This window comes from Ostrinia furnacalis, unplaced genomic scaffold (genome assembly GCF_004193835.3).
Source record: "Ostrinia furnacalis isolate ACB-3 unplaced genomic scaffold, ASM419383v2 OfSCF3085, whole genome shotgun sequence".
NCBI lineage: Eukaryota > Metazoa > Arthropoda > Insecta > Lepidoptera > Crambidae > Ostrinia > Ostrinia furnacalis.
In genome coordinates, this window is record NW_021133324.1 from 41,439 (window position 1) to 102,386 (window position 60,948).

General features: G+C 41.9%; 4 protein-coding genes and 1 long non-coding RNA gene across 6 annotated transcripts; 2 read left to right on the plus strand and 3 right to left on the minus strand.

Annotated features, from left to right (window-relative positions):
• Nucleotides 1–3,280: 3,280 nt before the first annotated feature.
• On the minus strand, nucleotides 3,281–5,931 carry LOC114357229 (thyroid transcription factor 1-associated protein 26 homolog). The gene is made up of 2 exons (XM_028310748.1): nucleotides 5,665–5,931; nucleotides 3,281–4,229 (listed from the first exon to the last, which is right to left on the minus strand). The coding sequence occupies exon 2, from the start codon at nucleotides 4,206–4,208 to the stop codon at nucleotides 3,519–3,521; it is 690 nt and encodes a 229-aa protein (XP_028166549.1). The 5' UTR covers nucleotides 4,209–4,229; nucleotides 5,665–5,931; the 3' UTR covers nucleotides 3,281–3,518.
• Nucleotides 5,932–7,890: 1,959 nt separating this feature from the next.
• Nucleotides 7,891–15,915, plus strand: LOC114357237 (probable sodium-coupled neutral amino acid transporter 6). The gene is made up of 9 exons (XM_028310759.1): nucleotides 7,891–8,498; nucleotides 8,891–9,100; nucleotides 9,631–9,751; nucleotides 10,094–10,206; nucleotides 11,177–11,309; nucleotides 12,499–12,661; nucleotides 13,106–13,274; nucleotides 14,650–14,775; nucleotides 15,242–15,915. The coding sequence occupies exons 2-9, from the start codon at nucleotides 8,908–8,910 to the stop codon at nucleotides 15,775–15,777; spliced, it is 1,554 nt and encodes a 517-aa protein (XP_028166560.1). The 5' UTR covers nucleotides 7,891–8,498; nucleotides 8,891–8,907; the 3' UTR covers nucleotides 15,778–15,915.
• A 4,663-nt stretch (nucleotides 15,916–20,578) lies between these two features.
• Nucleotides 20,579–30,669, minus strand: Acsf3 (Acyl-CoA synthetase family member 3). The gene is made up of 10 exons (XM_028310761.1): nucleotides 30,376–30,669; nucleotides 28,897–29,034; nucleotides 28,531–28,623; nucleotides 27,909–28,196; nucleotides 27,189–27,366; nucleotides 25,797–26,052; nucleotides 25,191–25,397; nucleotides 23,255–23,394; nucleotides 22,448–22,595; nucleotides 20,579–20,971 (listed from the first exon to the last, which is right to left on the minus strand). The coding sequence occupies exons 1-10, from the start codon at nucleotides 30,527–30,529 to the stop codon at nucleotides 20,675–20,677; spliced, it is 1,899 nt and encodes a 632-aa protein (XP_028166562.1). The 5' UTR covers nucleotides 30,530–30,669; the 3' UTR covers nucleotides 20,579–20,674.
• Nucleotides 30,670–31,601: 932 nt separating this feature from the next.
• LOC114357231 (mediator of RNA polymerase II transcription subunit 25) lies at nucleotides 31,602–60,708 on the plus strand. 2 transcript variants are annotated; one of them, XM_028310752.1, is made up of 14 exons: nucleotides 31,602–31,858; nucleotides 33,233–33,391; nucleotides 33,663–33,826; nucleotides 36,014–36,168; nucleotides 36,620–36,720; nucleotides 37,912–38,083; nucleotides 38,870–39,031; nucleotides 40,125–40,322; nucleotides 41,796–41,939; nucleotides 43,145–43,250; nucleotides 44,341–44,459; nucleotides 46,339–46,575; nucleotides 53,470–53,595; nucleotides 60,330–60,708. In XM_028310752.1, the coding sequence occupies exons 1-14, from the start codon at nucleotides 31,725–31,727 to the stop codon at nucleotides 60,423–60,425; spliced, it is 2,073 nt and encodes a 690-aa protein (XP_028166553.1). In that variant the 5' UTR covers nucleotides 31,602–31,724; the 3' UTR covers nucleotides 60,426–60,708. The 2 variants fall into 2 exon arrangements, with proteins under 2 accessions (XP_028166553.1, XP_028166552.1); XM_028310751.1 differs by lacking the exons at nucleotides 53,470–53,595; nucleotides 60,330–60,708 and adding an exon at nucleotides 38,185–38,254 and having other exon boundaries at nucleotides 37,912–38,013; nucleotides 46,339–46,602.
• On the minus strand, nucleotides 56,153–57,452 carry LOC114357232 (uncharacterized). Its single transcript, XR_003656285.1, has 2 exons — nucleotides 57,415–57,452; nucleotides 56,153–57,110 (listed from the first exon to the last, which is right to left on the minus strand). It is a non-coding gene; the product is annotated as an uncharacterized LOC114357232 (long non-coding RNA).
• Nucleotides 60,709–60,948: the final 240 nt, after the last annotated feature.

Sequence of the window (60,948 nt, forward strand, 5' to 3'; positions counted from 1 at the left end):
AAACAAACAAACTCTTCAGCTTTATAATATTATTATAGAGTATAGATATTAGTATCCTACTAATATTTCCTACTAATATTATAAAGGCGAAAGTTTGTGTGAATGTATAGACACGTATAGATGTATGTTTGTTACTCTTTCACGCAAAAAGTACTAAACGGATATGGATGAAACTACAGTATCATTGTTTATAGAGTAACTAGCTTTTGCCCGCGGCTTCATCCGCCGTGAAATTTCGTTTGCCACAGATCGTCATAAATTATAGTCTATAAGTTATTCTGGGTTATAAACAACTAGCTTTCCGCCCGCGGCTTCGCGCGCGTTGACTACATTATCTACATATTTTACGGAACCCTATTTTTTCCAAAATAAAATTTAGGCTATTTACTCGTGGATAATTCAGCTTTCGAATGGTAAAAGAATTTTTAATAACGGTCCAGTACTTTTTGAGCCAACAACCACAACCAAACAAACTAAGTTTTCCTCTTTATAATATTAGTGTAGATAATACTGTAAAGTATCATCAAAATCCGTTCAGTAGTTTTTGCGTGAAAGAGTAACAAACATCCAGACATCCAAACTTTCGCATTTATAATATTAGTTTATAGAGTAACATAAAGGCTATAATGACGATCTGCGGGCGTTACTATTTCACGCGGGCGAAGCCGCGGACAAAAGCTAGTAGATTATAATATTAAGTATAGGATAGATTCATCGATATAATAATTATGTATTTTTCCAACTCTATTTTTGATAAAAAACACTTATTTGGGGAAGCCGTAGACAACTATAGTTGCCAAATAGTGTTGTGAACGTTACCTTGTAATCACATGAAAATTTAGAAGGTTTTTATTTTTTTCTTATTGTATTTTATAGATTAGAAATAAAATCTGTTCGAAACTGTTATGAAATTGTGTTTTATTGCAGTTCAGTTCGTAGTTATTACTGTTAATCACCCCAAATTCCAAAAATTACCTAAATAATACTTGNTTTTTTCTTATTGTATTTTATAGATTAGAAATAAAATCTGTTCGAAACTGTTATGAAATTGTGTTTTATTGCAGTTCAGTTCGTAGTTATTACTGTTAATCACCCCAAATTCCAAAAAATACCTAAACAATACTTGTGGATGTCCCATCACTAGAGAAATCACTATCACAGGAAATTTTACTAAGCTTGGCGTCGGGCGTGAAGTGACGTAAAAAGGGGCTGGCGTGCAAAAGGTTAATAGANAATACTTGTGGATGTCCCATCACTAGAGAAAATCACTATCACAGGAAATTTTACTAAGCTTGGCGTCGGGCGTGAAGTGACGTAAAAAGGGGCTGGCGTGCAAAAGGTTAATAGACCCATCACAGGGCAGAACCAATATGTCTTCAAGACAAGTTCAGACCAGAGAGTTGTTTTGGCCCTTATCCTTTAGAGTCCCCATAGACTACAGGCTTATATCCGCTGATAGTTTGGTCGGCTTCAAAATTGTATGAGGAAGTTATGTGCACTTGCTCATGCTGATTTATTAAACTATCGGCCGATAGTCAGTCTACGAGAACTCTGTGGATATTTTGTCGCAGCCCTATAAAACTAGGAGCACGAGTTTATGCGTGATGCTGAGCTTAATGAGATGTAATTACTGCAGAGATTGGAGAGCAAACAGCGTTACGGCCGATAGCGGGACACGTGTGTAACCCATAAACGAGGGTTCAGATAAGCCATGTGTACGAGCAAACTGCAGGAGATCAATATAATATTTACTGCAGGTGTATAGTCCCCCAGTAAGAAGCTTAAGTGCTGAGGAAAACGTGCGCAGAATATTTGAACTTCTGATGCATTACCAAATACCCTCCTTCCTTCTTCTTCTTCTAAAAAGGTGCTTTTATGGACCGATAACTAAGTAGTCATCATAAAAATTAACCCAAGTGGATTAAATAGTTAATTTATTTTACAAGAAGTAAAAGACGCTCAAAGCTATTCAACATTTTGGGTGAACTCTCAAGATCCGTTTGCGCGTTGTTGTGGTTTATTCTATGAAATCCTGAAAGGATTTTGGGTTAAAGTGGCCCAGAGTCTGCCATTGACCATTGCGTGCGTGATTTTGGATAGAAGGAACACCTATCACCTATTCTTTTATATTATCCTTTCGCGTAGAATATACTTAGGAAGATGTAATATCGTAATGAAAAGCGAAAGCCTTTAGAATCGCGTCTTCTCTATAGATTTTTTTATTATTTGTATCTTACCAAATCTTGCGAGATTGAAGTGCCTTTACGCTACTACGCTGACCGCTACACAACAATGCTCGATTTAAATTAATACCTAATTAAAAGTAAATAAACAATAATAGCATTGGTGGAGATAAAATTGGTGGTTTACGTCAATAATCACGGGCACCAGCAGTGACGGTGCCGTATCAGTAGGCCCAATCAGAAATTAAAACGTGACCCTCACCGTTCCGGGTCACCAGGATCGAGTGGCTTATTAATTTTATCTCAAGTGTGGTAGCCATTTTTTGCTGGCGCCAGTCTTTTAGCACGCGTTCACGAGATGATCTCAAAACATTGATAATATGAAGAATAAAAAAGAGGGCTGGGCTTTTTCATTGTGATGTGCAGAAGATATACGGTAGTATCTAGTAGACACCCTAGTCAACTGACATACTTTTTAAGACTTAACAAAACGAATCTCCCATAGGGAGTGTTATGACGTCATAAATCCTCATTGCCACAGTGGCAATGAGGATTTATGACGTCATAAGGTCGCAAATTGATTGCCAATTTATTGATTTCAAAGCTACTGAAATCAGTGTGCCCTCAGTGGCGAAAAAGCACAAGTCCATCGCCATCAACAAAAGAAGAAGCTACTGAAAATATATTTAGGAATAGAAATCATTTTAAGTTGAGGCTTAGCAAAAGGAAAATTCAGTAAATATTAATATTAATATTATTATTATTAACAGTAGAGATTAAAAAGTTTATTTACTGATTTTTTGATTACTTTTAACCACAGTACACATTTCGGCGTATTTATTGCGTTACTGATACACAAAATTCCTTAAAAACAGACTAAAAAGATTGAAATAACTTCATATTCATCACAACTTAGTATAAAAACAATATTTTTACTCACAATTTCAATTTAACAGATGAATTTGAAACTTTAACACTTGTAAAAGAGGCACTGTATCTACTTAAAGATAACAAAAAAAACATAGGTACTTGAGCAAACCATATAGTTACTAACAAAAAACTAGATTGAATGCCAAGTTCATATCTTTGAAAAGCTATCAATAGATATTATTGAAAATAAACATACAAAAGGTTTTCAACTCTGTTACATTAGACATGCAAATTGGCATGTCAAAACTCATTAAAAGAAACATGTTTCACATTACAACTGGCAATAAGTAGCAAATATTTAGCTAGTTTACATTCCATTAAGTACATACATATCTAGAATACTTAGGTATACAGATAAGATAACATGCAAGCTCATTATATGAGCAAATCATTAGCTACATTCATCTAATTTTTCTGTATTTTTTCCAAAAGCAACTCCAATCGTCCAGTCATAACTGGCTGTCCTTTTTTAGTTTTTCGGCTCAACTTCTTAAATCTCTCTTGCTTTTTCTTTTTATATTCATGCAACTTCTGTTTCTTTTCTTCTTTAGCTTTTTCTATGTCCTGCTGCTTCTGCGCTTTTTCTTCTTTGACCTTGTTGAACTGTTCTTTGGCCCTTTGAAATGGGTCCTTTTTAGTGAACTTTGGATTTTTTTCTTCGTTGACTTTATCCATTAGGTCTGGATGTCTAACAAATCTTCCTACTTCAGCAGAGTCAGTGGTATCTTCGTCAAAACCTTTCGGTTTATAAGAACCAACTAATGTATCATTTTTGAGATCCTTCTGGTATTCTCGTAGCAATTTCTTCTTCCGTTGCTCTTCCCATTGCTCCAACTTGTATTTTTTACTGTACTTCTTTAGACGGTAGGTCTTTTTATCGAATGGCTTCTTTTCACCATCTTTATTTGAATGTTCTTCTATGCCACGGCCCTTATCAAACTGCTCTTGTCGCTTGTTGTTAAATTCTTTTTTCCTATTAAAACCTTTATGTTCAGGTTTATTATTGAAACCACCCTTCTTTTCATTTTTCTTATCGAAGCCATTTCTGTTGCCTTTATTCTTGTTCAAGAAGAATGAGTCCCGTTTATGTTCCATTGCTTAGGTAACGTGTCACACCTATAAAGAAATGGAAAAGCGTGTTTGATAACAATACGAGACAAAATAATTAGATGTAATCATGCAATATAATAATTAAGGTATATTTACATTGCTATGTAGTGTGCAGAGCTAATGATAAATTTGTATACGACTTCTGTCTCATACAAATGTCATACGGCTGCACACGCTACGTATCAATGTGAGTATACCTTTAACAAGCTATGTTTTGCTTCAGTAAATTCAAGAATTTGAACAAGATTTATAATAATTGGAATGTATTATTTTAAAACACGCTGTTACATTTCAAATATTATTTATGTAGCTTGCTTATAATAATGTAAAATAATTATCTTAAAAATTACTATTTGAAAATGTGTCTGGTTTTACTGTTGTAATAGAGTATTTAAACTTATTTTTATCACAGAGTACATAACTATTATGTGTAACATTGTTCAATTTACTCAATATGAAAGCTATTAGTATAAATAAATAAGAATAAATACAGCAGATAATGATGGCAATTTAGTGAACTATTTACTAAATTAAGACCTCTTCTTATTTATCTTCTTTTAGAATAGTCAGATGAATACAGAAATTAAACACTTACTAAACTAAAATGTTTAAAAAGCCTCTAAAATGGTATAATTTTATGGTTTATTTAGTAGCAGTTCTTAATCTAAATAGGTTTTACTTAAGAAATCTAAAGAATACATGAAATTCCTTGATATTTTTGCAATATTATATATTGTTATAGCATTACAGTCTTATTAATTCAACAAGCTGTTCAACCAACTACTTTTTATTTCGTCATGGTAGGGAGACAATCAGAGCAATTGGTCATATTCAGGACTGATTGTTGAAAAGGTCAAAGGTCAACTGGGGCAAGTGAACCCATGTAAGTACAGTATGTTAAAGGTTTTTTTTGTTCAGTAGACTAATAATACATAATTAAATTGCTATGCTAAGGAAGATATGAGTATTACAGTTCATAGACTGATCAGATAAACATAATATTCTAAAAATAAATACCATATAAATACGCCAAAACCAAAGAAATGAGCAGTCATTATGTACGACGTTAATATGTATAATTTCCTTGAAGTTAAAGGCAATTTTACAACATGTCCGATCGTATCATACTGAAAATGACGTCAGTTTAGATTTCACACGGTTGTGCTGTGAATCAGGCAATTTGTTTGAACAAATGTTTTAGGCTAACAAAAGACAGTTTTCTTTACTATAAAGAATATATTTTTAGGTCAGACCCACAGCTATAGACGAGACTTTTAGAGGAATGACGAGGACAGAGCTCCGATTTCATAATAATTATAGTAACATTGGGTTAGAAAAGACCGAAGCGTTCGTTTTACAATCAGGAGAAGTCAATTGATATTTAACAGTAAATGTAGTCAATGAAATGCGTGCGAATTAATGAAAATGTGCAAGGACTTACCAAGATAAGCCACCCTCTGGGTAGGCTTTGAATTATCGGCGGAATCTTGATTGTTTAGTTGCACTTGGCACGTAAAAACTTAACCACGATTACGGATTTTGTTTTACGGTTTTTCGTGTGAAAAACTTTATCGACCATGCCCTTTAAGCGATTTTATTTAATAAATTTCACTGCGAAACACGATGGACGTTTCGCAAAATGTCACAAAAGGACCGACAGCAGGAAGGAAACGCAAGACGTGCGCTCGCTACGCCATCTACTCCGTGTCAAATCATTCTGAAATTACATTTTCAATCGATGAAACGGAACATGCGCACTCCAATTCCATGATTAATTAATAAACCGACGATAATTTAATTGAGTTTATTAAAACAAAATAAACTCTGGTTTGTTTTATATTTTTATAGGGGTTTGCTATTTTATTTTAAGCTCTTTTTCACGAATTTTAAAATATTTTTTAACCTACATGCGTAAAACGAAACGTGATTTACTTACATCCTGCCATCTAGTGGAATGTAAAAGAATTAGTCATCCTAAAAAAACTTTTGTATTTTTCAGGACCAGCAGATGGCGCTTCACAGCTTTTGAACTAGCGACCCGGCGAACTTCGTACCGCTTTTGAAAATATTTTTCAGCCTATGTTAATTACTGATGAACTGTAATTTGATAATTCAACAGACATACCGTAGAACTCCTAATGCTGAAAGAATTTTTCAAATTGGTCCAGTTAGTTTCAAATCAAAGCCTTTCTTTGAAAGATAAAGCATTTATATTTCTTTCCTCTTTAAAATAATAGGTACCTACCCTTTAGTAAGGTAAGTACCTACCTAGGTAAGTACCTACCTAAATTCATAAGGTAAGGTAGGTACCTACATACCTTTGTTTGGCTAACAAGAATATGATATTAAATTATTGACTACCATTCCACTTCCACATCCACTGAGGGCTTCCATCAAGGAATAGTGGTAGTGGAAAGTAGTGGTGGGACATGTCAACGTTCGCAATACTTAGCCGCGGTCGAGCGCGCCGGATTGGGTTACGGCGGCAACTGAACGTAGGGTACACTGGCCAAGAAAATCTATTAAATAAAAATAACAGAATCTTTCACACATCTATACTAATATTATAAATGCGAAAGTAACTCTGTCTGTCTGTCTGTCTCTCTTTCACGCCTAAACCACTGAACCGATTTTGATGAAATTTGGCATAGAGATAGTTTGAGTCCCGGGAAAGGACATAGGATAGTTTTTATCCCGGTTTTTGAAACAGGGACCCGCGCGATAAAGTTTTTCTGTGACAGACAAAATTCGAAGCCGCGGCAGGCCTGTATTCATCTCTGCGAGTTTGCATCGAAAACAAAACACGCGCGACTACCCCTCCTGAGATACCAAATCGACAGGACAATCACGAGCGAGTATTGACGCACGCACGTATTCTTCACCCATTTGCATTGTAAAGACATTAAACCATATGTAAAAACGGTGGTGCAATTAATACTGTGCAGTATTTTTTTACTGCCTGAATAATATTAGAAACACAAAATATAATTCATGCTTATTCATGTATTTCCTCCGCCATTTTTCGCAGTTTGGCACCGCACGTCACACATCATTTTACCGAAGTCAGCCCTATGTCTTCGGCGCAGTACCGATCACTGACGTTTGTCAACAAAATGGTGCTCGACTCTTGAGACAAGCTAAATTACACCATATTGTTAACGACATTGAGCATACATTTTTTTAAATAACTACCTTCGCGAAGAAAATCTTCTGTACGAAGTACTTATTATTATTCTGTGGCCGCGGGCAGAAAGCTAGTAGTATCAGTATAAGTAGTCTTGAATCTTATGCAATTCTACTAAATTCTTGTAACTCTCTAAAGTTCTCGAGTGGCGTCCACAGACGGACAGAAAAAAACGGCGTGGGCAGGCCTCCTACTCGATGTACCAACACAGACTGTGTGTACCAAAGAAAGATCTATTAAAGGACGACGCGGGAAGCACCCGGATGTGAGCAACGCAGGACCGGTCGTAGTGCAAATCTTGTCTGGCTTTTTTCCAACGTTGAAACAAATCTGACTAGAGCAGCGGTTCCCGAATGGTGGTCCGCGGAACCCTGGGGTTCCGTGGAAAGGCCGCAAGGGTTCCGTAAAAAATATTATCCCACGTTTCGTGACCGACGTTGTTCGCTCGCACCGACTTGTTTACGCACAAAGGAGGGGCAGGGCGTGCGGGCGGAGTAGTACGGGGGTTCCGCTAGGAAAAGTATAATCAATTAGGGTTCCTTGGCAAAAAAAAATTGGGAAACCCTGCTCTAGGTCTAGAGTACCCAGGTAGACAGAAAGCATGCTTTTCCATCATGTAGTGGCATGAGTCAATCGTTCCATTTAGCACCACCACCTCCATCGATATTGAATGTAAATTGACTCAATCGGGAATCGAAGCTGAAACCGCTTTTAAACATCGCTCCACCGCGCATTGGGGCTGCAGCAAAACTTGTGAAGCTTCCCTAATCCATATGCCAATGACTTCCAAGTCTCCAAGCAATGTGTGCGCGACTGTACTGCACAGTAGATTGGATTCATTAGGGTCTCCTATTAGGTTCTAATCCGAAGAATAGACAGTCCATGTCCGCCGTTTGGACGGCTAGGACGAGCCAAAACTGGTTTCGTGACCTATTTATACTCGGACCAAATAAGTGAACTGTGATGGTGTATTATAATCTAATTAATGCAAATTAGGAAGTGGAAAAGTGCAGTTTTATAACCATGTTAATGAAGTATAAACAGATTTATAACTAAAACACTTAAAAGTGATTGTTACGACCCATAAAAAGGTAAGTAAATGGGTTAGTAACGAAACGTTAATAAAAATAAAATATAATGTTAAATAGTTTTTTACATGAACTTGTGTTATAGACCGGTTTAACTACATTTTAAGTAGATACAAAACTCGGTTTAGAACATACTTTCTTACATTTATCTTTTTAATATATTATTATTGTTATTTTCTGACCTTTAATAATTCTGTGCACACCGAATTGTTTCTTAAAACAGTAGCATAAGACATAAATTTAACTTGCGGCAATTGGAAGGCGCTGGAAGCAGGCCGCTACCAACCGGCCAATCTGGAAATAATTGGGGAGCCTATGTTCAGCAGAACAAATCCTATGGCTGAAATGATACTGATGTAAGCACCTAATAACCCAGGAAATTATCATAATCCTAGGTACCCCACTTTCCACAATGAAGCTCCCTCTTCTGCACGCGGACGGAGCTGGTAGCTCCAAGAAACCCAGCACAATCATGAGCCGCCATGATGAGTACTCTGTGGGCGAAACCACTGGCGGTCTCAGTGTGCTGTTCACGGTGCTTTGTATCGTGGACCTATTCGGAGTATTCCCAGTGGTGACACTGCCGAAGAGCATTATATCTTGCGGTAAGAATGAGCAATGTGAATTTTAATAATTTTATTTACCTAAGTAATAGATAGTACGCAGAATGAAGATAGGGCAGCAAGGTTCTGGAGTGGAGGCCGCATACCGGAAAACGCAGCGTGGAACCACAAGGTGGACCGACGAACTGATAAAGGTAGCAGGAAGGCGCTGGATGAAGGCCGCTACCTACCAACCGTGCGACGTGGAAGTCATTGGGGGAGGCCTATGTTCAGCAATGGACGTCCTGTGGCTGAAATGATGATGATGACCAAAGCAATACTAAGGATAAGTAGCCTTATTCACGTAACAAAACTTCAACGACAACAATACACTGTGTTGCGATCCTATCGAGTAAACAATCGTTCTATCAAAATGAATACGGATTCGCCGCCGCTGCTTCACTGGTTGGGTTTTTATTGGCGGTCTTGTCAAGCTGTAGATCCTGGCTAAATGGCTACACAGTAGTTGCAGCGGTGGGAACGAGAGGTGGGAATAGTCCCGTTTCTTTCTAAACCTTCGATGAATCTTGCAGGGATATACGGCGTCCCACTGGTGCTGTCGGTGTTCGCCCTGCAACTCTACACGGCGATGCTGTTGGGACGCAGCTGGCTGCTGGCCCAGCAGATCACGCCGAGCATACGGGAGAAGAGCCGGTCAGTATTTCAGGAGGTTCAAATTAATCATAAAGACGGTTTCTAGGTATATTTTTGTAACGGACCGAAATTGATGCTGTAAACTACTGTAAAGGATACTTATTCCCTGTATGAAGTTACGGATACTTTTCATGGTCATGTGACCTTCTTACTTAAAGGGTAAAATAACCGTATAAGGAGTGCTCCCACCTACTTCCGTCAGCCAAAAGGTTTACCAAGGATTTGTTTTAAAGTTTTACACCAAATGGCCCAACTTCAGAAATGTTCTAGATAAGTAGTACCATAGTAGATAATAATGATAGGTAGTACCTACATCTTTACAAAAGGGTACTTTCTTTCCAGTTTTCCCTACGCTGCAGTAGCTGAACTAGCTTTCGGGAAGCAGACCAGACGGCTGGTCACCTTCCTTATTGATGCCACTGTCTTCGGTGCTGGGATACCCAACTTTATCCTCGGTAAGTAAGGTCGGATTTAGCTTGAAATACCAAGGTGTATTTTTAAGTCGCCTTAAGAAGTAATAAAATTTTATAGTATTTTATTTTTAACTCGTAGCCTGTTTCTAAAAGAAACAATCGTGCCATATTATATTTGCTTACTTAATTGAAGAATTAGCATTAATACGGTATCAATAGTTAATTTATTACACCTATGGCTCGTGTTGGTCATCTGCCATTAGATTTTATGACCATAACAGGTTATTTATGCACTAAAACTAAAGAATTGTCCATTGAAATCCAGTTCCAACCAGAATATACGATTTTATGTTAGGTTGATAAGATTTCATATTGAAGGCATATGATGACATGCACATAATATGCAATGCAATAAATTCAACATTGCGCAATGCAATTGCAATATTTAAAGTCCTCAAAAGTATTTCCAATTCCCAAACAACGCAAAAATAGGCGATAGTTGATAAGATGAACTCGCTTCCTCCACCAGAATTACTGCGTTCCTTTTCTCTATTCATCATCATCATCATCATCATTTCAGCACAGGACGTCCACTGCTGAACATAGGCCTCCCCCAATGACTTCAGTGCCTTCCTGCTACCTTTATCAGGTCGTCGGTCCACCTTGTGAGTGGACGTCCCGCGCTGCGATTTCTCTTTAAACTCATTCTTTTTTCTTTATAACTTTATGTCACGTCGTCGTAGTTCCGAGAGATTCAATAAATACGACAGCCTTTTTTATGGTTGGCGCTTAATCGCCTCATATGATGTTCTCGACATCAGGAGGACCGACGACATCATAAACTAAAAAAGGTAGCAGGGAAGCGCTTGTGGCTGGACGCAGGCCGCTACCAATCGATCAACATGGAAAGCATTGGGGGAGGCCTATGTTCAGCAGTGGAAGTCCTATGGCTGAAATGATGATGATGATGTTTAAATCGAAAGCTTATTTAATTCTTTTGTCACCCTTTCAGCATCCCAAAGCCTCCAGCTGTTCTGGTGGAAGATCACCGGCGGGGAAGTGGGGGTTACGTATTGCGTGTGGATGGTGCTGATCGCTTTGTTGCTGCTGCCTGTCATGTGGCTGGGATCGCCCAAGGATATGAAGTTAGTATCCAAGGCACTATTCTGCCCCCAATAGTTGAAAGGGCGCATCTAACCCCAAATCAAAACGGAGATGAAAAAAGTTCCAAATAATTTAAATGGGCAAGTCTTAGCTTTAACTCATATCCGAAAAAAAGTGTTAGATGCGCCCTTTCAACTAATCGGGGGCAGTATTGTAGCGCCAAATCACAAAGGTGTTGAGGAGGCGCATGCAAATGACCGTTTGAATAAATGTTCAAGCAGGCAATAATCAACGTAAACTGCAGCCTAAAGAGGAAGGGGAAAAGCGGAGATACAATCAGCAACCACCAACCACACACCGGCCCGTGGTCGCCATCAACACCGTGCTAGCCCTGACGCCAATGGTGATCATAACCACGCAAGATACCTATTATGAGCAGTTTCTTGGTGATCTTCGCTCACTTCCAAGTGTTCTTGAGCTTTAATAAATCTCATCAACATTCCAGGGTTCGGTGGTGATCATGACCACGCAAGATACCCAACTTTACTGTAGTATTATCAAACCATCAGGAGTTGTTTGGTAATCTCCATCAATGCCCAATTCTCTTGCCGTAAAGCCAATGCTATCACTCTGTTCTTCTAGGCCTCTACCCCTGCTGACGCTAACGGTGATCATATAACCACGCAAGATCCAACTTACTGTAGAATCATTAAACTATGAGGAGTTTCTTGGTGATGTCCGCTCACTTCCAAATGTTCTTGAGCTTTAATAAAGCGACCTTTTAAGCTAAATATCTCCATTATAGACCTCTAGCCCTTACATCCCGTTGTAAGGTGATCTTTATCACTCACTTCCTTAACTTGCTTTAATTATGGGACTTTTTGAAGCCAATTATCACCATTCCAGGCCTCTAGCCCTGGCGTCGGTGGTGATCGTGACGACAGTGGCGGTGTCGACGTGGACGTGCATCATCACGGATGACGTCAGCCCGCCGAGCGAAGGCGGCTTGATGGAGTACATACCGTTATCAACTTATCAGAATGTGTCTTCATTACTTTTCATCATTGCAGTCCTTTAGCCCTGACATCGGTGGTGATCCTCCTGACCACGGGAAATACCTCACTGTAGTATAATCAAACTATCAGAAGTTTTTTGGTGATCTTCATCACTCTCTTCCAAATGTTCTTGTGCTTTAATAAAGCGACCTTTTTAAGTTTCTCATCATTCCAGGCCGCTAGCCCTGGCGTCGGTGGTGATCGTGACGACAGTGGCGGTGTCGACGTGGACGTGCATCATCACGGATGACGTCAGCCCGCCGAGTGCGGGCGGCTTGATAGAGTACATGCCGACTGCGCAGGATTTCCTCATTGCGTACGGGATTATCGCCTTTCAGGTATCTTGGCCTTACGATACCTGTTTTTGAAGATATGCCAAAATCAGTTGGGTTAGAAGACCTATCCACTGATTTTGGATGTTTAGATTCATAAACATGCTAATGGCATCTTTATTTTTGCATCACGCAAAAACCGCTGGAAAGTTATTGATGCGATCAGTTTAGTAAGTTGAAACATACGACGACACGTCACTGAGGCTTATTTTATTTTCAAATAACAAATAAATCCACTGTTACCAATCCTGAAGCAAGATCTAAACTCTCTTAAGTTTGCTCTTTATAACATGTACAGACCTCAAATACAACCTCAAAGCATCGGTAAGCTAAACATCCTAGCCATGTGTCCTGGTCACCTATGCGCGGGGGCCTTTACAGTTTTCTAAGATCGTGTAAATCTTGTAGTTGTTTTTAAAGCAAACTAAACGTGTTGTTGTACGCTTCCAGTTCGACATCCACCCTCTCCTGCTGACCATCCAAGTGGACATGAAAGACAGCAGACGCATCAACGTGGCGGTGATCAGCGGGTTCGCCTTCACGGGTCTTATGTTCGCCGTCACCACCGTGCTAGCCGCCAACCGGTATGGCGCTAGAGTGGACAACAATATACTGCAAGGTGAGCAGTGGCGTTCTGGGGGTATAGTGCGAGTTTACGTCAAACGTCTTCGCAAGCGACTGCGTAAAATAACGACTTAAATGTATGACGAATTGTACGGCGTCAGTCGGAGTCGAAAGTATCTGCTAGTAGGTACTTTCAAGAACTAGAATCTTCATAGATTTTTTGACGCACTCGATATCGAATATGTTTGTGTAAACTCCTCCTGGACGACTACGTTGCCTAGCCATATGCCTGGTCCAAGGTTCGACGCCACAAAATCAACTTCGTACGCGTGAAAATAGTTTAAATACTATTTTCCGTGCTTGCAACATTTTTCTTTACTGCTTCGCCTGTATTAGTCATAGGGTGAATATTGTATATATCCTATAACCTTTCTCAATTTATGAGCTATTCAACACAAAAATAATTATTTCAATCAAACTAGTAACTCTTGAGATTGGCGCGTTCAAACAAACAAACAAAAAACTCTTCAGCGTTTTAATATGAACTTGTTGTTGTTGATTTTTGGCGTCGAACCTTAGACCAGGTGTACGGCTAGGCAACGTGACTAGAGGATACAAGGAAGAGGGGCAGCCACTGTAGATAACACAGAGTCGTTCAGATGAGTGCCAGGAAGAGGTGAAGCAACCGCAGTCAACGAACGGCTGGGACGAACAAGGATAGGCGTATCCAGCTCGTAAGCCTTGATAGGGCTACAATGGTTGAGGCGATCCTTTTCAAGACTTGGAAGCCTGCGGGCAACGAGCCATTGGACGTGGAGAGGGTCATTAATTATACACATATTTTCTACTTTGCCGAACATTTGCACGAGAATGGTTTGTTCCAAACATATGAATTTGGTCTTATTTGATGCAGGATTAAATGCCCTTCAACCGACAGGAAGACCACTTTTCGATAGGGTAAGTCCTTTACGCGGTATAACCGGAAAACCGAAAAAGCGCCCCTTTCGGGGACCCCCGCCACTTAAGCACAACTCCGTCGAAGTCGAAAACCTAGGAGAGTCTTTATGGGCAACTAATGAAGCCATTAAAGCACTAAAATCTTTAGTAGGAATTTTTTCCGATTTAATTCATTTTTGTGTTTATTTCTACTGGCCTAACTGTGCCATCAGGAAAGTCGATCGATCCTTAATTTCTAACTCCTTATATTCTTCTGATTAATTTCATTGAAGGTCCAATGATAGTTAAACTTTCCCCCGGGATGAGCTTGGTTTTCTATGGTTGACTTTTTATTACGCGGGGGAGTGAGGCCAAATCTTCCTTTTATCTCTGTAGGGTTTTGCTTCTGCAGTGTTAGTAAAAACACAACAGTTTTTAATTAAATGAGAACTCATTTGATATTAATTTCTCATTATTATCGTCTGTCTTTTTAGGTATTCCGCCATCAATAACTCTCTACGTGGTGGCACTTCTAGTCACTCTTCAGCTGTGCCTGTCCAGCGCTGTGGGAAACTCGGCGCTCTTCCAGCACATTGAAGACTTCTTAAAGATTCCCAAGGGTAAGCAAATGTAATAACATAGTACGTAAATTAACTCGATATGACTATCACTTTATTAGGAAAAACCATCAACCGAGGTGGATTACCCTTTCTGTAAATGTCGTAAAAGTGACTATGGAAAACATATGGGAACATACCTCGTTTAACCAGTCTGGGAAGTGTAGGTCAAATCCTCACTTTTGCCACTGGTAAATTTGAAATGGTTCTCCTACTGCAGTGGAGAAAAAAGGTAAACGCAACGATCGCTGTTCGAAATGAAGGCTCAAATCTTTATTTCTATTTATCATCACCATCTCAGCCATAGGACGTCCACTGCTGAACATAGGCCTCCCCCAATCACTTCCACATCGCATGGTTGGTAACCTTTATCAGGTCGTCGGTCTACCTTGTGGGTGGACGTCCCACGCTGCGTTTTCCGGTACCTTTTTATTTATTTGATTTTAATATACTTTTCTTTCTGTTCCAGAGTTCTGCGTCCAGCGTTGTCTGATCCGCTCCAGCATCATAGCACTAGCAGTATTCCTTGGAGAATCAGTACCGCGTTTCGACCTAGTCATGGGCCTTGTGGGATCCACTCTGACTGGCCCGCTTATGTTCATATTCCCGCCTCTGTTCTTCTTAAAACTTTGCTACATGAAGTCCAATATAAAAGAATTCAGTGCAAAAAACAATTCAGTGAATGATTTTAGTAATGGCGTCGCCCAAAATGGCGACTACGCACAAAATGGCGGATCTTTCCCGCTCATTTTCACGAACGCTCTAGAAACGACATACAAAACGTTTAGTTACGAAGTAGGGAATAAGGAGGTCGAAGATTATACCATACAGTGGTACGACGTACTGCTGGCTATTGTGGTAATGCTTATGGGAATGGCAGCGACTATAGTCGCGACGTACTCGAGTTGGTCCGACACGATTACGTATGCTACGTTCTCGCCGCCATGTTTGGTCAACGCTACGATAGCCGCGAGGAGTTTTCTGACTGTAACTCAGCCTACGTGATATTAGGGTAGTTGGAAAATAGACAAGTGACGAATTCTGGTTGATTAACGTGTAAATTTTAGAAAACGTGCATCCATAATCACTTTTCAGATGACATGCAGAGCCCCGATTACGGTAATTTTTAACGTCTTCAATCCAGACGCGCTTCTTCGATTCTGCGATACGATTCGTTTCTTCGATTCTGCGAACAGCTGACGTACGCTGTTTTGACCAATCGTATCGCAGAATCGAAGAAGCGCGTCTGGATTGGAGACGTTAAAAATTACCGTAATCGGGGCTCAGGTCTTGCGTTTTCCACAATAAAATAAATAAATGAATAAGTAGGATTAAGTCGAATAGTCGGTAGTAGTGGAGCTAACTGCACACCTCGCTGGAATGCGATTCTCCCTCCCACTTATCCACACACCTCCTCGCGTTCGCCCCGCCCGAACCAGAGCGTCGATGTGACGTCACGGCTGCCACGTGCGCAGTTAACTCGACCGGTTTGTATGTCGTACCACAGAATAATAATAAGTACTACGTACAGAAGTTTTACTTCGCGAAGGTATTTAAAAAAATGTATGCTCAATGTCATTAGCAATATGGTGTAATTTAGCTTGTCTCAAGAGTCAAGCAAGTTTTGTCAGAAGTTTTGTTGACAAACGTCAGTGATCGGTACTGCGCCGAAGCTATAGGGCTGACTTCGGTAAAATGATGTGACGTGAGGTGCCAATCTGCAGAAAATGGCGGAGGAAATACATGATTTAGCATGAATTATCATGAATAATATTAACTACTTATTTACCTCTCAGTGTCTTCAGGCAACTTAAAAAAGTACATTCTGTGTTTTTATTATTATTTAGGCAGTTAAATACTGCACAGTATTTAGTACACCATTTTCTTTATTTTTTTCCATCATACACAAGAATACGCGTGCGTGAGTCAATGTTCGCTCGTATGTGAGGCCTTGTCGAATAGTATCCTGTAGGTGGGCCATCGTGCGTGTTTTGTTTTCGATGTAAACTCGCGGAGATGAACAGGCCTGGTCGTACGCATACAGTGCATATTAGAACAAAAATTAAGACGTCACTGCGTGTCGATGGAATATGTCCTTAATTTTTGGGGCATTAGAACGTCATTTGTTTGAAGTTATTTTACTGCCATGTACAGTGTCCTTGATATACCTTATACAGGGTGTCCCTATAAGTGTTCCTTGTCACTAGTATCTATTAAATTTAAATAAAAGCTATTTGTAATTTTCAACTATTTTTATTGATAAAATTAACAACTAACATACATTATGACTTTAAAGCGCATACATGTTTTTTATTAGGAACTAACCTTTTCATAAACTTATACAAAAGTTGAAACTATACAATAATGTATAATTTCATTCATTTGAAATTATTTTGGATCACAAGAATTTTTGTAAGTACATACCTACATGCACATTAAATTAAAAATATTTTGTTCGATGTAACATTATTTCCATGTACTATGTACATAATCTAAATCTACGTGAATATGGCAGTCTACATTACATATTTACACATAGAAGCAGTCTTCAAATTTACTTAAGACCGACATTTCAATGTCCAGTTAACTTTTAAACTATTTGACACAATTTCTATACAAAATCTATCAAAATGTCTAACATTATATAGTTAAAAGTTAACAGACGGTAGAAAAAGCGGCCCCTAAATATAATATAGTAAGGCATTGCACTTTTTTTAAAATAAACGTATTTCTCTTGCTCTTGTGCTCTTTGTACAACAAATAAAAAGTAGGTAAACAGGTAATATTTAAAATTAAATAAATAACTAAATCCTAACAAAATTAAATGCATACATTCGATATAAAATACTTGACATGTCATTTATAAAATTGTACTTATTCACAAACAAAATAATTAATTTGTTCTTATTAAAGTATTTGTGCTCTTGAGTATGACTTCTTTCAAAACTGTTTAAAATTTTGAACAAGAATATATACTCGACAGCAAATAAATCGCACCACCCGCGACAAGCACTTTCAAACGTATGCATCCCTACTTCACACCAATATTGGTACCATTCAAAAGCCTAGTTCTAAACTTCATTTCATTATAGGAAAGGTTTTTACCACAAAAATGTTTCTTAAGAAGGATCCAGAGTCACTTCTTCAAAAAATAGATAGTTACGCTTGAGCCAACTTTTATGGCTATAAAACTGTTAAGTTGGGATTAATCGCTATCCATCTGTTAAAGAGGACACGTGTGATCATTATTTGGTTTTATAACCATAAAATTTGGTCTAATTGATCCCAGAGGTGAGCCCAAAGTGAGGTCTTTTTTCAAGTCACATTTATGGTAATATGTTAATCATTTATTAAGAAATTAAATGTGTTTTTCTTTAAGGATATTTATTGGGCTTTCAAATAACACCAATATTGTTGGGGCACCATTATTGTATTAAAAGAAAATCTTTAAAGTTCGCGTCGCGGGTGGTAGTATTTGTGCTCTTGAGTATGACTTCTTTCAAAACTGTTTAAAATTTTGAACAAGAATATATACTCGACAGCAAATAAATCGCACCACCCGCGACAAGCACTTTCAAACGTATGCATCCCTACTTCACACCAATATTGGTACCATTCAAAAGCCTAGTTCTAAACTTCATTTCATTATAGGAAAGGTTTTTACCACAAAAATGTTTCTTAAGAAGGATCCAGAGTCACTTCTTCAAAAAATAGATAGTTACGCTTGAGCCAACTTTTATGGCTATAAAACTGTTAAGTTGGGATTAATCGCTATCCATCTGTTAAAGAGGACACGTGTGATCATTATTTGGTTTTATAACCATAAAATTTGGTCTAATTGATCCCAGAGGTGAGCCCAAAGTGAGGTCTTTTTTCAAGTCACATTTATGGTAATATGTTAATCATTTATTAAGAAATTAAATGTGTTTTTCTTTAAGGATATTTATTGGGCTTTCAAATAACACCAATATTGTTGGGGCACCATTATTGTATTAAAAGAAAATCTTTAAAGTTCGCGTCGCGGGTGGTGCGATTTATTTGCTGTCGAGTGTATTATTACTATGTGAAGCTTCAACCACACCAACGCGTGCAGATCGCCATCGCCGGCGCGATCATAGGCCAATGACAGGTCGCGCGACCCATGACAGTCCGCGCGACCCATGACAGTCCGCGCGACCCATGACAGTCCGCGCGACCCATGACAGTCCGCGCGACCCATGACAGTCTGCGCGACCCATGACAGTCCGCGCGACCTGTCACTGGCCTATGATCGCGCCGTGATTGCGCCGGCGATGGCGATCAGCACGCGTTGGTGTGGTTGAAGCTTAAAANGTCCGCGCGACCCATGACAGTCCGCGCGACCCATGACAGTCCGCGCGACCCATGACAGTCCGCGCGACCCATGACAGTCTGCGCGACCCATGACAGTCCGCGCGACCTGTCACTGGCCTATGATCGCGCCGTGATTGCGCCGGCGATGGCGATCAGCACGCGTTGGTGTGGTTGAAGCTTAAAATACTTAACGATATTAAATTTAAGGAAATAAATCAGCGGTATTTTGTATATCTTACTTGTTTTTAGAGTCTTGGGAGTCAAACGTTGCACTGAATTTACAGACAATAAGTTACTCGTAAATACTATGATGTCTTATTCAGATGTATTTTTGCAACAAAATGTGTAGTCCCATGACGATTCAAAATCGCGATTCTCACAGACTAGAATTTAATCACAATAAAAAATTCAGTAAATAAATATTGCATACACGTTTCGTTCTAATAATAGGTTTGAATTAATTGAAATAGGTTTTTACGAGAAACACTTAAAAAAAACGTGTCTAAATTAATTAAATTATGCAACGCGAAAGTTTTAAATTAATAATAGGTTTTAACATAACATTATCAATAACAAAGATTATAGACACATAGTTTAAGTGCTCGAGTGGTATTGAAAAATATACTCACAAATACACACCGATTATTTTAAGTTTGCCCCAATAAAGGCGATTTAGGAAATTACCACATCCCAAATTACAAGAATAGCATAACACAAGTGGGATATACAATCCACTAATAACTTATTATGTTTCACCGAAAACCAGCAACAATAAATTTCAGTTTGGCTTGAGTAAGTTTTTGATCATTTTAGAGGAGTTGTTTTTGTGACATGAATATGAAAAATCTCATTTCACCCGATATTAAAGGTAACGCAAAGGAGTATTTAAAAATAGTTTTGGTAACTTTTGAGTCAATTTATAATATAATTTCGCATTTTTTAAATAATATTCGGATTCAGTTCGCAGCCGAGTTGCGAAATTAAAACTGGCCGAGACGTAATAGTGTGTCACCCACATACTTCGCTGTTATAGCGCTTCGTCTAGGTAAATTTTCATCAAAATGTACAGTCGCGGAATGAAAAGGTTCGTCACCTTAGTGTCGGTTTTCGCTTGCACTAGGTACTGTGTCAAACCTGCCAACATAACAGTGCAAGAAACAGTGCTGCTAACATTTAAATAAATATGACGTTTGCTAACGAATAAGGTTTTGCTTGTTTATTTTTCTATCCCATCAGTGCAATGCAATGATGACATTGACCAATTGACAATACCTAGTTTTTTTTATTTATTAGAAATAATAATGGCAGGTTGAACCCACAAGAAGGTATTAGTTCATCAATCATAATAATCTTCTTGACAAGATAAATCGTCAAACAACTTTGATCTGAATAATTTTGAACTTTACTGACGAACAGTTAAAGATTATTTTCTCTAACTCGAGATTATTCTGTAACATAGTTTCAAAAGGTAATATGTGCTCGCGATTCGTTGAAGGAATCAATTTGAAAACTGACGAACCTTTTCATTCCGTGACTGTACTTACGCCTTTAGGAAGTTTTAAACCTTACCTTACTTCTTCAAAGCGAGCTCCTTCCCGTACCTTTTCTTAATATCTTTCTTATCCAACTTCCCCATCACATTCCTCGGCATTTGTTCGACTATGAGCATAGTTTTCGGCAGCTGGTACGGAGCTAGTTTCTTGCCGGCCTCGTCTTTTAATTCTTTAAGGGTGAGTTTTGATTTGTCCTTCAAAACTACTAGGCAAGCCACTATTTCGCCGTAGCTGTCGTCTTCGATGCCTACCACTGCTGCGTCGGCCACGCTTGGGTGCTCTAAGATGGCTGACTCCACTTGTAAAGCGCTTATCTGGAAGATAAAGTACGTGTATATTATGTATGTACGATGAATATGAAGATCGAATATTCTTCAACAGAGTTATGAAGTGTTGTGTGTTCGCTAGCGACTGGGTAAAAAAATGTTATGAAATGCATGTACAGCGCCCCTAGCGGTTACTTTCAAGAACTAAAATCTTCATAGATTTTTTTAACGCACTGCCTAGCGATGACGTTTAATGTAAACTCGTGGTAAGTTTCTAATACAAATAGTTTATTCAGTACATAATAGGCCCTTTCGAGGACACTTATACACGTCCCAAATATAGCTTGCCCTACCACCACTTCGGGACAACATATGGGCTGGTGTTGAGAAGAAGTGGCGGAAGAAACTCAGTCACCTATGAATGTATAGTTCTTGCAACTCACGAGGGCGAGTGAGCTTTACTTGTGTGTGTCTATCAAAACTTTAAAAAAACGAACTACTGTTCGTATTTTATTCTGTTTATTTATTACTGTAGCGAGTCACCACACATATAAGGCTCACTCATCATCATCATCATCATTTCAGCTACAGGACATCCACTGCCGAACATAAGCCTCTCCCAACGATTTCCACATCGCCCGGTTGGTAGCGGCTTGCATCCAGCGCCTTCCTGCTACTTTTATGCAAGCGATTCACAAACGATGATTGCTTAAGTGAAGCGGCAAATCGAACGCACAGCGTTGAATAGAGTTCTGTGATTGGTTCGTGTGTGAACCTGTGCGTCCACGCACGAGACCTCATTTATTTGTTTATTTATAGGTAAAATAACAGAATACAATCTCAAACATTTTTTATACACTCGGCATCAAATAAATCGCACCTCTCGCGACAAGCACTTATCAAACGTATGCATCCCCATTTCCCACCATTGGTACCATTTGAAAGCCTAGTTCTAAACTTCATTTCATTAAAGGAAAGGTTTTTACCCCAAAAATGTGTCTATACAAGGATCCAGAGTCACTTCTTCAAAAAATAGGTAGTTACGCTATAGCCATTTTTTATGACTATAAAACTGTTAAGTTGGGATTAATCGCTATCCATCTGTTAAAGAGGATACGTGAAATCTTTATTTGGTTTTATAACCATAAAAATTGGTCTAATTGATCCCAGAGGTAAGCCCAAAGTGAGGTCTATTTTCAAGTCACATTTATGGTATATGTTAATCATTTATTTAGAAATCAAATGTATTTTTCTTTAAGGATATTTATTGGGCTTTCAAATAACACCAATATTGTTGGGGTACCATGATTGTGTCAGAAGAAATACTTTAAAATTCGCGTCGCGGAAGGTGCGGTTTATTTGATGTTGAGTGTAGAATAACATTAGTTTTTTTGCATTCAAATTGAATCCCATGGTATCGATGCAGAGATATTACAATTTAACTATCATTATGTACTCATAGTAATGTTTGTGAATACGGAAGTCTGGCTCAATCTGAAAATCCAAGCCGCGTATATTACGTACCTTGTACCCGCCGCTCTTGATGATGTCGATGGAGGTGCGTCCGAGGATGCGGAAGCGTCCGTCCGCGAACATGGCCGTATCGCCCGTGCGGAACCAGCCGTCCGATGTGAAGTCGGAGTTGTCCAGCTTTGGCGCGCGGTTCAGGTATCTGATACGATATATTTACCAAATATTACAAAGCACAATCTTCAAAGACCATTTCAAATTAAATTCTTTATTGCTATTCCACGCGTTAAGTAGGATGTTCAAAATAATATAGAACAGTATAGTAGACCCTGTCGGGCACAACCAAAATTGGGGTATTTGGATAGTTATCCGTGAGTGCGCGCGCAAACTACAATGATGACGCTCGGATTGGTCGTCTTCGTGGACGAAACTTACTGCTATGAGCTTTAACCATACAAGAGAGTAAAGCAATAGAAATAAAATCGGATATCGGCTAAAGGTGACATGATCATTATCATCATCATTTCAGCCATAGGACGTCCACTGCTGAACATAGGCCTCCCCCAATGATTTCCACAATGGCCGGTTGGTGGCGGCCTGCATCCAATCCAACGCCTTCCCGCTATCTTTATGAGGTCGTCGGTCCACCTTGTGGGTGGACGTCCCACGCTACGCTTTCCGGTACGTGGCCTCCACTCCAGAACCTTGCTTCCCCGTCGGCCGTCAGTTCTGCGTATTATATGCCCTGCCCACTGTCATTTCAGCTTACTAATCCGTTGGGCTATGTCAGCGACTGGACGAAAGGTGACAACTGTCCATTAATACAAAGAAGTGTATACCAATAGGCTGTATTATACACACCTGGTGAACACCCCAGGCCCTTTCAGTAACAGTTCTCCTTGGTAGCCGCCGCTGTCGTTCTGTTTGTGTATGGTGACGGTGGGCTGTTTCCATTCTTGCTCGGGATCCCTTGCGGCTAGGCCGAGAAGCTCTAGAGATATCTGGAAGGATTATAAGGTCTTCAGATAGTGGTTTAACATATAAAAATTGTAAATACCTTGAAAAAAAAACTAACTGCCTAAGGCGAGAAACGAGCCCACGACCTTTTGCTTGCCGGGCGAATGCTCTTCCATCTGAGCTACTAAGACACTGAATGAACCAGTCGAAATGTTCAAGTATAATAATATGCTGTTGTGTTACACTAGTAAGGCTAGGCGTAAGGCACTTGGGACTCCACATTGACTAAAGGCTCCAACACGTCGCTGCTTTCATGTTTGGTGGCCAGTCTTGCTGATATTCCTGGCAGTGGGGTGTTAACGCACCCCGCCACTACAATAATACGCATCTTACCTGTGTATCAGGCACAGGAGACTCCACAGTGACTAAAGGCTCCAAAACGTCGCTGCTTTCATGTTTCACTGCTAGCCTGGCCGATATTCCTGGCAGTGGGGTGTTAACACACCCCATCACTATATTAACACACATCTTACCTGTGTATCAGGCACTGGGGTCTCCACAGTGACTAAAGGCTCCAACACGTCGCTGCTTTCATGTTTCACTACCAGCTTGGCTGATATCCCGGCAGTAGGGTCCCTATGCACCCCACCACAATATCAATAAATGCATTAATAGACATCTTACTTGCGTATCAGGCACAGGAGACTCCACAGTGACTAAGGGCTCCAACACGTCGCTGCCTTCATGTTTGGTGGCCAGCCTTACTCATATCCCCGGCAGTGGGGTTCCTACGCACCCCACAACAACATCAATAGACTTCTTACTTGCGTATCAGGCACAGGAGACTCCACAGTGACTAAAGGCTCCAACATGTCGCTGCTTTCGTGTTTCACTGCCAGTCTAGCCGATATTCAGGCAATGGGGTCCCTACGCACCCCACCACGACATCATACCTGCGTATCAGGCACAGGGGACTCCACAGTGACTAAAGGCTCCAACACGTCGCTGCTTTCGTGTTTCACTGCCAGCCTGGCTGATATCCCAGGCAGTGGGGTCCCTACGCACCCCACCACGACATCTTACCTGTGTATCAGGCACTGGGGACTCCACAGTGACTAAGGTCTCCAACACGTCGCTGCTTTCGTGTTTCACTGCCAGTCTAGCCGATATCCCCGGCAGTGGGGTCTCTACGCACCCCACCACGACATCTTACCTGTGTATCAGACACTGGAGACTCCACAGTGACTAAAGGCTCCAACACGTCGCTGCTTTCATGTTTCACTGCCAGTCTAGCCGATATTCAGGCAATGGGGTCCCTATGCACCCCACCACAATATCCATAAATGCATTAATAGACATCTTACTTGCGTATCAGGCACAGGAGACTCAACAGTGACTTAAGGCTCCAACACGTCGCTGCTTTCATGTTTCACTGCCAGTCTTGCTGATATTCAGGCAATGGGGTCCCTATGCACCCCACCACAATATCAATAAACGCATTAATAGATATCTTATTTGCGTATCAGGCACAGGAGACTCCACAGTGACTAAAGGCTCCAACACGTCGCTGCTTTCGTGTATCACTGCCAGTCTGGCTGATATCTCAGGCAGTGGGGTCCCTACGCACCCCACAACAACATCAATAGACTTCTTACCTGTGTATCAGGCACAGGAGACTCCACAGTGACTAAAGGCTCCAACACGTCGCTGCTTTCGTGTTTCACTGCCAGTCTTGCTGATATGTGGGGTTCCTACGCACCCCACCACAACATCAATAGACATTTTAGTCTCACCCCCCACCACGACAAGACATTAATATACACATTAATAATCATCTTACCTGTGTATCAGGCACTGGGGACTCCACAGTGACCAAAGGCTCCAACACGTCGCTGCTTTCGTGTTTCACTGCCAGTCTAGCCGATATCCCTGGCAGTGGGGTCCCTACGCACCCCACCATGCGTCCTTCGACCGGCCGGTAGGGGTTGCTAAGCGCCATGCCAGCTTCTGTCATGCCGTAGCGCTCTAGTAAACGCACGCCGGATATCTGAAAAAGCAAATAATATTGTAATGTGGCGACATCTATCGACACGCCACTACAGTGTATTCGCGAAACCTTATCCGTTCCGTAAGTGCCCCTTTTTAAGTGAAACAACTGTGCTCTCTCTGGGGTTTCTCGAAGAGATTACTCCGTAGCGATAAAGATGCATTGTGCCAATTCTATTTTAATTTTTATGAAATGCAAAATAAATAATGAAGTCACCGATCGGTATTGCCACACAAAATAATTACAATTATATTACGTCGACAAAGAATAAAATTGATTCATCATAGGGCAATTTTCATTCGACATTGGCGAAAAAAAGATGCTTCACACACCATTAAACATTAAATAACAAATAATATAAATATCTTATTGATGTAAATACATAAACTATTAACTAACCTCTTCCCATTTATTGGCCAGTGTATCAGGCAGCGGCGCAGAACCGGCGCACATAAGTCGCATGCGCGCCGCGAGCGTATGACGAACATAATCGGCCGTGCGCGCGGCCGCGAACATTCGCTCGTGGTCGGCGAGCAGGCGTGCGTACATTGCCGGAACGCCGTGGAATACAGTCACTTTGGCTTCTTCGCGCTCGCCCATGCCGAGTAGGCGAGCCCAGACGTTGTGAGATACGAATTGAGGTAGCATACGGATTCTGCAAGAAAAATTAGTCGATTGGGTAGTCAATGTTTGGACTAAATAAAAATATTTTTCTTTCTTTTCTTTCTTTCTTTCTTTCAATGAATAATTCCAAGACAAATTTTAGCCGTGATAACCTAGTTCGGTTTTTATCCATCTCGAGCGACACATCATGCAACCGGATGAGATAGCAGATATCACGCTCCAAAGAATCTGGAAATTTATAGACTCAACGGGACTAAGCAGTGAACTCTAAACACAAGGGCTGCCACAATAGATCAAACCTGGTCGAGCTGGCGCAAATGAAGGCCCAAAAACCAATAATAATAATACTTTTGTTTTGAAATAAAAAAGCAGTAGGTAAGTGAATTTAGTTAGCTAAAAATGTATAAAACAAAGGGAATCATTGGGCTATTGACTCAGCGAAAACGAGAAATAAGTTCAACATGATCTCATCTAGCACCAGGGCTGGAATTTTAACAGAGATGCGTTCAAAGTCAGCTGCTGCTATTGTAATACCACACCAGAACACTGTCTCAAGAGGTAATATGTCTGTCTCACTAAGTTGTTAGAGCTGTTGGCATGAGTGAAAGAGATATACATAAAATAATAAGCTTAACATACCTGGCTCCAGCAGCCAGAGAGGCGTTTAAAGAGTTGAGTTGTCCATGTATGTGGTGCAGTGGCAAAGTTTAACCGCCTCTGTGGTCTAGTGGTAAGACCACCTGCTTCAGACGCAGAGGTCCCGGGTTCGATTCCCAGTGGGGGCAGATTTTTCTGTTCGGTTTGGTTGGTGGTTGGGCTTGTTCTAAGTCCGCCTGGCTAGCTACCACCATCTTACCTAAGTCTGTCGCCATAACAACAATGTTAACAGCATTGTTGTATTCCAGCAGTTAGAGGTAAGATAGCCAGTTCCTCAGTGGTTGAGGATTCCGGGTGAAGCTCGCTTCCACCTTCGGCCTGATCATCACTTACCATCAGGTGTGATACAGGCCAAGAGCTTCCTCGTTGTGGATAAAAAAAAAGAAGAATGTAATACTACGTCATCGCCGGAGTATTGCCAGGCGGAGATGAGCGATGCTACCTGTCTCTTTCATCCAATTGGGGCTGCTACTACGAGTGAAAGGGATAAATAATTCCATATGTCCTTACCTTGCTCCTGCAGCTAATGATGCATTCAAAGAGTTGAGCTGTCCATGTATGTGGTGCAGTGGCAAAGAATGTAATACTACGTCATCACCGGAGTATTGCCAGGCAGAATGGAGCGAGGCTATCTGTGTTGCCAGCATACTGTGTGTCCAGACCACTCCTTTAGGCTTGTTTGTTGTACCTGCAATATATTATATTATAAACTAGCTTTCCGCCAGCGGCTTCGCCCGCGTGGACTCCGAAAAACCCAAATATTTTACGGAACCCTATTTTTTTCCAAAATAAAATATAGCCTATGTTACTCGTGGATAATGTAGCTTTCGAATGGTGAAATAATTTTTAAAAACGGTCCAGTAGTTTTTGAGCCTATTCATTACAACCAAACAAACAAACAAAGTTTTCTTCTATAGAATATTAGTGTAGATATTGACTCTCAAAAGAGGATTGTCATTGCCATGGAAGCGGCGTTGATGTTGATAATCAAATATTGATATCAGTTTATCAGTAACAGACCTTACTTCTGTATCGAATATTAATGTGCTATGGAATACTTTAACAGTTTCGAACGTGACAAAAATTTAGCACGTCGCATGCGACAAAGTGTTAGAAATACCATACCAAATTAAGTACTAATTGCCATAAGGGGAAAAAAACTAAAAGTATTGATACTATCGATATTCTTTAAAGCTATGATGATTTACACAAAAAAAAAACCATTCTTACCACTTGTATAAATAATGAAAGCATCAGCGCTTCCGTACCAAGCGTTAGTCTTGCCCACATCGATCAACGTATCCTCTGATTTGGATTTTAAAAACGCGCTATTCGGTTGATACAACTGCGCTGTTATTTCCTTGTCTTTGCCAGTGATGAGCAAAGGTTTAGACAGTTCCAGGGTTATGGGACGGAGTAGTTTTTCGTATTCTGGGGTGCAGATAGCTAGGCTGGCACCGGAATCGCCTAGGTAGTATTTGAGCATGGCTGGCGGGTGGATTGGCGTTAGAGGTACGGCTGTGGAAGTAAATAAATAAAGTTTTAATTAATTTGAAATGTAAATAAAACATGGTGTACAGATTTTGATATAATTGAATTGATATTCAAACACTTTAAAAACACAGCTCTTGGGTGGTTATACATATAGATTGTTGCTTCCACGAAGACGCGCCGACCAATTTTTGATCGAGGGAAAGCGGGGTGCGGGGAGTTTGATCCGAGCAATCCAAGCGTAATTATGTAGTGTGCGTGTGCACTAAAAAATTAGCGTAAGAAAGGTGGGGCGCGTCTTCGTGAATGAAACGATCTTTAAGCATTAGTGTATACATTTTAGACGGTCAATTTGACATACCAATATTTCCTGTCATCCATATGGCCCACTGGACGATGACGTGTGACGCATCGTTGTTGCACATGTATGCAATTGTCCGCTCCGACTCCCCAACTGTTGAAGAAAAGTCATTAATAAATAAAACAATCATATTAATAGTATTCAGTATGCCTACTTGCCCAGTCATGAACAAACCCAAGTAAAATTGGGTCCAATATATTTTTTTTTTTACCTTTGGTATTCCCATCATTCAAGAGTTTATGTTGACTTTCAATTGGAATTTGCAACATAATAATATTTATGATATAGATGCAATAGTATGTATTATCATGATAACATTTAGAGATAGTACAAATCTTCAGAAGCCATATTTTTCATAATTCTTACCAAGTTGTGCAGCAATCTCATTGCTGAGGGATGTGGCTGCCTGGTGCAATCCTGCGTAAGTGTAAATGCCAACTTCATCTTGTAACGCAACACGAGTGGGAAACAGGAGAGCTCGACGGAACACTGGTACCGCACCGCCTGAAAATAATAGTATTTCCGAATTTGAATCTTAAGCTAAAGAGTTTGCTTTTTTTATTATTAGTTTTTGGGCCTTTACTTGCGGCAACTCGACCAGGTTTTCTATTGTGGCAGGCCTTGTGTTTAGAGTTCACTGCTTAGTCCCGTTGAGTCTATAAATTTCCAGATTCTTTGGAGCGTGATATCTGCTATCTCATCCGGGTGCATGATGTGTCGCCCGAGATGGATACTTCTTTTGCTCATAAGCGGGCCGCATGAGCAAAGAACATGAGTTTGCTTGCTTGAACATACTAATCTCAAAAAGTACAGTACAGTTTGATAGCCTATTTATCGAGGAAGGCTTTAGACTATAATATCACCCTACAGCCAATAGGGGCAGAGCAGTAAGGAAAAATTTTGTAAAAAATATGTCATCATCATCATCATAGAATTTCACAATTTTCAACATGAAAAGCGAAATTATGCAGTCACACAAAGACTATAAATATTATTGTCTTTATTATGTTCATACATACTTGATATGATAAGGAAATAAGCATTTGCTATGGGAGTGAAGATAAGAACAATTATTATCAAAAATACTTATGCATTAATATTATTGGTCATTGGTCAGTTTTAAGATCTTCAATAGCAAGGTCTGACGCCAAATACATTGTTGATAATAATTAAATACATAGTCCTATTACCAATGATATTAAAGAACTATAGATATGTTACGTTCATAGAAATTACGATTTGAATCCGTGCCGAGCTATTCCAAATTGCACACATTGACAAATGTAACTGATAAGTGAAACAAAAGATACGAAATAGCACGCAAATGAAAGAGATAGCTATAGTTTTAACGATTCTGCACTAACTAATCTATGTCCGCAGCGCACGCATCCTTATCGCTCTAACGTCAAAACAAGATCGCTTTCTCTTTCTTAACTTGAACATGGCGCATGGCGTCTTGATTGTTTGCATAAATAATTGAAAATATAAATACTAAATAATTTTGCATAATCACATGTGGTAAGAGATCCCTTGTATTTTGTTTACTTTAGAGTCATAATTGGTACACTTTCGAAACACACACGATGGCATTTTTTATTTATTTTGGTAAGAACAGGAACTTACGGTGTGGTACGCACGCGATTGCGCACGACGCAGGCCACACGAAGACTAAACACAAGACGTCCCAATTGGGACGTATTTGAGTATTCACAGCGCGAGCGCTTATAACATATCTGCTTTTGTTTTTATATAATATCATTGATTATTACTAATATTACTTATCACTTTTTCAAGGTTGAATTTGGCTAAAGGTTATGTCAACTTAAAATAAGTTACATCACCCACCGTCCTTGGTATCTCGGTTGAATGAATTCAGCAAATCGGTGTTCACATCTTCTTTTACAGCTGCATAGTTCACGCTCTTGTATCTTCGAGTTATTCCAATAGGTTTTCGAAAAAGCCGGTTGATCAATCGCAAAGAGCGTAGAGAAACTTCCATATTTATGTTATTACGATATTGCTTTTTGAGAGCCAATTTCAATGCACAACTCGGGAGCTGATAACTCGAATCCTTCAAAGATTATCAGGAACGTTGCTGTTGTGCTAAATGCGATAAGAAAATTATTTAGTTTATTTTTGGCAAGAACTGACAAACAGCCAGCACAAATTATTTTGCGGTCATGTGTGTCTATTTTAACGGCTGTCAAAATTAATATTAATCTATCAAAACTATTTTAAACTGCACCGTGATTATTTTATATTGACGAATTGAAATCACAAATGACATTGTAATTCGTTGCAAGGTTGCATTTAATTGGTGCAATAATTATATCGTAAAAATATACCTAAAAAATAAATTGGATGGTAAAACGGTAAAATAATAGTGATATTTTTTTTAATTTGTCTAGTGACAAATTAGTGATATGATTGCGATTGCTTCATTATCGATAAATTGAGACAGTCCAAAAAAACGATAATCATACAACGTGCTCCATTTTTTTTTCCTGTTAATTTTTTAAATGTCGTAAGTACATTTTCTAAAATATCATCAATCTTAAGAGTTTTGAATTATCATCCAGTAATCTTATCTTTTTGTATGTATGTACATCATTTTATTTCAGTAAAAATAATATGATATTGATATTTCTTACGTCAGTGTTTTTACACGGTTATTTAACTATGGCGAATTATTTTGTATGAAATATTTTTTCAAACAAAAAAAAAATCGATTTGAAGTTGTCTTATTTATTAATATCCTAGAATTCCAGGAAATCAAAAGGAGCACGTTGTTTAATGCGTGTGAGATTAAAATCTTCTATGGATATAATTCTGCTTTTTTTTTCTTGAAATACCCTGCGCTAAGCTAAATATGCTTGTGTTACGGTTACGAGTAGGTTTTTTTGTTATTAAGCCTAAATCCCCTAGACAAAATGCAAAATGCGATTTTTTTTAAATGACCCACAGATGAATATTGCATATTTAATTAAATATAAATTCGCATTTTTTAACCTCTTCTAATAATCGATAACTTAAGTTACGTTTACCTACCTATCTACATCACTACACTAACACTAATGTCAATGTCAAAATATTTCGTGCTCTGTGGTCAAAATAAGAAATTATTTGTCGAATGCTTGGTTGTTGGTGAACCAAAAGAAGTTTCTTTCATAAAATTATTTTGTAAAGTGGTTTAAATGAATATATCAATGGTGGCCAACGCGCCAGACACGCCTGTACAGGCTGAAGTCATCTTTGTCATAGAAGCCACAGCAGCCAATGGGGCCTACATCAGTGAACTTAAAACGAATTACATTGTACCCACACTGGAGTAAGTACCCTATTGTGTTTACCAATTAAAAAAAACATTTTTAACCTTTAAATAGTATCCACTTTTATTATGCTGTAATGATGTAAAATATTTATTTCTATAACACCAACAAAACTAGGTACTTGATTACCATTCACCTCCTACCTACCTCTAAATAATATTGATCTGTATATTTTGAGCTTAATAATACACACATACACTTCTATGTATACTATTAGACACACTACTAAATAAATATTTTGTCATGGTATCAGTAAGTGCTGGCTACACATAAATAACTAATTTATCTGCTTACTTTCCTTGTTTGAAATCATCTAAATCAGTTGTTAATACACTACATGTTTTCAATAAGTTGGTCAAAGAGATCTCCTTTCAATACAGGCTTTTAGTAGAAAACTAGCTGACCCGGCGAACTTTGTTCCGCCTTAATGGAAATAAATAAGCAGACTTCTTTGTTCCGCCTTAATGGAAATAAATAAGCAGACTTTTTTTATTTCGAACGGGATAAAAAGTATCCTATGTCCTTCTCCGGGCTCTATACTACCTCCCTGACAATTTTCAGCTAAATCGGTTCAGACGTTCTTGAGTTNTTTTAGTAGAAAACTAGCTGACCCGGCGAACTTTGTTCCGCCTTAATGGAAATAAATAAGCAGACTTCTTTGTTCCGCCTTAATGGAAATAAATAAGCAGACTTTTTTTATTTCGAACGGGATAAAAAGTATCCTATGTCCTTCTCCGGGCTCTAAACTACCTCCCTGACAATTTTCAGCTAAATCGGTTCAGACGTTCTTGAGTTATAAGTGGAGTAACTAACACGACTTTCTTTTATATATATAGATAGAAGCCTTTACATTACATAATGGGTTTTTTGGTCAATTAATTATGAGTTCATCTCTATAACTGTTACAACATTAGTATTCACTTGATAACGTGGTTAGATGCAGTATCTAACCACATAAGCCATTAATTGATCATAAGAATGATTCAATTCATAACTGATTTTTATACTTAATTTTATTGTTAGTTATGAGTATACATATTTGTGATTCTTGTGGTGGTATTCAATCCTGATAACATAATATGTACGCACACACAGCCATAGGGGCTCTAATGAAAATAAAATACTTTCCTGATTTCTGTCCTATTTTTTGTGTGATTATTTGTCTGTATATCAAAATTGTTTGTTTCCTTGATATAAATAAATAAATAAAATAAAGCTCTTTATTTATATTTTGCAAAGTCACAAAAATATAGACCTGATTCCATATGACATTCTTCTCCACCAACCTATACGCCCAAGAACAAACTAAAAAAGTATCTTTTACAAGAGTAAGAACTTTTAAATTGTTATCATTTATTATATAATTTTTCCAGATATTTCCATGGAGGTGCGCTAGAGGAAGGCGGTGGCAGTGGTTCCATGTACGCTGTAGTGACATACAAGTCAGCAGATTGCCACCCCGGCCTTCCGGTTGACACGTTTGGACCGTTCACATGCCCCCAAGAAGTTTTACAATGTGTAGATAACATCGAGTGAGTGAATTATGTTGCTAATTAAAGAATAGTAAATGTATTGTAGATTCTGAATTGTAAACATGAATTTAGTTAAACTACAGTTATATTTCACTGCCAAAAAAAGGCATAAAATTTGAAATGTATCTAGTTTTAATATATTGTCTTTTCTTGTTATCTCATTTTGGTGTCCATATACAGAAATGTTGCAAATGACCTGCGCTATAACCCCTGAATTCAAATCGTCCTGTATGTTAATGACTTGACCTAACAATTATTTCTGTAATCGTAGGTTCATTACGGGACACGCTGAAAATCGAGCGTGTGTGACAGAGGCTCTGTCAACGGCTCTGGCGTGCTTGGACGAGCTCGGTCGCACCGACATCCCTCTGCACATCCTGCTGCTGTGTTGCTCGCCGCCGTACTCGGCGTATGCCGGCGGGCTGGTGCCTCCAGGTTCGTGGAAACTATAGTCTGGTCGCTGAGCACGTAGAATTTTGTCCATTGACCCCAAGCTACCCATCCTTATCGCTCGCGCGTAATTATATTGCTGTCGCGACTGTGCGGTGCCCGTAGTGAGTGTGCAAGCGCAACAGCAACATAATTAAGCGCGAGCGATAAGGATGGGTAGCTTGGGGTCATTGGACAAAATTCTACGTGCTCAGAGACCGGGCTTTAGTTCTTATCGTGTAGAGAATACAGTTCGAATTGCAGACCATGTAGAGAATCGATAGCACGGAATACGTACTACGTGCAGAAAGTTTTCTTCTCGAAGGTATTTAAAAAAATGTCGTCAACAATATGGTGTAATGTAGCTTGTCTCAGATTCGAACACCGTTTCGTTTACATACGTCAGTGATCGGCGCTGTGCCGATGCGATAGGGCTGACTGCTACAAGAGGCTACTGTATCGTCATCTAGCGCATAACACGCGTATTTTGTTTTTCTTTCCATAGCGAATTTTTTTTTACAATTAAATAAATGTAGAATACGTAAGCGTACGTCACTCATTACTCGCTCAAGAATTCCTTGTGGATTATACGCGGTGCGTACGCCGCCCACGTTTTGTTTTCGGTGCTCACTCTGGGAGATGAACAGGTCTGAAAATAGTTCTTATTGTGTAGAGAATAAAGTTCTAATTGGAAGCATTCCTTGTGGATTATACGCGGTGCGTACGCCGCCCACGTTTTGTTTTCGGTGCCCAATCTGGGAGATGAACAGGTCTGAAAATAGTTCTTATTGTGTAGAGAATAAAGTTCTAATTGCGGGCCATGTGCCCTATTGACGGCGCTGGCGTGCTTGGACTAGCTCGGCCGCACCGACATCCCTCTGCACATCCTGCTGCTGTGTTGCTCGCCGCCGTACTCGGCGTATGCCGGCGGGCTGGTGCCTCCAGGTTGGTGGAAAATAGCACAGAAGCTCATAGCAGACTTATCAACTTTGAAAGAGATCAACACAGTATTGCCTTTCGCTACCTGTGATCGCCTTTCGCGCGCTTAGGCCTCAGCCTCGAATTTAGCGGGCAGCGGGGCGGCGGCGGTAGCGGCGCGGGAGCGGCAGGATCTTATGCGTAAAATCAAATAGACCGGTTCTCGAAAACAGCGGCGCGGGAGCGGGCAACGAGCGGGCAGCTGAATCGAAATAAAATTGTCGCGGTTGTTCAGACATTTCGTTTGCGAATAAAAACAAATATCTCGACAACACAACCCCGAACACAACACTTCGCCGCTAAAGCGCCGCGCGAGCTGCCTGCTTGTTTCGAGAACGGATCTGCGTTGCCCGCCCCGATCCCGCGCCGCTGCCAGCTAAATTCGAGGCTGAGGCCTTACAGTTGCGAGGCGAGTCGTTTACGTTACAGTGCGGATAAGTGTGCGTTGCAATATGGAGTTTCATACAAAGAATACTGACCGCCTTGAGTTGATATGATTACGATCCCTTTCCGGGCGACGTCCTTAATAATATGTACTACGTACAGAAAGTTTTCTTCGAACTGGTTTTCAAAATATGTCTGCCATTGTCATCAACAATATCGTGTAATTTAGCTTGTCTCAGAGTCGAGCACCGATTCGTTTACATACGTCAGTGATCTGCACTGTGCCGATGCGATAGGACAGAGCCCCGATTACGGTAATTTTTAACGTCTCCAATCCAGACGCGCTTCATCTGGTCTCGATAGCGTCCAAGCACATCACAGCAAGAACGACGCTATTCGATATTGTTTGTCGTAACCTACTGACGTTATAACTCACAGCACTAGCAGCGCTATTTTATATCGTAACCGTAATGACAATCCCCAATTATTCGAGCAAGCGACTCGTCTGTTAGCCGAACGCGGCGTACACTTATCAATAGCGGCGTCCAAGCGTATCACAGCACTACAGCGCTATACGTTTTCGCTTGTCGTAACTTAATGACGTATATTTCTCCAGGGGCGCCAGCCACAGTCGAGCAAGCCGCGCGTCTGTTAGCTGAACGCGGCGTACACCTATCGATAGCAGCGTCCAAGCGCATCACAGCACTAACGACGCTATTCTTTATCGTAACCTAATGGCATTAAGCTCGCCTTTTTGTACTTATCATTTTTATGTGTGTGCAATAGTCTAAAAACAAATAAATAAATGACAACCCTCAATTATTTCTTTAGGGGCGCCAGCCACAGTCGAGCAAGCCGCGCGTCTGTTAGCTGAACGCGGCGTACACTTATCGATAGCGGCGTCCAAGCGCATCACAGCACTGACGGCGCTATACGAGTTAGCCGGGGGAGAACTATTAGCGGCGCAACAAAGGAACTATGCTAAGGTAGGCCATTGGGACTACTGTTACTTAATCATATGACAGAACTTTCGCCCGTATTCACAAACGATGCTTGCTTAAGTGAAGCAGCAAATCGAACGCATAGCGTTGAATAGAGCTCTGTGATTGGTTCATGAATCACCCTGTGCGTCCACGCGCACTGTGAGACCTCAGAGTAATGTTTGTGAATACGAGCGTTAGAATTTAATGAACCTTTTTGTAAGATTTCCACGTAGAATTTCGTCCAATGACCCCAAGCCCATCCTTATCGCTCGCGTGTAATTATATTGCTGTCGCGACTGTGCGACGGCCGGCCGCAGTTAGTGTGCGAGCGCGACAGCAACATAATTACGCGCGAGCGTTAAGGATGGATAGCTTGGGGTCATTGGACGAAATTCTACGTGCTCGGCGACCGGGCTTTAGACATATTTGAAATGTTTTATGTGCTTGGGGGCAGGACCCGCGCCACCTAGTCCTGCTTCGCGGATACAGTTTGAAGGAACGACCGCCAAGCCCTGCGCCGCCGCCCGTGCCAGACATACAGGGGGATGTGTACCCGTGAGTAATGATTCATGCAGCTTAGCTTTAATTTTTACAGCTTAACCAAATATTTACAGAGTCCAGCACCGTTTCGTTAACATACGTCAGTGATCGGCACTGTGCCGATGCGATAGGGCTGACTATACAGGGGGATGTGTACCCGTGAGTAATGTTTCATACAGCTTAGCTAATATTTTTTACAGCATAACCAAGTATTTACAGCTTGTCTCAGAGTCGAGCACCGTTTCGTTAACATACGTCAGAGATCGGCACTGTGCCGATGCGATAGGGCTGACTATACAGGGGGATGTGGACCTGTGAGTAATGATTCATACAGCTTAGCTAATATTTTTTACAGCATAACCAAATATTTACAGCTTGTCTCAGAGTCGAGCACCGTTTCGTTAACATACGTCAGAGATCGGCACTGTGCCGATGCGATAGGGCTGACTATACAGGGGGATGTGGACCTGTGAGTAATGATTCATACAGCTTAGCTAATATTTTTTACAGCATAACCAAGTATTTACAGCTTGTCGCAAAGTCAAGCACCGTTTCGTTAACATACGTCAGTGATCGGTACTGTGCCGATGCGATAGGCCTGACTATACAGGGGGATTATTAGGATTGGGTAGTCGGAGGCATCAAATACCTATTACCAACAAAAAAATTAGTCATTGATGCCTCCTTTTGACTGTCTGCATTTGTGAACACTAGCAAGCTATGTAATCATCTGCCGCTGACGACTGCGTTGCAGTGCGGTGCTTCATAGAACATTGTGTTTATTCGTACGCTCGACCGATGTACGCGACCGACGTCAGCGTAGGAGGAAATCAAGCCTAAGGCTTGTTTTTATCTTATTTTTTTATTTATTCAATAATAATTATATTAGGCAAGGCTGGGCCGGAATCCTTGCGGTGCGCCAGGCCAGTCAGACTGCTTGGAAAGGCGTTTTTTCTGTATTTTAATAAACTTATGACCTCCAGTATGGGCAGCAGCGCTCTCTGAAAAACATCAATCTTTTAAACTGCGATCTCCAACCCGCCTGCCAAGCGTGGTGATTATGGCAAAACCCTCCACTATAGTGGAGGAGGCTCATAGTCCAGCAGTGGACTGTAAAGGGCTGTTGATGAATGAATGATGAATGACCTCTACACAGGCAAGGCAGGGCCGGCACTCATTTTAATAAACTTAACATCTCCATAACAGGCAAGGCAGGACCGGCACCCAAGTGGTGCGCCCCCCCGCGCCGCTATTCCCCCGCGGCGCCCCTCGCGCGCCCAACTGGCCCGCGCCCGCGCGCCAGCCCATATACACCAACAACTCGGCGCTACTCACGCAGCTCGCACAGCCGTCCTACCCGCCGCCCCCGCCACAGCAGGTGAGAACTAACCCTCGTGCCGCTCGCACGACAACCGTGTAGCGTCAACAGCAGCCGTGTAGCGCCATCAGCAGTCTTATAGCGCCCGCGCGCCAGCCCATATACACCAACAACTCGGCGCTACTCACGCAGCTCGCACAGCCGTCCTACCCGCCGCCCCCGCCACAGCAGGTAAGTAATTAGTAGCGTAAATAGCGATTTTATAGCGCCATCAACCGCGCTCCTCACGCAGCCACATAGCAGGTGAGTATCTACTAGTAGTCTTGTAGGGCTAATAACAGTTTTGTAGTTCCTTCCTTTTATAGCGCTTATAGCAGCGTATAGCGTCTTGAAACTATTACAGCTGATATACATCAAAAACTCTGCGCACTAGTAGTGCAATGGCAGCCGTGTAGCGGCAATAGCGGTTTTTCTCGCCCAGATATTGTACCCGCAGCTTTCGTTGCAGCAGGTAACTAGCCAATGATTAGCGCAAACGGCAATCGTGTAGCGCAAATGGCAGACGTGTGACACTATCAAGTCACACGATAACAATAAAGCTCGCTCAACCGTTGTACCAGCCGCTGCCGCCATAGCAGGCAAGTAACTAGGGCACCTCTTCGTCTTCGTTATTATGTATATTTCTTTGGCAGGCTCTGTAGCCTAAACTGCTTAGTGAATTTTAGCTACAGAAGCTCGTTCTGACGAGCATAATTCGTTAGTCCCCTAACTTCAGTTTATGCTGTCAGTTTTTTTATCCGATTTCGCCATAAAAAGGGTTGTTTTAATTTTTATTTTCTGCCGCAGGGTGCCATGGGTAGTCGCATGGGCATCCTAAGCCCGGGCCCGTCCACGTCACCGGCGCCGACGCCGCAGCGCAGTTTCGTCTGGAGCGGCGTGCTGGAGTGGATGGAGAAGGGCAAGGCGCCCGGCGACCAGCAGAAGACCACGCGCCATCTGCCGTGCCAGGTCAGTGCTCTTCCCCGTCACGTCCCCGGCTCGGCCCCGTCACGTCCTCGACTCGGCCCCGCCACGTCCCCAGCCCGGCGCCGCAGCGTGTGGAGTGGATGGAGAAGGACAAGGCGCCCGGCGACCAACAGAAGACCACGCGCCATCTGCCGTGCCAGGTCAGTGCTCGTCCCCGGCCCGGGCTCGTTACGTTCCCGGCTCGAGCCCGTTAAGTCCCCGGCTCGGCGCCCCAGGGTGCTGGAGTGGATGGAGAAAGGCAAGGCGCCCGGTGACTAGCAGAAGACTACAATTTCTATGGATTCATACAATAGCTTATGCCGGGTCTCTCGCGACCTGCGACCCTGTTTTGTTTTGTAACATTTACGAAACATCTAATCAAATGTGGGCGTGGCCTGTTTTGTTAACAAAAATGTGTTTGCCGCAATGCGCGCTGATCGGGTAACATCTCCCACGTTCGCCGTGGGTCGGCAGCCTTCGTGAAGCGTCGGTGGAATGCGTCGGTATACTAAACATTTTGACATGTACGTTGTTGACCATAACCGCACGAGCGAATGCTTTATAAATTTTGGAATGCCTAAGGTTCCTTCGGGATGTCTAGACATGCATAAGGATGCCGCGGCAAAATTGGCATAGGTGTGCGAGCGCATATAGGAATGCCTATGGATCTCCTACCGTGCCGGCCCGATAATGTGCGCAGTCCCTTAGCCCTTTACCTACGGGCCCTTGGAAACCAAAGTCGCCTCTCAATACGGGGTATTTTAACCTATAAAATTGTTTGCTCCACTTAACATCAAGATATTTTAAAATTTATGAGACTTACGGTATTGAAATTTGGAATATTATATTCTGCAACTAATGTAGGTTCATAATTACAAGCGCATTTTACACTTAATTTGCAATTTTATTGTTTTTTTTTTTCGTAAACCGTGATTTAGTATTGGCTTTGCCAAAATTACAATAGATGCCACCCGTATTGAGAAGTGACTTTTGACTTGGCAACTATAGGTGCCTCCCGTAGGTAAGAGGTTAGTCTTTTTCGTCCTTATTAATCAATATGCCACGATAAGAATATTTAATTTGAAATTGAATGCAGGTGTCGGCGGGCTCCAAAGAAGTGGAGCCGGAACTGAAGGTGGACACATGGCCCAACAAGCTGCTGATGCAGCTGATGCCCAAGCAGCTGATCAGCAACATCGGCGGCCAGTACCTCAAGGACAGCAAGTCCGTGCTGTTCCACCTGCAGCCGAGCGAGGCGCTGGACGCGCTCACCAAGGTCATGGTCAACGGGTTTGTGAGTATCCACCATCATCTACTTCATCAGATCTTTCAGTCTTCATTGCAGGAACGCGACTTGAGAGAGGGTGCATAAATAAAAGGTGTTAAAGGTGCTTTAGGTCATATAGTTCTGTAGTAAGAGCACACCTTAGAGAAAGTGTATAATACAAGGAATCAGCAACATCATAAGGTCATCTAGTCTCTACAGCAGGAAAACAAGTCTCTTTAATTTACTAGGAGCAAATACAGGATATACTAGTACTACTTAGTAGTCATTTCATCAGGTCATTTAGTCCCAATTACAGGAGTGCGAGCCTCTCTAATTTACCAGAAGCTAATGGAGGATTTGGTCTACTTCCCACGCTGACTAGATAAATTGGGGTGGCGTGATGTCCGCATATTTATCCCTTAGTGTCTCTTAAAACATCCACGTGAAGATTAGGAGTGGTTCTATCCTACTCTGGCAGCACCATGCGGAAAGGGTAGACCATCGTCGTGCCTTTATGAAGCTGACAGCTGACGCCCAAGCAGCTGATCAGCAACATCGGCGGCCAGTACCTCAAGGACAGCAAGTCCGTGCTGTTCCACCTGCAGCCGAGCGAGGCGCTGGACGCGCTCACCAAGGTCATGGTCAACGGGTTTGTGAGTATCCACCATCATCGTCCGGTCACTTAGGCCCAGAACAGACGGTGAAACGCAACTGCAACGAAACTGCAACTTTCTGATGAATGAAACTGAAACTGGAAGTTTCAAACTGGTCGCGTCATGTGTGGTCTCTCAACGGACGCTATGGCAGAAATTTAGATGCAACTCAAAAGTAACTAGCAGTTGCAGTTTCGTTGCAGTTGCGTTTCACCTTAGGGTCTTAGTCTTCATTGCAGGAGTGTGATCCTCTGCAAGCGAGGCGCTGAACGCGCTCACCAAGGTCATGGTCAACGGGTTTGTGAGTATCCACCATCATCTACTTCATCAGATCTTTCAGTCTTCATTGCAGGAGCGCGACTTGAGAGAGGGGTTATAATACAAGGTGTTACAATGATGATCAGGTCATTTAGTCCCAATTGCAGGAGCGCGAACCTCTCTAACTAACCAGAAGCTTTGGATTTGGTCGACATTCCCATAGATTCCCATACATTCCCATAGTACCTATCTTGTTTTCACAAGCGTTATGCATTACTTTCGCATTGGGCATACATTTTTATTCTGTAGTGTTGATAGTTTATCAGAGGTACAGGTGGGCCTAACTCAACCCTTTATGTGAAAAATGAGGGCCCAATACAGTTTTTAACTCGATAATGTATTTCACAAAATCAGATTTCAACTTTCGCAATTCTTTAGGAATGTTCACTAAATCCTAAGCACGTTTTAATGATAAGACCGTCAAAATTATGCCGTATATTTTGTATTTCTTTTTTATTTTTATTTTCTTGCCTTGTTTGGTATACGGTAAAGTGTGTTCTGTCTACTAATCTATGTCATTTCGTTCCAGGCGGGCTGTGTGCACTTTTCGCTGATGTCGTCACCACCGCAGTGCGACATCAAAGTGCTGATCCTGCTATACACGCCCGACAAGAAGGTGTACCTGGGCTTCATCCCCAATAACCAGGCCACGTTCGTGGACAGACTTAGGAAGGTAATATACTATTTACTAGGAGTTTGTCGCGGTGACTTTTTGCAGCGATATACAAACGCTCGTTTGACAGTCGCGAAATTGCATCGCGATTGTATTGTGCTTTTAATAACGCGTGTGTATAAAGGGAGATGTTTTGCAACTGTATCGATGCTATATCGCGACTGAATCGCGATTTTATCACTGCAAAAAGTCGCAATAGAAAGGGCCCTTATACACACATAATAATGTTGCCCAGCTATGCCAAGGCCAGTTGACGATGTCAGCTAAGGATTTAACACGCATCAGTTGACGCCTCTGTTAAGTCCAGTTGCTCGAAGCTAGACTCGTAGCTGCTAAGACAGAGGCGCCAACTGATGGTAGAAAGAGTATAACATTTGCACTCATTACGATGGCGCCACTGTCAAGTAAAGTCATGTCACGTCATTGGCGCCAAATAGTGAACACAAATACGGTAACCCTAATTGCACACGGTGTTACTTTGCATCCTTGCCATATTCACAGAGATAAAAGTGGGGATCAATATCTATTATCCCAACTAATATTATAAATGCGAAAGTAACTCTGTCTGTCTGTCTGTCTGTCTGTCTGTTACGCTTTCCCGCTTAAACCTCGCAACCGATTTTGATGAAATTTGGCATAGAGATAGTTTGAGTCCCGGGAAAGAACATAGGATAGTTTTTATCCCGGTTTTTGAAACAGGGACGCGCGCGATAAAGTTTTTCTGTGACAGACAAAATTCCACGCGGGCGGAAAGCTTTTTAGATAAACAAGAGACTCCCATAAAGAAAAGCACACTAAGTTTTTGGTAAATTTACTTTTGCAGTAAGTCTCCATCGCCATCGCCAACAAGTGATGTGCATGCGTTATGATAATAAGTGGTGTTTAACAGATTGTCGATAAAATAAAATATTCTTAAAAAACAAAATTTTAGGGCATAATTTTTTTACTGTTTTGTATTCAGTGCCAGTAATATGTTACGAGGGGCATGGGAATGGAATGGATCGGTAAATTATATTATTATTGTTGATGTTGAAATTGGAACGTTTTAATCGGGGCTATGGAATAATATTGTGGAAAGTATAAAAATGGGGTTTTGTAAAGTTACCTCTGTAAATATGGCAAGAATGCAAAGTAGCACCCTGTATAAAACTTGTTTCGTCGTGTTCAAAATCAGTGAAATATGATCATAATGTGTATTTGTCCAGGTAATACAGCAGCAGAAGATAACACAGATCATAAACAAACAGCTACCTGCGGCTGCGAGTGGGTCAGGAGGCATGCCTTCGAACATGCCCACCTCTACGATGGCCGGTGAGTTTAATACCTTTTAATTTTTCAGCCTTTTATTAACTGAATTTTCAAAATATCATGAATACTTTCTTATTTCCACGAAGACCGATCCTGCGCCGCTCGCATCGATCCTCGTTTGGAGGAGGCCTTTGTCCAACAGTGGACGTCTTGCGGCTGAAAGAAACGAACGAACGAATTTTTTATTAATTTTCTCCCCTACCTGTATTTCTGTATTCAGATTTCACTAACACTTTTGTCCACAAGGTGGACCAAAGACCTCATAAAGGTAGTAGGGAATCGCTGGATGTAGGCCGCTACCAACCGGGCGATGTGGAAATCATTGGGGGAGGCCTATGTTCAGCAGTGGACGCCCTTTAGCTGAAATGATGACGATGATGGTCCTGCGCTTCCCTCATTTAAGTGCTTCGCTAGATCATCGTTCCACCGATATTGCGTCTTCCAGTTTGTGGTCTCTACTTAAGACATTTCACTTTTCTTTCTCATTCTAACCATTACCTAGTACGAGCTGTATATGCCCCGCCCACAGTCACTTAAGTTGGGCAAGTTTGCAGGCTATGTCATTAACTTTGTCCTGTGGATCTTCTATTTCTGATTGACACAAGATGATGCAAGGACCTTTTTGCTGTTGCAACGTTGCTTAGGTGATTTTGCAGATGCCCTATTTCTGACTAAATGTATTTTTGACTGATTCTGTAATGTTGACTCTGACCATATTATAATTATGACTAATTCTGTAACATTTACTGTGTATTTATTTTAATGTGGCAGGCAAATAAACGTTTTTATTCTATTCGTGACAGACATAGCCCGTAGAATCGCTAAAATAAAGTGGCAGTGGGCGGGGCACATAGCTCGAAGAGCTGATGGCCGCTGGGGCAGGAAAGTTCTTGAGTGGCGACCACGAGCCGGAAGACGTAGCGCGGGCAGGCCTCCCACTAAGTGGACCGACGATCTGGTGAAGGTCGCGGGAGGTGCCTGGATGCGAGCGGCGCAGGATCGGTCTTTGTGGAAATCCTTGGGGGAGGCCTTTGTCCAGCAGTGGACGTCTTTTGGCTGAAACGAACGAATTCTATTCCATTCTCTTGTACAGGTGCGATGCCCGGCGGCGGTATGCCGGCCGGCTCCATGGCGGGCGGCAGCATGGCGCCGCTGCAGCAGCTGCCGGCGCAGGGCATGAGCACGCAGCATCAGCACCCGCAGCACCAGCAGGTAACACGAAGTCTGATGTAACACACGAGGTCTGATGTAACACACGAGGCCGCAGGTATAACGGCTCCATGGCGGGCGGCAGCATGGCGCCGCTGCAGCAGCTGCCGGCGCAGGGCATGAGCACGCAGCATCAGCACCCGCAGCACCAGCAGGTAACACGAAGTCTGATGTAACACACGAGGTCTGATGTAACACACGAGGCCGCAGGTATAACGGCTCCATGGCGGGCGGCAGCATGGCGCCGCTGCAGCAGCTGCCGGCGCAGGGCATGAGCACGCAGCATCAGCACCCGCAGCACCAGCAGGTAACACGAAGTCTGATGTAACACACGAGGTCTGATGTAACACACGAGGCCGCAGGTATAACGGCTCCATGGCGGGCGGCAGCATGGCGCCGCTGCAGCAGCTGCCGGCGCAGGGCATGAGCACGCAGCATCAGCACCCGCAGCACCAGCAGGTAACACGAAGTCTGATGTAACACACGAGGTCTGATGTAACACACGAGGCCGCAGGTATAACGGCTCCATGGCGGGCGGCAGCATGGCGCCGCTGCAGCAGCTGCCGGCGCAGGGCATGAGCACGCAGCATCAGCACCCGCAGCACCAGCAGGTAACACGAAGTCTGATGTAACACACGAGGTCTGATGTAACACACGAGGCCGCAGGTATAACGGCTCCATGGCGGGCGGCAGCATGGCGCCGCTGCAGCAGCTGCCGGCGCAGGGCATGAGCACGCAGCATCAGCACCCGCAGCACCAGCAGGTAACACGAAGTCTGATGTAACACACGAGGTCTGATGTAACACACGAGGCCGCAGGTATAACGGCTCCATGGCGGGCGGCAGCATGGCGCCGCTGCAGCAGCTGCCGGCGCAGGGCATGAGCACGCAGCATCAGCACCCGCAGCACCAGCAGGTAACACGAAGTCTGATGTAACACACGAGGTCTGATGTAACACACGAGGCCGCAGGTATAACGGCTCCATGGCGGGCGGCAGCATGGCGCCGCTGCAGCAGCTGCCGGCGCAGGGCATGAGCACGCAGCATCAGCACCCGCAGCACCAGCAGGTAACGCGCGAAATCGTGGGTAACACACGAAGTCTGATGTAACACACAAGGCCGCAGGTAAAACATGAGTCCGGAGGTAATGTACAAGGCTATAGGTAACGCGCGAAGTCGCAGATATTAACGGGGCTGTATGTAACACGCAAAGTCGTCGGTAACACACGGAAGTTGTAGGTGACACAATGTTGCGGGTAACACGTGGAGTCGTAGGTAACTTATAAAACTGCAAATAATGCGTAAAGTCGTAGGTGACACACAAAGCTGCACGTAACACGCGAAGTCGTAGGTAACTCACAAGACTGTAGGTAACTGTGGTTGCTGCAGGTAACGCCCGAAGTCGTTAGTAATACAAAGCTGCAGGTAACCGCATTTAATTGCTAACGAAGCTGCAGAAAATTCGCGAAATCCTAGGTAAAAAACGAGGCAGTAGATGCGTACGAGGCTGCTGTTAAAGCCCAAAATTTAGGTTCTGCACATGACATGTGTAACATCGCATTGGGAAGTACTGCCACTCAAGAATTCACGATGGCGAGTGAGCTTTACATGTGTGGTGGCTCGCTACTGTTCGTTTCTCAAAAGTTTCGATAGACATTACACTATCGTTATGTGCATGGACACGTACACACACAAGTAAAGCTCACTCGCCTTCGTGATTTGCAAGAACTATATCCGAAGGTAACGCATGTGCCACTAATATTTTGTTGGAATTTTCTTAAATGACCTTTAGCGACTTAGATCTTTTCTACGCACTGCTGAGGCACTGCCTCATTTTCACATCCAACCCGATCGCATACCTTCAAACTATTTAACCTCCTCAGGGCATGATGATAGGAGGAGGAATGGGCGGCCAAGTGCAACAAGTTGCCGGCAAGGGCCCGAGGCCGGTGGCCCAGTTGGACGGGCTGGACGCGGCTCGCCAGCAGAACCTGGAGAAGATACAGCACCTCCAGCAGAGCTTGGAGGCGGCGCACCAGCAGCAGTTCAAGTCGCAGATGGACATCATGCAGCACCTGCACGCGGCCCAGCAGCAGGAGCAGCACTACAAGCAGCTGGAGGTGAGCTGGTGAAGCATTCATCATCATCATCATCATTTCAGCGATAGGACGTCCACTGCTGAACATAGGCCTCCCCCAATGCTTTCCACGTTGATCGATTGGTAGCGGCCTGCGTCCAGCGCTTCCCTGCTACCTTTACGATGTCGTCGATGAAACATTGTTACGTCATTATCACCAGGTCATTGCGCCTTCAAATTAGAAGCGTGAGAAAGCTGAAGACGCCCATAGTCTCCTCTCCACTCCAGGAGGAAAACTCTCTATCCACTTGATGTTCGCATATTTCTCCCCAAGTCGCTTCTTACGACATCTACTAAAGTTCGGTCGCCGAGCAGATAGAATTTCGTCCAATGACCCCAAGCTACCCATCCTTATCGCTCGCGCGTAATTATATTGCTGTCGCGACTGTGCGACGGGCGACCGCAGTGAGCGTGCGGGCATGACAGCAATATAATTACTCGGTCGGGTAGCTTGGGGTCATTGTTGGACGAAATTCTATCTGCTCGGCGACCGGACTTTACGTGTGGGTATGGTCCAAATCCAGATGGACATAGNCTAGGTCCACTCTCTACCCACTTGATGTTCGCATATTTCTCCCCAAGTTGCGTCTTACGACATCTACTAAAGTCCGGTCGCTGAGCAGATAGAATTTCGTCCAATGACCCCAAGCTACCCATCCTTATCGCTCGCGTTTAATTATATTGCTGTCGCGACTGTGCGACAGGCGGCCGCAGTGAGTCTGCGAGCATGACAGCAATATAATTACTCGGTCGGGTAGCTTGGGGTCATTGGACGAAATTCTATCTGCTCGGCGACCGTACTTTACGTGTGGGTATGGTCCAAATCCAGATGGACATAGTCTACTCCTATTGCTGATGGTCTCACCAGCCATGAAGATCTCATTAGATCATCATCAGATCATTCAGTCTCCAATTAGACCTGCACTCGCCACTCCCAAGGCTGTGTATGCAGCTGGAGGTGACCCAGCACCTCCAGCAGAGCTTGGAGGCGGCGCACCAGCAGCAGTTCAAGTCGCAGATGGACATCATGCAGCACCTGCACGCGGCCCAGCAGCAGGAGCAGCACTACAAGCAGCTGGAGGTGAGCTGGTGAAACATTCTTCATCATCATCATAATTTCAGCCATAGGACGTCCACTGCTGAACATAGGCCTCCCCCAATTCTTTCCACGTTGATCGATTGGTAGCGGCCTGCGTCCAGCGCTTCCCTGCTACCTTTACGATGTCGTCGATGAAACATTGTTACGTCATTATCACCAGGTCGTTGCGCCTTCGAATTAGAAGCGCGATAAAGCTGAAGACGCCCATAGTTTCCTCTCCACTCCAGGAGGAAAACTCTCTATCCACTTGATGTTCGCATATTTCTTCCCAAGTTGCGTCTTACGACATCTCCTAAAGTTCGGTCGCCGAGCAGATAGAATTTCGTCCAATGACCCCAAGCTACCCATCCTTATCGCTCGCGTTTAATTATATTGCTGTCGCGACTTTGCGACGGGCGACCGCAGTAAGTGTGCGAGCATGACAGCAATTATAATTATTCGGTCGTGTAGCTTGGGGTCATTGGACGAAATTCGATCTGCTCGGCGACCGAACTTTACGTGTGGGTATGGTCCAAATCCAGATGGATATAGTCTACTCCTGTTGCTGATGGTCTCACCAGCCATGAAGATCTCATTAGATCATCATCAGATCATTCAGTCTCCACTACATTAGGCCTCCACTAGCCACTCCCAAGGCTGTGTATGCAGCTGGAGGTGACCCAGCACCTTCAGCAGAGCTTGGAGGCGGCTCACCAGCAGCAGTTCAAGTCGCAGATGGACATCATGCAGCACCTGCACGCGGCCCAGCAGCAGGAGCAGCACTACAAGCAGCTGGAGGTGAGCTGGTGAAACATTCATCATCATCATCATCATAATTTCAGCCATAGGACGTCTACTGCTGAACATAGGCCTCCCCCAATGCTTTCCACGTTGATCGATTGGTAGCGGCCTGCGTCCAGCGCTTCCCTGCTGCCTTTACGATGTCGTCGATGAAACATTGTTACGTCATTATCACCAGGTCGTTGCGCCTTCAAATTAGAAGCGCGAGAAAGCTGAAGTCGCCCATAGTCTCCACTGCAGCAGGACAGCTCTCTATAGATCGTTTCATCCACGAAGACGCGCCCCACCATTTTTCCGCTAATGTTCGAGTGTTATCGGTACACGCTAAATTACACATGAGTTCACACGCACACTACAATAATGACGCTCGGATTGCTCGGATCATACTCCCCGCACCCCGCGCTTCCCTCGACCAAAAATTGGTGGGGCGCGTCTTCGTGGATGAAACGATCTATACCCACTTGATGTTCACATATCTTTCCCCAAGTTGCTTCTTACGACATCCGTGGTAAGTGTGGGAATGGTCCATTCCAGACGGACATAGTCTACTCCTGTTGCCGATAGTTTCGCCAGCCATGAAGACCTCATTAGATGATCATCAGATCATTCAGTCTCCAATTAGACCTGCACTCGCCACTCCCAAGGCTGTGTATGCAGCTGGAGGTGACCCAGCACCTCCAGCAGAGCTTGGAGGCGGCGCACCAGCAGCAGTTCAAGTCGCAGATGGACATCATGCAGCACCTGCACGCGGCCCAGCAGCAGGAGCAGCACTACAAGCAGCTGGAGGTGAGCTGGTGACGTATTGTTACGTCATTATCACCAGGTCGTTGCGCCATCGAATTAGAAGCGCGAGAAAGCTAAAGACGCCCATAGTCTCTGCAAGAGGTCCACTCTCTACCCACTTGATGTTCGCATATTTCTTCCCAAGTTGCGTCTTACGACATCTCCTAAAGTTCAGTCGCCGGGCAGATAGAATTTCGTCCAATGACCCCAAGCTACCCATCCTTGTCGCTCGCGTTTAATTATATTGCTGTCGCGACTCTGCGACGGGCGACTGCAGTGAGTGTGCGAACACGACAGCTTACTCGCGAGCGATAAGGACGGGTAGCTTGGGGTCATTGAACGAAATTCTATCTGCTCCGCGACCGGACTTTACGTGTGGGTATGGTCCAAATCCAGATGGACATAGTCTTCTCCTGTTGTTGATGGTCTCACCAGCCTTGAAGATCTTATCCGATCATCATCAGATCATTCAGTCTCCAATTAGGCCTCCACTCGCCACTCCCAAGGCTGTGTATGCAGCTGGAGGTGATCCAGCACCTCCAGCAGAGCTTGGAGGCGGCGCACCAGCAGCAGTTCAAGTCGCAGATGGACATCATGCAGCACCTGCACGCGGCCCAGCAGCAGGAGCAGCACTACAAGCAGCTGGAGGTGAGCTGGTAGAATATTGTTACATCACTATCACCAGGTCGTTAAGGGCGCCTTCAAATTCGAAGCGCGAGAAAGCTGAAGACGCCCATAGTCTCTGCAGGAGGCCCACTCTCTACCCACTTGATGTTCGCATATTTCTCCCCAAGTCTCTTCTTACGACATCTACTAAAGTCCGGTCGCTGAGCAGATAGAATTTCGTCCAATGACCCCAAGCTACCCATCCTTATCGCTCGCGCGTAATTATATTGCTGTCGCGATTGTGCGACTGGCGCCCGCAGTGAGTGTGCGAGCACGACAGCTTACTCGCGAGCGTTAGCACAGCTTGGGGTCATTGAACGAAATTCTATCTGCTCGGCGACCGGACTTTACTTGTAGGTATGGTCCAAATCCAGATGGACATAGTCTACTCCTGTTGCTGATGGTCTCGCCAGCCATGAAGATCTTATCCGATCATCATCAGATAATTCAGTCTCCAATTAGGCCTCCACTCGCCACTCCCAAGGCTGTGTATGCAGCTGGAGGTGATCCAGCACCTCCAGCAGAGCTTGGAGGCGGCGCACCAGCAGCAGTTCAAGTCGCAGATGGACATCATGCAGCACCTGCACGCGGCCCAGCAGCAGGAGCAGCACTACAAGCAGCTGGAGGTGAGCTGGTGAAACATTCATCATCATCATCATCATTTCAGCCACAGGACGTCCACTGCTGAACATAGGCCTCCCCCAATGCTTTCCACGTTGCTCGATTGGTCGCTACCAATCGATCAATGTGGAAAGCATTGGGGGAGGCCTGCGTCCAGCGCTTCCCTGCTACCTTTACGATGTCGTCGATGAAACATTGTTACGTCATTATCACCAGGTCGTTGCGCCTTCAAATTCGAAGTACGAGAAAGCTGAAGACGCCCAGTTTCCTCTCCACTCCAGGAGGAAAACTCTCTATCCACTTGATGTTCGCATATTTCTCCCCAAGTCGCTTCTTACGACATCTACTAAAGTTCGGTCGCCGAGCAGATAGAATTTCGTCCAATGACCCCAAGCTACCCATCCTTATCGCTCGCGCGTAATTATATTGCTGTCGCGACTGTGCGACGGGCGACCGAAGTAAGTGTGCGAGCATGACAGCAATTATAATTATTCGGTCGTGTAGCTTGGGGTCATTGGACGAAATTCGATCTGCTCGGCGACCGGACTTTACGTGTGGGTATGGTCCAAATCCAGATGGACATAGTCTACTCCTGTTGCTGATGGTCTCACCAGCCATGAAGATCTCATTAGATCATCATCAGATCATTCAGTCTCCAATTAGGCCTCCACTCGCCACTCCCAAGGCTGTGTATGCAGCTGGAGGTGATCCAGCACCTCCAGCAGAGCTTGGAGGCGGCGCACCAGCAGCAGTTCAAGTCGCAGATGGACATCATGCAGCACCTGCACGCGGCCCAGCAGCAGGAGCAGCACTACAAGCAGCTGGAGGTGAGCTGGTGACGTATTGTTACGTCATTATCACCAGGTCGTTAGGCGCCATCGAATTAGAAGCGCGAGAAAACTGAAGACGCCCACAGTCTCCACTGCAGCACGACAACTCTCTATAGATCGTTTCATCCACGAAGACGCGCCCCACCATTCTTCCGCTTATGATTGAGTGTTATCGGTACACGCTAAATTATCCATGCACACGCACACTACAATAATGACGCTCGGATTGCTCGGAACAAACTCCCCGTACTCCGCGCTTCCATCGACCAAAAATTGGTGGGGCGCGTCTTCGTGGATGACACGATCTATACCCACTACATGTTCGCATATTTCTCTCCAAGTTGCTTCTTACGACATCCGTGGTAAGTGTGGGAATGGTCCAAATCCAGATGGATATAGTCTACTCCTGTTGCCGATGGTTTCGCCAGCCATAAAGATCTTATTCGACCATCATCAGTACTCTCCCAATGCTTGTCATACATACTAAAGCTGTCTGTCTGTCTCTGACTATTGAAAGGTTTTTTTTTATTTTTAATTGTGTTTTTCTCTTAATTATCTTCTCATGTTATGTTTATAACCGCCAGAATCACTTGTTCTGTTCTTAACCCTGCCACTGCGCATTTACGCGAAAGGGTTATCTTGGCTGTTCTATCGCGTACCCAGCTCCCACTTAATGCAACAGGCGCCCTGAGCCTTTGAAGATTCTTCTTTCTTTCTTTTCAGCCAAATGGACGTCCACTGCTGGACAAAGGCCTCCCCCAAGGTTTTCCGCAATGAACGGTCCTGCGCTGCCCGCATCCAGGATCTTCCCGCGACCTTTACCAGATCGTCGGTCCACCTAGTAGGAGGCCTGCCCACGCTACGTCTTCCAGCCCGTGGTCGCCACTCGAGATCTTTCCTGCCCCAACGGCCATCGTCTCCACGAGCTATGTGCCCCGCCCACTGCCACTTGATTTTAGCAATTCTGCGAGCTATGTCGGTTACTTTGGTTCTCCTGCGGATCTCCTCATTTCTGATTCGATCACGCAGGGAAACTCCGAGCATAGCCCGCTCCATCGCCCTTTGGGTGACCTTGAGCCTTCTTATGAGGCCCATAGTAAGCGACCACGTCTCAGAGCCTTTGAAGATGAAGATTAAATGACATTGGGAACTTTTTGCCCCACTTTTCGAAAAGTAGCGGACACAAACGAAACCTATCACAGACGATACATACTAATATCCAATGAATTTCCGTGCATTTTTTTTTCTCTCTTATATGGGAATATTGAGAAAATGAAGTTTTAGTATTTTATTTTATTTTACATTTAGGTAACATTTTTGACGACCTCCGTGGCGGAGAGGCGCACACACCGGTTTTCAAGGTGTGCCGGGCCAATCCTGAGGTCCCGGGCTCGATTTCCGGCCGGGACAATATAGAAAACGATCTTTTCACATTGTCTCTGGTTTGGGTGTGTTGTGGTTCGTCGTTCCCGATTTCCATAACACAAATGCGTTAGCTACTTATTTTGGGTTGTAGTAATATATGAGATGTTGTCTAATATTAATTTAAGTATTTATAATATTTTATTTATTTATATCATTTTATTTATATTTTTTATTTATTTATATTATTTTATTTACTTTTATTGGTTACTCTGCAATGCCAAACAACATAACTGACACGCGTCCGTCCTCCGTAAGCGCCACCGCGCGACTGATTAAGATTGTCCAAGCCGTCATGGCCGTTTTTTTCACATTTTTTCAACATAGTAACTAAATAAGACGCAATAACAAAAGTTTGAAAAGTTGTCGACCTAGAAAATACAAAGTCCTATCTATTAGTATATATTTTAAGTGTAAAATGTTAAAAATGAATATATGAGAGTAAAACAAAAAAGCCGTCGACGTACTTCTTTGGGATTTTTTTTTATCGGACAAACTATGCAATATCGTGTTTTGGAAAAGTTGTCGCCCTAGTTAAAGACATTAACTTACTCGTACAATTTTTTGTTTGCTAAAATATCTTTTCATTTAGAAGCTATCTGCAAACAAAATCAGTCAAATATCAACAATTTGGGAAATCATGGCCTTAAATCTCATTCTAACTTACCGTTTGCAGGAGCAACGTAAGCATCAACTGCAGCAGCAGCTACAGCAGCAGTTACGCGGCGGCGCACAGCACCAGCCGCGCCTGCTGCGGCCCATGCTGCCCTCCAACCCCGGCCTCAGGCACCTGCTGCAGCAGGTAACCAATAGCTAGCCAGGACCTAGGGCCCAGAGGACCTAGGTGCAAAGATCTAAAGACAAGGGCCCAGGTTCTAGAGGGCATTAGTCCCGACTAACCAGGACTCAAGGAAGAGTCCGGGTGACGACACCTTACAACTCTTCAACCAGTTTACTGGACTGTTCACAACTTTTATTGCCAATGGTTCGCAACTTCTGTACCAGTAAGTGTACCAGGAACACACACCTACGTATACACAAGTTGCGTACTCTAATTACAGCTGAAGCAGTCTGCTACACCATGCTGCCCTCCTTCCCTGGTTTCAGGCACCTCAGGTAACCAACTAGAATACAGGATTAAGGGACCAGAACATAGGATCCAGAACTTAGGTACCAGGATATAGTTTCAAGAAACCTGGACCAGGACCTAAGAGTAATGCCCGTTTTCACCATCAATCTTTAATTTTTACGTGATCCCTATGGTGACAAATAACAGGAATTTTGTTTACATAAGGGTCACTTAAAAATTGTGTAAACGGGCATAAGACTTAATTTCTAGGGTAAAGACTCAGGACACAGAAAGAAGACCAGAAATTGGGACTCAAGGAGTAGTCCAGGTGACAAGAATGACTCATTTCAAACAGTATACAGGCACAATTCACAACTCTCGTTGCTATTACAACTTATGTGTACGAGTAGATATGGGTAAGTATTGAAGCATAAGCAGTCTGCTCTGACATATGCTGCACTCCAACTCCAGGTAGTCAATAACCAGCCAGGATCCACGGATCAGTACCTAGCCATGTAAATTATATGCACTTTCACACACATCCTTTATTTTCCTCATACAAAGTCTTAAACTTCCATCAGTGCACTGCAATGTATCTACGCATCTAGTCAATAACTGCAAGTCACTCACATTTTTTCTATCTGGCTTTCTCTTTTTTTCACCAGCCAACATTATTTTATAGCTGCAAGTTTATTAACAAACCCATTTATTTTGATTAACATGTTTAAGTGATTTAAAAAAAATCTTCATTTAATGTGTTGGTTTTTATTTATTGTGAAGTAAACTATGTTCAAACAGAATTTAAAAAATTGTACTTAACATTACAAGTTTTTTTTTTGTACAATCAGCAATATACAGGGTGTTAGGTAAATGGGTATATGAGCCGACACTAGCCTAGCTACCACTAGCATTATATTTTTTATTTTCATACAAAATAAATTTTATAAAATCCGATTTGATTTTGTATGCAAAATAAAATATTTAAAATGAAGATATCAATTTTCTGACTCACACCATACCATTTAAATGACCATGTTAACATGGGCTAGTGTCGGCTCATATACCCATTTACCTAACACCCTGTATATAATTAAAATTTAATTAAATTCTGCATAAATTAGTTTATGAGCATCGAAAAAACAAAAGATATACATACCTAATTATAAAACGCGTAATTTGAACAAACGAAAAATAATTGACGAATATAAATGACAAGTAACAAACTAACTAAATTACGCAGTTTTCCAAGCGCCCAATGGTTCAAAATCAATGTCTTTTGTTACGTCGATGTTATAGGTACTCTTTATCTTTATGTTTTAACCTAATCTGTTTCTTAACATGCTTTGCCCACAGCTCCTTAACACGCTCACAGCTTAAATCACACCGAGAAATTTATTTAAAACCCGGCTTCGAAACGCCAATCAAAATCGAAAAAAGTAACTAGCTGTTGGAAATCGTTTCTAACTATTGAAAAAGTTAAAAATAATAATGATTGGCGCTCGTGAAACAGGGTAACAGACCGTGTTCCGATGAAGCATACGATGAACGAGTCATGGTGTTATACATTTACCTCTAAAAGGCTCATACATCGAAAAGTAGCATTTATAACTCGCTCTTTCACAGCCTTGTGCTTTTCCTTACCTACCTACTCGAGCTATTTAGATATAGGAAGCCTGCGTCAATGGACTTACGGCTTGGACGAATAAACCACTGGACACGAAACCTACAAGATTTCTAAGGAAACACGATCAACCACTTTTTGCGGGGGGAGAGGTTTGACAATTGTCAAATAATGACATTTAGTGCTGGGAAAAGATCGTAAATTTTTATCGATAGTTATGTAAATGAATGAATGAATGAACCTAACGAGATAAATGAATTATGGATTGATTTAATATTGAAAGTTTCTTTAATTGAAAGACTATAATTAATTATTGTATCGTGTTTATTATAATGCCATTGGTAAATCATAGGTACAAATAATATTACAAATTATTCATATAGGTAGGTAACTAGGTGAAATATTTTTTGGCTGTGTTATCATTATCAAATTCGTAAAGCAATAAACAAGTAATATTCTGTTACGATCGACTGCTAACTAGCTTTTGGTCTCAACAAATGTTATAATCTGTCTCACGTCACGGACAAAAGTTTCATCAATAGCCTATTTCTATACATTTCATGAAACACAATTTGATAACATTATGACAATGTATTGCTTTGTAGCGCTTGCAGTACGGATGCACTATCTGAGAATATTTAATTCTTATCTAATGTTGTTGATATTCTTATGTTTAGGTCATTCGAGAAGACCTCCTAGTACTTATTTCAGTTTTGAAGACGTCGGTATATCCTAACTTCATTGATTCCAGAGCAATTTCGCGTTTCCGCTGTAAGCTGGATATTATCTTTGGTCGAAGATGTGTACACAGGGTACCTATCCTGTTGATGAGGGGTATTTCTTTTAGGGTTTTGTGCAGAATCGCGGAATATCCTGTCTCCTTGTTTTGCTTTCATAGATCGTTTCCTTTAAGTCTTAGAGTGGGTGCTTGTGCTTCCTCCTGAATAATGAGGTCTAAATGTCTGAGATTCAGAAAGAAGTCAAGTGATGCCGATAGAGTGGTTCTCATACAACCCATGGCCGCTATGTTTGCTAGGCACTATGCATGTTGTCGATATGACTTGCCCAGTTCAATTTATTGTCAAGGGAGATGCTCAGATATTTCACCTGTGTTGGTTTTGTTTTGAAAAGTTCAGTGGCCTAATTCACGTATCTTGACAGTCAAGATCTCTCTGATGTTCAGAAGTCGTCCCATTGAAAAACAGTTGATGACAGGATGGACCAAATCAAGTTCCAACCACCCCGGTATTTCACTAAACGTGAGGGGATGACACAGATCTAAAAGGTTCCACCTCGGTATTGCATACCGAAAATAAAACCTGTTAATGAAATAAAAAATAATAATTGTAGTCATTTGGCGTATTTTTGTGATGACATTATTAATATTTAGATGCAATGAAAAGTTTAAATTGTATGTTCCATCTGTGTGGATCTCATCATCTTTTGTTTCATGTGACTAAAATAAAGCCAAAAAATCAATCAACATCAAAAATATTTTATTCAAATTTGACCAGTATTTTGATGTACAACATATTTCAAAAAAGGTGTAATTATTACTTACATTTACTGGTGTGCTTGTTTTGTATGTTCCATCTATGTCTATCTCATAATCTTTTGTTTCATGTGACTAAAATTATCAAAACAAAAAAATCTATCAAAATCTAAAATTAATTTGAATAATTTCAGTTTCAGTTTGTTTGGTATATCGATAAACTTATCGACATTTTTCAAGCCCTTTACGTCATAAAAAATGAGATGTGAATGAATGAATGAAACCTATAATACAACCAAATTAAATATGCTACATGTTTTAAGCATTTACATGTACAATGAGTACTTTTTAAAATGACGTAATCATATTTTGTTTACATATCAAATTTTATTTATTTTACGAAAAAATAGCTACTATAATAGATTTAAAATTTACTTACGCGTGATAAGAAACATTTCTTGTGTGACAGGAATAATTTTTGCAATAAAGTACGGCGCATTTACCCATTTTTCGTGATATTTTTACTCTTCGAGAGCTGGCGTCATACTGACAAAGTGACAACCTGACAACATTTACCATGGCTAATTTAGCCATGGTAAGTGCTAGCGGGGTAAAGACGAAAACGTCACTCGTTACGCGTCCAGTGGTTTATTCGTCCAAGACTTACGGAATTTCGTAAACATGTTTTAACATGAAAATTTAAATCTATGCCGTTTATTTAGTAAATTTTAGTAACTCGTTTTACACAAATTATATATGCTTGCTTGCGGTACGATCCACTCGTTATTTCACAACTACTAATTTCCAATGGCGCGGTCTATCAATCCTTTATCTATGAACCATAGATAAAGGATAGTCTATGGTCCACCGCTTCACCGGTTCACGGTCTCAGCTGCGCTCGTGGTTCTAGCAACAACAACAACAGCAGCAGCAGCAACGCGGCCCGCGCCCGCACATGTAGCCATAGACTGAGGCGCAGTAGCATAGACAAGCGGCGCACGCGCAAGTAATGCTCACCTCTGTACTAACCACGCTTTGGTGTTACGTTTGATTTTGATTGCTTTAATGCTGAGAGGCCATAAGATAAGATATTTATTTATTAGCTTAAAACAAAGTTTTCTGCACATAGCCTTTTAAAAAGCGATTTTACACGTCCTAGTATCACTTTAACCCTGGCACTACTTCGGGACAATAAATGGACCAGTTCACATTGATAAAAAAAAGCAGCGCAGCAGGGCTAAAGTGCGCGCCACGATAAAATCTTATCGATTGTAGATGATAAACCACCAAAAATCGATATAATATCGCGATATTCAATTTTATTGTTGCACGCATTATAGCTCTGCATCTGAATTAAAACTTTAGAATGTTGAAAGTAAATTGATATCAAACGTGACACCAATACACTTCATGAGTATCATGTAAGAACATCAAAAAAGGCCATTCTTCTTAGGCCCAGTTGTTTGATTCATAGTTAAAATAACTAATAGTCAAATTTGACACATGTCAAATGACAAGTGGTTAAATATCAGAAAAAAATGTTTTTGAACAATGGTTAGCTTTACTTTTAGTACATTTTTAACTATTAGTTTACATTTTGTTAATGTTTAACCATTAGTCACAAAATTTAACAATTTGTTATTTTAACTATGAATCAAAAAACTGGGCCTTAGTTGCTATGCTTTATTTTAACCCTTTTGTTGTACCCTCGCTACCACTTGCCCGTAGGTACAATATTTTTTACCTATGAAGCCAATTTTGATGTTTCTTAAATAATGTTTATTTTTTTAATTTTTTTATAGAAAAGCAGTCCACACTACGAGCTAATGAAATTAAAAGTACAATAGCTAAGTCAATTAAATCGAGCTCTAATTAAAGGGGTTGGTTTACTTTATCGCTTAAATGCATTGTCTATAGCTCACGGTGTGGTCTGTAGGTATAGTCTCATCTGTCTATCTCTGTCGCTCTTTGCTGTGTTTAGCTATGAGTGAAAGGGATGGACAGATGTTATACTGATGCTACTTTTTTAACTAAAGGTGTTATGCTTATTTCCCTAACAGCACTCATGTGAATGACCTTTATTTATTCATTTGTTTCCACTAATAAGTTTTGTTTAAGTTCATTCATCCATTCATTACTGCACAGTCTACCGCCAAATCACATAGTTAGAAATTAAGACTTATAATTAATGTTTAAGAAAATATCTTAGCGAATAGCAAATTAAGAAAATTATCTCCCAAAATAAACTCATTCGTTAATAAGGGAACTTTTAAATATGAAGATATTCAGGGTGGAAACGATAAGTGATCTCACTCGATTATTTCGAAACTATTCCAGATATCGAAAAACTGGTTACTGATCCTGAAAGTGCTTCACGAGCTCTTTCAAATGGTATCAATAACAGGTTATAGAATAAACGGGATCTATCCGAAAATCCAATGTTTCCAGCTTCCATACTAAATGAATGCCAACCACTCAATATTAGAAGTGTATTTTTTTTTTAACTTAAAATAAACTTTAAAAAAATTCTCTAACTCGTAAATTGCATTCTTATTTAAAATAATTTATGGAAAATATTAGTTTTAGGCTTTATTTGCTATAATATTATCAAGAGATGAGTGCCATATCTGTGTTAGTACTAAAAGTATGGAATATGGAAACATTGATTTTTTAGATAGATCCAGTTTATTCTGGAACTTAATATTAATACTATTGGAGAGAGCTCGTGAAGCACTTTTAGGACCAGTTTTACGATATCTTTTGTAGTTTTTAATATTATTAGGAACCAAATGTATGGAAGCCGGAAACATTGAATTTTCGGATAGATCCAGTTTATTCTTTAACTTATTATTGATACCGTTTGATAGAGCTCATGAAGCACTTTCAGGATCAGTAACTAGTTTTTTGATATCTTGTATAGTTTAGAAATAATCGAGTGAGATCTCTTATCGTTTCCACCCTGTATGTAGGTACTATCCGTTCGCGATAAGTTTGCCGCTGGCGATATGACGTCACTCGAAGAAAAGGGTCTATAACTTTAGCAAACTATGTTAAAAATATTTTTTATTTATTAATATTGATAAAAATTGTGTATTTGCTTAAAATAAAACACTCAATTGCCTTTAATCACTAATTATTTGCGTTTAATCGCGGTTGGAGGAGGGGACGCGCATTCCACGGACCGGCAAACTTGGCGCGAACGGGTAGTAGCCATTATGTTCGATCAAGTTCGCGCATAGTGTATCTGCGCCATAAAGTGTCAAACAATAGAGACGATGTCAACTGTTATACCTACAACTTTAAAAGAAAATACAACAATCTTATTCCATGTATTCTAACCCGTATTTCTGTTAGCAACCCCAACAATACCGTCCGGGCGGCGCGGCCGCGCGTCCCACAACCCAAACCCAGCAATTCGACGATGTGCCCAGCTACAACGACTTCCTCTAACAGTTACAACCGGACTTCTTCTCCTCGCTGTGTGACTTGCCTAGCGATGAGCGGTTCATGGACTAAAGTGACGTTTAACGCCACTGAAGTGTATTATATGGCAATGTAAATAGGTAGGTAGGGATGGCGAATCGAATGTTGCACCTTATGCTGCTTGTGCAGTCCGCGTCAAATGGTTCACAACGCCCAAAGTGGCCAAAAAGTTAACAACACAACCTTATTTTAATAGACTATTTGACACCATTCCCCAATAATTCGAAATCACAACTTTTTTTAAAAGACACTTCATTCTGGTCTTAAAAACTTAATTAATTTTAAATTATCTGTAAATAAAGATTTTTGATTGCATTGGTTTGGTTGCGTTTTGACAGTTTTAAAAAGTACTTCAATTGATTGATGGTGTCAACCAGGGTTCGAGGATATATATCAAGGGATATATATCAAGATATATATACAGGGTGTTAGGTAAATGGGTATATGAGCCGACACTAGCCCATGTTAACATGGTCATATAAATGGTATG

Excerpts from the sequence above, each read along its gene's own strand:
- LOC114357231 (XM_028310752.1), top strand. The coding sequence starts at position 31,725 with ATGAATATATCAATGGTGGCCAACGCGCCAGACACGCCTGTACAGGCT. Across the intron at positions 39,032-40,124 it reads CGCGCCATCTGCCGTGCCAG|GTGTCGGCGGGCTCCAAAGA; the intron begins GTCAGTGCTCTT and ends AATTGAATGCAG. Across the intron at positions 40,323-41,795 it reads AGGTCATGGTCAACGGGTTT|GCGGGCTGTGTGCACTTTTC; the intron begins GTGAGTATCCAC and ends ATTTCGTTCCAG.
- LOC114357229 (XM_028310748.1), bottom strand. The coding sequence starts at position 4,208 with ATGGAACATAAACGGGACTCATTCTTCTTGAACAAGAATAAAGGCAAC.
- LOC114357237 (XM_028310759.1), top strand. The coding sequence starts at position 8,908 with ATGAAGCTCCCTCTTCTGCACGCGGACGGAGCTGGTAGCTCCAAGAAA. Across the intron at positions 9,101-9,630 it reads GAAGAGCATTATATCTTGCG|GGATATACGGCGTCCCACTG; the intron begins GTAAGAATGAGC and ends TGAATCTTGCAG. Across the intron at positions 12,662-13,105 it reads ACGGGATTATCGCCTTTCAG|TTCGACATCCACCCTCTCCT; the intron begins GTATCTTGGCCT and ends GTACGCTTCCAG.
- Acsf3 (XM_028310761.1), bottom strand. The coding sequence starts at position 30,529 with ATGGAAGTTTCTCTACGCTCTTTGCGATTGATCAACCGGCTTTTTCGA. Across the intron at positions 26,053-27,188 it reads TCATTAGCTGCAGGAGCAAG|AATCCGTATGCTACCTCAAT; the intron begins GTAAGGACATAT and ends TTTTTCTTGCAG. Across the intron at positions 23,395-25,190 it reads CCCCAGTGCCTGATACACAG|ATATCTCTAGAGCTTCTCGG; the intron begins GTAAGATGATTA and ends TAATCCTTCCAG.